The sequence below is a fragment of the Opisthocomus hoazin genome, unplaced genomic scaffold, assembly GCF_030867145.1.
Source record: "Opisthocomus hoazin isolate bOpiHoa1 unplaced genomic scaffold, bOpiHoa1.hap1 HAP1_SCAFFOLD_136, whole genome shotgun sequence".
Classification (NCBI taxonomy): Eukaryota; Metazoa; Chordata; class Aves; order Opisthocomiformes; family Opisthocomidae; genus Opisthocomus; species Opisthocomus hoazin.
The window spans coordinates 49,384-115,258 of record NW_027448825.1 but is presented as its reverse complement, the minus strand read 5'-3'; the positions used below and the strand labels follow the sequence as shown (position 1 = coordinate 115,258).

Sequence of the window (65,875 nt, the reverse complement as noted above, 5' to 3'; positions counted from 1 at the left end):
CCCCGCCCCCGCTGGCGCCGCCCCCGCCCCCGCTGGCGCCGCCCCCGCCCCCGCTGGCGCCGCCCCCGCCCCCGCTGGCGCCGCCCCCGCTGGCGCCGCCCCCGCCCCCGCTGGCGCCGCCCCCGCTGGCACCGCCCCCGCCCCGCTGGCGCCGCCCCGGCCCCGCTGGCGCCGCCCCCTGGCCGCAACGCGGTACTGCAGCCCGGCGTTCGGCTCAGAGTGTGGCCCCTCCGGCGCGCCGTCGGCTCGTGGCGCATGCGCGGTGCGGCGGAGCAGCATGGCGGCGGGCTGGTGTTCGGTGCCGGGGCGGCGGGGGAGCAGAGAGGCCAGCGGTGAGGCGCGGGCTCTCCTCCAGCGGGTGCGGGGGTGCGTGGTGGCTGCTCGAGGGTGGTGGGACGGGAAGCTTGGAGCCGGCCGCTGCGGCAGGCTGCAGGAGGCGAGCCGGGTGCGGGCAGCCCCGGGGCCAGAGGCGGGAGGTGACGGAAGGGAATGGGAGAAGGAGGCGGGCACCCCCCCCCCCCCCCAAGTCGGCAGTGCTCCCCCGGCCCCGCTCGCCCCGCGCAGCCGCCCCCAGCTGCAGCACGTCCCCTGAAGCCTGTGTCCCGGAGCGCCCGGCCTGCCCCAAGGCCCGTGGTGCGGGCTGCCTCGGCCTCCCTGAACGCGGTCGCCGCTGCTTGTTTATGTGTGGCAGTGGCCGCGCTGAGTTCGCGTTTGTCCGTTCGTGCCCTGGGGATGCCGTTGGCTGCGCCCGCTCCGGGCTTTTGTGGGCTGCGTGTGCCGGGCCCCGCTGTGCTGGCGGCGTGGGGGCGAAAAGGGAGAGGCGGAGCGCTGAGTGGCTGCGGACAGGAGGTGGCGCGGCTGAAGCTGGAGAGTCCCGAGAAGGCTGAAGAAGAAGAAGAAATGGAAGGCCAGCTGGCTGGCAGCTGCCTGGCGCTGCGGGTGAGGAAGGCTCCGTCTTGGTAGCCCGCAGCAGGCCAGGCCGCCAGCGTGCCCCGCAGGGTCTGTATGTGTCACCAGCAGCAGCATGGTCCGGTTGTGGAGCGCGCGAGCGCGGCTGCGTGCGTAGGGAGCCTTGTCTCGTAAGAGCTGCGAGACATGGACGTTTTCTCTTAGGTGGGGGACAGCCAAGCGACCGGAGTGACGGAAGAGGAATGGAGGAGAGCAGGACGGAGAAGCGTCTGAAGCGGCAGAGTCTCCCGGGAGCGCGGAGAGCGAGAGCTGCGGTAAGTGGCGGGCCCTCGGGGCCCTGTCGCCCCTCTTCTGCGTCCCGGGCCCTCCCCTGGATCCTTCTCTCTCCCACGCTGCTGTGATTTTTTTTTTTTTTTCTTTTTCCTTTTGTTTTCCTTTCCCTGTACCTCCCGTCTTCTGTCTGTGTGTGTGTTCTGCTCCCTCTCCCTCTTTTTCTCCCTTCAGAATTTCTCTAGCCGGCTCCCTGTCTCTATTTGTCTGTCCTGCTGGCTGTCCGGTCGTTTCTTGCTGTACCTCCCTGTCCAGCCGGCTCTCTTTTTGCTCTCCCTTTTTGCCTTTCTCTCCTTCTCTGTCCTGCTTCGTGGCCCTTTCTTCTCTTTCTCTCCCTCTCTGTTCTCTAGCCCCTTGCTGGTTTGTTTTGGGGTTTCCCTGCACACACGCCCCCCGCCCCTTTCTTGGTCTCTTTGTCTAGATCTGACCCTTTCTTTGTTTCTCGGTCCCTTTTTTCCTGTTCACTGTCCTTTTTCTCTCTCTGTCTGTGTCCCCTGCTCTCCGTTGCTATCTTTATCTCTCCTTTCTTCTTCATCTCCTCCCCCTGCCCCCGTCTCTCTCTCCCTCTTTCGTGCTCACCGGCCCTACATTTTCGTGCTCCGTCTCTGCAAGGCTCCTATTCCCTGTATTTCTTGATTTCTCTACCTCTCTGGCGTTTCCTTTCGACCCTTCTTTCTCTCTGAGCTTCTCGGTCTTCTCCCTTGTCTTATTTTCCTCTTCCTAGTGCTATGCCCTGCTCCCCATCGCTTATTTTCTCTCTCCGTTTCTCTGCCCTGCTCCCCGTCCCTCTCTCTCTTTCTCCGTCCCCCTCTGCTGCTCCACAGCAGTGTTTTTCCTTTCTCCAGCGCTCTGACCTGCTCCCCACCCCCCTCCCCCCTTTTTCTCTCTGTCGTTCTTCCTGCTTCCCTGGACCTCTCTCTCTGCAATCTCGAGTCCTACTCCCTGTTTGTATCCCACTGTCCTGGTCCCCATCCCTCTCTTTGCCTCTCTATCCCTTTGTCCCTGTTTTTTCTTTCTCCGTCTCTCTGCCCTGCTGCCTAGTTCTGTCCGGTTCCCTTTCTGTTTGCTGGGTTGTTTTTTTTTTTCTCTCTTCATTCTTCTGCTTTGCTCTGTGTTCCCTCCCTCTCACTCCTGCAGCGTCCTGCTGTGTGTTACCTGTCCTTCTCCCTCTTGATATTTTTGCTCTTGCTCTGTCCCTCTGTCCTGCTGCCTGGAAGTAATTTTTTCTTCTCTGCATTTCTGTTCTTCTGACCATGGCTGTTTTTTCATTCTCCACCTCTCTCTCTCCTGCTCGCCAGCCTCGCCTTTCTCTCCCTGACGTTCTTTCCTCTTCCCAGTCCCTCTGCTTTTGTGTATCCTTGCACTCCACTCCCTCTGTCACGCTGTCTTGCTCCCCATCCCTCCCTTTCCTTTCTACCCTTCCGATGTCTGTGTCCCCCAAGCCCGCTTTGTACGTGTCCCTGTCAACACCCTTCTGTCACTCTTCTTCCCTTGCTGCTCTTGCTCTTTTTCTCTCTCTTCCTCTGTGCTGCGGCCCATCGCTGTTTTTAACTCCTCCATCCCTTTGTCCCGCTCCCTGTCCTTGTCAGTTTTGCCCTGTGCTCCAGGCTTTCCTTGTTTTCTGCATCTCTGTCCTTTTCCCTGTACCCTTTTTCTCTCTGCTCCTCAGTCCTTCTGCCTCGTCTTGTTTTTCTCTTTCTGCCGTCCCTCTCTTTTTGTCTGTGACCCTCTGTGCTCTTCTCCTTCTCCCTCTCAGTTTGCGGTTGTCCTATGTGTCCCCCTCTCTGTCTCTCTCTTCTGCTGTCCTGCTCCCCAGCCCCGTTATTTATTGCTTCACCCCTCGGTCTTGCTCTCAGTCCCTGTTTTCTCTCGTGCTCCGCCTCGCTGCCGTTCTCTCTGTTGCTCTCGTTTGCTGTCTGTCCCAGCGTCCTGCTCCCTGTCGCGCTCTCTGTTTCACAGTCTGGCGTCGTGTCCCTCACCTGTTTTCTCTCTCACTCTGTCCTTCCTCCTGGCTTTTCCTTGTCCCTCTGGCCTCTTACTCGTCGCTACTTTTTTCTTCCTTTCTCTACCTCTCTGCCTCTGCCCTGTCGCTTTCTTCCTCTCTCTCTCTGCAATGTTTCTTTCTCCATCTGTGCCCCCCTCCCTGTCCCTTTTCTCTTGTTCTCTCTGTCCTCCATCCTCCCCGTAACTCTTTGTCTGTGTATCTCCATACTGCTGCCTGTCCCTTTGTTTCTCGCTATATGCCCCTGTCCAGCTTGCTGTCCCGTTGTTCTCCTCTGTGCTGAACCGTGGCCTTTTCTATCATCCTGCAGCCCATCACCGATTTTACTTTCTCCACCTCTTTGGCCTGATCTGTGTGTCTCCTGCCCCCGTCCATCTGGCTTGTTCGCTCTACTTGTGTCTCCCTCCAGTGTTCTTTATTCCTCCGATTCAGTTTCTCTCTTGATCCATCAGTTCTGCTGCCCGCTCGTCGTTCTCTGTCTCTCTCTCTTTCCCTCTGTGCTGTTCCTGCGCGTAGCGCGCGAGCAAGCGAGGCTACGTGCCTGGGGATCCTTGTCTCGTAAGAGCTGCGAGACATGGACGTTTTCTCTTAGGTGGGGGACAGCCAAGCGACCGGAGTTACGGAAGAGGAATGGAGGAGAGCAGGAGAGAGAAGCGTCTGAAGCGGCAGAGTCTCCCGGGAGCGCGGAGAGCGAGAGCTGCGGTGAGTGGCGGGCCCTCGGGGCCCTGTCGCCCCTCTTCTGCGTCCCGGGCCCTCCCCTGGATCCTTCTCTCTCCCACGCTGCTGTGATTTTTTTTTTTTTTTCTTTTTCCTTTTGTTTTCCTTTCCCTGTACCTCCCGTCTTCTGTCTGTGTGTGTGTTCTGCTCCCTCTCCCTCTTTTTCTCCCTTCAGAATTTCTCTAGCCGGCTCCCTGTCTCTATTTCTCTGTCCTGCTGGCTGTCCGGTCGTTTCTTGCTGTACCTCCCTGTCCAGCCGGCTCTCTTTTTGCTCTCCCTTTTTGCCTTTCTCTCCTTCTCTGTCCTGCTTCGTGGCCCTTTCTTCTCTTTCTCTCCCTCTCTGTTCTCTAGCCCCTTGCTGGTTTGTTTTGGGGTTTCCCTGCACACACGCCCCCCGCCCCTTTCTTGGTCTCTTTGTCTAGATCTGACCCTTTCTTTGTTTCTCGGTCCCTTTTTTCCTGTTCACTGTCCTTTTTCTCTCTCTGTCTGTGTCCCCTGCTCTCCGTTGCTATCTTTATCTCTCCTTTCTTCTTCATCTCCTCCCCCTGCCCCCGTCTCTCTCTCCCTCTTTCGTGCTCACTGGCCCTACATTTTCGTGCTCCGTCTCTGCAAGGCTCCTATTCCCTGTATTTCTTGATTTCTCTACCTCTCTGGCGTTTCCTTTCGACCCTTCTTTCTCTCTGAGCTTCTCGGTCTTCTCCCTTGTCTTATTTTCCTCTTCCTAGTGCTCTGCCCTGCTCCCCATCGCTTATTTTCTCTCTCCGTTTCTCTGCCCTGCTCCCTGTCCCTCTCTCTCTTTCTCCGTCCCCCTCTGCTGCTCCACAGCAGTGTTTTTCCTTTCTCCAGCGCTCTGACCTGCTCCCCACCCCCCTCCCCCCTTTTTCTCTCTGTCGTTCTTCCTGCTTCCCTGGACCTCTCTCTCTGCAATCTCGAGTCCTACTCCCTGTTTGTATCCCACTGTCCTGGTCTCCATCCCTCTCTTTGCCTCTCTATCCCTTTGTCCCTGTTTTTTCTTTCTCCGTCTCTCTGCCCTGCTGCCTAGTTCTGTCCGGTTCCCTTTCTGTTTGCTGGGTTGTTTTTTTTTTTCTCTCTTCATTCTTCTGCTTTGCTCTGTGTTCCCTCCCTCTCACTCCTGCAGCGTCCTGCTGTGTGTTACCTGTCCTTCTCCCTCTTGATATTTTTGCTCTTGCTCTGTCCCTCTGTCCTGCTGCCTGGAAGTAATTTTTTCTTCTCTGCATTTCTGTTCTTCTGACCATGGCTGTTTTTTCATTCTCCACCTCTCTCTCTCCTGCTCGCCAGCCTCGCCTTTCTCTCCCTGACGTTCTTTCCTCTTCCCAGTCCCTCTGCTTTTGTGTATCCTTGCACTCCACTCCCTCTGTCACGCTGTCTTGCTCCCCATCCCTCCCTTTCCTTTCTACCCTTCCGATGTCTGTGTCCCCCAAGCCCGCTTTGTACGTGTCCCTGTCAACACCCTTCTGTCACTCTTCTTCCCTTGCTGCTCTTGCTCTTTTTCTCTCTCTTCCTCTGTGCTGCGGCCCATCGCTGTTTTTAACTCCTCCATCCCTTTGTCCCGCTCCCTGTCCTTGTCAGTTTTGCCCTGTGCTCCAGGCTTTCCTTGTTTTCTGCATCTCTGTCCTTTTCCCTGTACCCTTTTTCTCTCTGCTCCTCAGTCCTTCTGCCTCGTCTTGTTTTTCTCTTTCTGCCGTCCCTCTCTTTTTGTCTGTGACCCTCTGTGCTCTTCTCCTTCTCCCTCTCAGTTTGCGGTTGTCCTATGTGTCCCCCTCTCTGTCTCTCTCTTCTGCTGTCCTGCTCCCCAGCCCCGTTATTTATTGCTTCACCCCTCGGTCTTGCTCTCAGTCCCTGTTTTCTCTCGTGCTCCGCCTCGCTGCCGTTCTCTCTGTTGCTCTCGTTTGCTGTCTGTCCCAGCGTCCTGCTCCCTGTCGCGCTCTCTGTTTCACAGTCTGGCGTCGTGTCCCTCACCTGTTTTCTCTCACTCTGTCCTTCCTCCTGGCTTTTCCTTGTCCCTCTGGCCTCTTACTCGTCGCTACTTTTTTCTTCCTTTCTCTACCTCTCTGCCTCTGCCCTGTCGCTTTCTTCCTCTCTCTCTCTGCAATGTTTCTTTCTCCATCTGTGCCCCCCTCCCTGTCCCTTTTCTCTTGTTCTCTCTGTCCTCCATCCTCCCCGTAACTCTTTGTCTGTGTATCTCCATACTGCTGCCTGTCCCTTTGTTTCTCGCTATATGCCCCTGTCCAGCTTGCTGTCCCGTTGTTCTCCTCTGTGCTGAACCGTGGCCTTTTCTATCATCCTGCAGCCCGTCACCGATTTTACTTTCTCCACCTCTTTGGCCTGATCTGTGTGTCTCCTGCCCCCGTCCATCTGGCTTGTTCGCTCTACTTGTGTCTCCCTCCAGTGTTCTTTATTCCTCCGATTCAGTTTCTCTCTTGATCCATCAGTTCTGCTGCCCGCTCGTCGTTCTCTGTCTCTCTCTCTTTCCCTCTGTGCTGTTCCTGCGCGTAGCGCGCGAGCAAGCGAGGCTACGTGCCTGGGGATCCTTGTCTCGTAAGAGCTGCGAGACATGGACGTTTTCTCTTAGGTGGGGGACAGCCAAGCGACCGGAGTTACGGAAGAGGAATGGAGGAGAGCAGGAGAGAGAAGCGTCTGAAGCGGCAGAGTCTCCCGGCAGCGCGGAGAGCGAGAGCCGCGGTGAGTGGCGGGCCCTCGGGGCCCTGTCGCCCCTCTTCTGCGTCCCGGGCCCTCCCCTGGATCCTTCTCTCTCCCACGCTGCTGTGATTTTTTTTTTTTTTCTTTTTCCTTTTGTTTTCCTTTCCCTGTACCTCCCGTCTTCTGTCTGTGTGTGTGTTCTGCTCCCTCTCCCTCTTTTTCTCCCTTCAGAATTTCTCTAGCCGGCTCCCTGTCTCTATTTGTCTGTCCTGCTGGCTGTCCGGTCGTTTCTTGCTGTACCTCCCTGTCCAGCCGGCTCTCTTTTTGCTCTCCCTTTTTGCCTTTCTCTCCTTCTCTGTCCTGCTTCGTGGCCCTTTCTTCTCTTTCTCTCCCTCTCTGTTCTCTAGCCCCTTGCTGGTTTGTTTTGGGGTTTCCCTGCACACACGCCCCCCGCCCCTTTCTTGGTCTCTTTGTCTAGATCTGACCCTTTCTTTGTTTCTCGGTCCCTTTTTTCCTGTTCACTGTCCTTTTTCTCTCTCTGTCTGTGTCCCCTGCGCTCCGTTGCCATCTTTATCTCTCCTTTCTTCTTCATCTCCTCCCCCTGCCCCCGTCTCTCTCTCCCTCTTTCGCGCTCACCGGCCCTACATTTTCGTGCTCCGTCTCTGCAAGGCTCCTCGTCCCTGTATTTCTTGATTTCTCTACCTCTCTGGCGTTTCCTTTCGACCCTTCTTTCTCTCTGAGCTCCTCGGTCTTCTCCCTTGTCTTATTTTCCTCTTCCTAGTGCTCTGCCCTGCTCCCCATCGCTTATTTTCTCTCTCCGTTTCTCTGCCCTGCTCCCCGTCCCTGTCTGTCTTTCTCCGTCCCCCTCTGCTGCTCCACAGCAGAGTTTTTCCTTTCTCCGGCTCTCTGACCCGCTCCCCGCCCACCCAGGTTGACCGTCCCAGGTTTTGTTCTGCGTCTCCATCCTGCCGCTGTCCTCATCTATCCTTTTGTGCCCTTCTCTTTCTGTCTCTTTTCGTGTGTCCCCGCTGCTTTTTTTCCCATCTCTGTCCAGCTCCCTGTCCCTTTCCTTTTTCCTCTTGCTGTCCTTTTGCCCTGCTTCCTCTTGCTGTTTTTTCTGCCTTTCTCTCTCTGCGCCATTCCCTCTCCCATCCTTTCTTTCTCGATCCCCCTGTGCAGCTCGCTGTCCCTTGTTTCCTTTCTCTCTTCCTCGGTATTTTTTTTCTTTCTCCATACCTCTCTCCCGCTGCCCGTCACGGTCGCATTTCTCCCCCCAACGCTGTCCTGCTCTGTCCCTTTTCTCTCTCTCTGTCGTTTTGTCCTGCTCCCTGTGTTTGTTTTTTAATTCCTCCCTCAGGGTCCCTCAGCCCGGTGCTGTTTTTTCCCTTCTCCGCCTCTGTCTCCTGCTGCCCCGCTGAGGCTTTTCCCCCTCCGTCTCTGTCCTGCTCCCCCGTCTCTTACTTGTGCCTGTCTTTCACTTTGTCCTGCCTCCTTGTCCCCTTTTTCTCTCTCAGTATCACCTTGTCCCGCTCCCTGTCCCTGTCTTTCTCTGACAATCTGTCCCGCTCCTTGTCCTTCTCTTTCCCTTTGCTGTTATTCCCCGTCCTTGTTCTGGCCTTTCTTCCTTCTCTTTCTGTCCTGCTGCCCCAGTGCCTCTTTTTCCACCGCTGTCCTGCTCCCTGGCCCTTGTTTCCTCTCGCCGTCCCTCTGTCCTGCTTCCTGTCCCCAGTTTTTCTGTCTCTCTTTCTCGATCCTGCTGCCTGTCCGGTCGTTTCTTGCTGTACCTGCCTGTGCAGCTGGCTCTCCCTTTTTGCCTTTCTCTCCTTCTCTTCCTGCTTCCCGGCCCGTTCTTGTCTTCCTCTCTGTCTGTCCTCTATCCCCTTGCTGGTTTGTGTTGGGGTTCCAACCCTGACCACCCACCCCCTTCTTCGTCTGACCCTTTCTTTGTTTCTTAGTACGTTTCTTCCTGTTGCCTGTCCTTTTTCTCTCTCTGTCAGTGTGTCCTGCACTGCGTGGGACGGTGGTGGGAGGCTGAAAAAGGGTGGGAAGCTGGGGGGGCGGAGTGGAGGCTGGAAAGAGGTAGGAGGTTGCAGAGGGGTGGGAAGCTGAATTAAGTAGAGGCCAGCAAAAAGGGAGTTCGGAGGCTATCGAGGGGTGGGAGGCGGGGGGGGGGGGGGGGGGGGGGGCGAGGAGGGGGGAGTAGAGGCCAGGAAAAAAAAGGAGGCCGGAAAGGGGTGGGAGGCTGCAGAGGGGTGGGAGGCCGGGGGCGAGAGTAGAGGCCAGAAAAAAGGGGAGGCCGGGGGGTGCGAGTAGAGGCCAGAAAGGCCCTTTTCTTGTGGCTTCTTCCCTGTCTTTATCTCTCTTTCCTGCCTTGTTTACTCCTCTGATTCAAGTTCTCTCTCGATCCGTGTGTTCTGCTTCCCACTCATCATATTCTCTCTTTTTCTCTGTCCTGTTCCTGAGGCTTGTTGTCTAGGAAGCCACGTCTCGTATGAGCTCTAAGACAGCCACATGCATTTTCTCTCAGGTGCAGGAGAGCCAAACGATTGGAGTTGCGGAAGAAGAGGGGAAGAGAGAAGGGGAGAGAAACATCTGAAATGTCAAAGTCTCCCGGCAGCACCGAGAGTGAGAGCTGCGGTGAGTCGTGGGCCCTCGGGGCCCTGTCACCCCTCTTGTGCATCCTGGGCCCTCCCCGGCTCCCTCTCTTTCCCCCACTGCTACGATTATTTTTTTTTTCTGCTCTTGTGTACCTTCTTTCTCCATCTGTCTCTGACTTGTCCCCATCTTTTAGGTCCTCCCTCTTTCTGCCCTGCAGCCCGTGGCATTTTTTTCCTTCTTCCCCTCTTTCTGTTCAGCTCCCGGTTACTAGTTTTGCTTTCCTCCTACTCTGTAGCCTGTCAGTACTTTTGCTGTCTTTGGTGCTCTCTGTCTGGCTCCTCGTCCCTTGATTCGAGGCCTTCCTTCTCGGCTCCGTAGCACGTCACAGATCTACTGCTTTCTCCATGTCTATTCTATTCTATTTCCTCATCTCTCTTTGTCCAGGTCCCTGCCGCTATTCTTTTTTCCTCTGTCATGCTGCAGGGTTTTTTTTTGCATCTCCTTCCTGCTCCCCGTTCTTCATTTTCGGTCTGTGTCCTGCTCCCTCTTCTTCTTTCTGCTGCCGCTCTTGCTCTCTTGCTGCTGCTTCTTTCTCCATGTCTGTGGGACTGCCTGTCCCCGTCCTTCTCTCGCCGTCCCTTTCCCTGCTTGGTGCTTTCTCGTTCCACCGCTGCTGTCCAGCCACCTGTCACTTTTCTCCTCTCTTGTAGTGGCCTGCACCCTGCTCCTCATTTTTGGCAGCCTCTGCCGAGCAGCGCGTCTCTCCGGGAGGCGACGGACGGACTGTTCGCCGCTGGATCAACGGGCGCAGCTGCAGGAAGGAGTGCCGAGGTGTCGGAGGGGCAGAGGGAGCGTCGGGGGCCCCGACCCCGGAGCAGAGCGGCTCCCGGGACTGGCTGGGTGCGTGACTGAGTAAAGACCTGCGGTCCCTTTTGCCCTGGCGGCTGCGTTTGTGCTTGGTTTGCACGGGACGAGGGGCTGCGCCAGAGGCCAGGGGAGGAGGGGACGGGCTGTGGGGCTGGGGCGACGGCCCCCTGTTCCTGCCGGGGTCCAGCCGTGGGCCGGGGCCGGGGGAGCCCCAGGTGCGGGCAGCGGGGCTGATGGCGACGGCCCCTCCCTGTGCCGGTGGAGGGCCCGGTGCTGCCGTGGCGCGGGTGGCCGTGGAGGGGCCGGTGCTGCCGTGGCGCGGGTGGCCGTGGAGGGGCCGGTACGATCGCTGCTGCCACCCGGTGAGCAAAGTTCGGTACTGCGGCTCGGGCGGCGCCAATGCGCGGTGGCGCCGTGTCCAAGAGCTCGCTGCTGCCACCCGGTGAGCAAAGTTCGGTACTGCCGCTCGAGTGGCGCAGGTGCTTTGCGCGCTGGGAGGAGCCGTGCCCTGTGTGTCCGGCGCTGCAATAAGGAACGCCTGCCTGCTTGCTGAAGTGCCCAAAGGGCTTCAGAGAGTCTTTGTGTTTGCCCAATGACGGCATGGTGGGCTCCAGCCGTGGGCCGGGGCCGGAAGAGCCCCAGGTGCGGGCAGCGGGGCTGATGGCGACGGCCCCTCCCTCTGCCGGTAGAGGGCCCGGTGCTGCCGTGCCGGGCCCGATGCGAGCCGAAGGAGGAGCGGAGCCATAGCCGGGTTGCGGCTGCAGCGAGGGAGAAGGTGAGCGCGGGGTATGGGGGGGGGGGTTGGATGGAGCGGCGGGTCCCGGGGAAAAGCCCCCGGGAGGGCGGGGTCCGTGTCGGGGGCAAGGAGCGATAGGGGTGCGGCGCCGTGTCGGAGCCGCGAGTCGGGGTCTGCTCGGAGCCGGAGCCGGCGCTGGGAGCCGCCCCCGCCCCCGCAGGCGCCGCCCCCGCCCCCGCTGGCGCCGCCCCCGCCCCCGCTGGCGCCGCCCCCGCCCCCGCTGGCGCCGCCCTTGCCCCCGCTGGCGCCGCCCTTGCCCCCGCTGGCGCCGCCCCCGCCCCCGCTGGCGCCGCCCCCGCCCCCGCTGGCGCCGCCCCCGCCCCAGCTGGCGCCGCCCCCGCCCCCGCTGGCGCCGCCCCCGCCCCCGCTGGCGCCGCCCCCGCCCCCGCTGGCGCCGCCCCCGCCCCCGCTGGCGCCGCCCCCGCCCCCGCTGGCGCCGCCCCCGCCCCCGCTGGCGCCGCCCCCGCCCCCGCTGGCGCCGCCCCCGCCCCCGCTGGCGCCGCCCCCGCTGGCACCGCCCCCGGCCCCGCTGGCGCCGCCCCCGGCCCCGCTGGCGCCGCCCCCGGCCCCGCTGGCGCCGCCCCCTGGCCGCAACGCGGTACTGCAGCCCGGCGTTCGGCTCAGAGTGTGGCCCCTCCGGCGCGCCGTCGGCTCGTGGCGCATGCGCGGTGCGGCGGAGCAGCATGGCGGCGGGCTGGTGTTCGGTGCCGGGGCGGCGGGGGAGCAGAGAGGCCAGCGGTGAGGCGCGGGCTCCCCTCCAGCGGGTGTGGGGGTGCGTGGTGGCTGCTCGAGGGTGGTGGGATGGGAAACTTGGAGCCGGCCGCTGCGGCAGGCTGCAGGAGGCGAGCCGGGTGCGGGCAGCCCCGGGGCCAGAGGCGGGAGGTGACGGAAGGGAATGGGAGAAGGAGGCGGGCACCCCCCCCCCCCCCAAGTCGGCAGTGCTCCCCCGGCCCCGCTCGCCCCGCGCAGCCGCCCCCAGCTGCAGCACGTCCCCTGAAGCCTGTGTCCCGGAGCGCCCGGCCTCCCCCAAGGCCCGTGGTGCGGGCTGCCTCGGCCTCCCTGAACGCGGTCGCCGCTGCTTGTTTATGTGTGGCAGGGGCTGCGCTGAGGACGCGTTTGTCCGTTCGTGCCCTGGGGATGCCGTTGGCTGCGCCCGCTCCGGGCTTGTGTGGGCTGCGTGTGCCGGGCCTCGCTGTGCTGGCGGCGTGGGGGCGAAAAGGGAGAGGCGGAGCGCTGAGTGGCTGCGGACAGGAGGTGGCGCGGCTGAAGCTGGAGAGTCCCGAGAAGGCTGAAGAAGAAGAAGAAATGGAAGGCCAGCTGGCTGGCAGCTGCCTGGCGCTGCGGGTGAGGAAGGCTCCGTCTTGGTAGCCCGCAGCAGGCCAGGCCGCCAGCGTGCCCCGCAGGGTCTGTATGTGTCACCAGCAGCAGCATGGTCCGGTTGTGGAGCGCGCGAGCGCGGCTGCGTGCGTAGGGAGCCTTGTCTCGTAAGAGCTGCGAGACATGGACGTTTTCTCTTAGGTGGGGGACAGCCAAGCGACCGGAGTTACGGAAGAGGAATGGAGGAGAGCAGGACGGAGAAGCGTCTGAAGCGGCAGAGTCTCCCGGGAGCGCGGAGAGCGAGAGCTGCGGTGAGTGGCGGGCCCTCGGGGCCCTGTCGCCCCTCTTCTGCGTCCCGGGCCCTCCCCTGGATCCTTCTCTCTCCCACGCTGCTGTGATTTTTTTTTTTTTCTCTTTTTCCTTTTGTTTTCCTTTCCCTTTACCTCCCGTCTTCTGTCTGTGTTTGTGTCCTGCTCCCTCTCCCTCTTTTTCTCCCTTCAGAATTTCTCTAGCCGGCTCCCTGTCTCTATTTCTCTGTCCTGCTGGCTGTCCGGTCGTTTCTTACTGTACCTCCCTGTCCAGCCGGCTCTCTTTTTGCTCTCCCTTTTTGCCTTTCTCTCCTTCTCTGTCCTGCTTCGTGGCCCTTTCTTCTCTTTCTCTCCCTCTCTGTTCTCTAGCCCCTTGCTGGTTTGTTTTGGGGTTTCCCTGCACACACGCCCCCCGCCCCTTTCTTGGTCTCTTTGTCTAGATCTGACCCTTTCTTTGTTTCTCGGTCCCTTTTTTCCTGTTCACTGTCCTTTTTCTCTCTCTGTCTGTGTCCCCTGCTCTCCGTTGCTATCTTTATCTCTCCTTTCTTCTTCATCTCCTCCCCCTGCCCCCGTCTCTCTCTCCCTCTTTCGTGCTCACTGGCCCTACATTTTCGTGCTCCGTCTCTGCAAGGCTCCTATTCCCTGTATTTCTTGATTTCTCTACCTCTCTGGCGTTTCCTTTCGACCCTTCTTTCTCTCTGAGCTTCTCGGTCTTCTCCCTTGTCTTATTTTCCTCTTCCTAGTGCTCTGCCCTGCTCCCCATCGCTTATTTTCTCTCTCCGTTTCTCTGCCCTGCTCCCTGTCCCTCTCTCTCTTTCTCCGTCCCCCTCTGCTGCTCCACAGCAGTGTTTTTCCTTTCTCCAGCGCTCTGACCTGCTCCCCACCCCCCTCCCCCCTTTTTCTCTCTGTCGTTCTTCCTGCTTCCCTGGACCTCTCTCTCTGCAATCTCGAGTCCTACTCCCTGTTTGTATCCCACTGTCCTGGTCTCCATCCCTCTCTTTGCCTCTCTATCCCTTTGTCCCTGTTTTTTCTTTCTCCGTCTCTCTGCCCTGCTGCCTAGTTCTGTCCGGTTCCCTTTCTGTTTGCTGGGTTGTTTTTTTTTTTCTCTCTTCATTCTTCTGCTTTGCTCTGTGTTCCCTCCCTCTCACTCCTGCAGCGTCCTGCTGTGTGTTACCTGTCCTTCTCCCTCTTGATATTTTTGCTCTTGCTCTGTCCCTCTGTCCTGCTGCCTGGAAGTAATTTTTTCTTCTCTGCATTTCTGTTCTTCTGACCATGGCTGTTTTTTCATTCTCCACCTCTCTCTCTCCTGCTCGCCAGCCTCGCCTTTCTCTCCCTGACGTTCTTTCCTCTTCCCAGTCCCTCTGCTTTTGTGTATCCTTGCACTCCACTCCCTCTGTCACGCTGTCTTGCTCCCCATCCCTCCCTTTCCTTTCTACCCTTCCGATGTCTGTGTCCCCCAAGCCCGCTTTGTACGTGTCCCTGTCAACACCCTTCTGTCACTCTTCTTCCCTTGCTGCTCTTGCTCTTTTTCTCTCTCTTCCTCTGTGCTGCGGCCCATCGCTGTTTTTAACTCCTCCATCCCTTTGTCCCGCTCCCTGTCCTTGTCAGTTTTGCCCTGTGCTCCAGGCTTTCCTTGTTTTCTGCATCTCTGTCCTTTTCCCTGTACCCTTTTTCTCTCTGCTCCTCAGTCCTTCTGCCTCGTCTTGTTTTTCTCTTTCTGCCGTCCCTCTCTTTTTGTCTGTGACCCTCTGTGCTCTTCTCCTTCTCCCTCTCAGTTTGCGGTTGTCCTATGTGTCCCCCTCTCTGTCTCTCTCTTCTGCTGTCCTGCTCCCCAGCCCCGTTATTTATTGCTTCACCCCTCGGTCTTGCTCTCAGTCCCTGTTTTCTCTCGTGCTCCGCCTCGCTGCCGTTCTCTCTGTTGCTCTCGTTTGCTGTCTGTCCCAGCGTCCTGCTCCCTGTCGCGCTCTCTGTTTCACAGTCTGGCGTCGTGTCCCTCACCTGTTTTCTCTCTCACTCTGTCCTTCCTCCTGGCTTTTCCTTGTCCCTCTGGCCTCTTACTCGTCGCTACTTTTTTCTTCCTTTCTCTACCTCTCTGCCTCTGCCCTGTCGCTTTCTTCCTCTCTCTCTCTGCAATGTTTCTTTCTCCATCTGTGCCCCCCTCCCTGTCCCTTTTCTCTTGTTCTCTCTGTCCTCCATCCTCCCCGTAACTCTTTGTCTGTGTATCTCCATACTGCTGCCTGTCCCTTTGTTTCTCGCTATATGCCCCTGTCCAGCTTGCTGTCCCGTTGTTCTCCTCTGTGCTGAACCGTGGCCTTTTCTATCATCCTGCAGCCCATCACCGATTTTACTTTCTCCACCTCTTTGGCCTGATCTGTGTGTCTCCTGCCCCCGTCCATCTGGCTTGTTCGCTCTACTTGTGTCTCCCTCCAGTGTTCTTTATTCCTCCGATTCAGTTTCTCTCTTGATCCATCAGTTCTGCTGCCCGCTCGTCGTTCTCTGTCTCTCTCTCTTTCCCTCTGTGCTGTTCCTGCGCGTAGCGCGCGAGCAAGCGCGGCTACGTGCCTGGGGATCCTTGTCTCGTAAGAGCTGCGAGACATGGACGTTTTCTCTTAGGTGGGGGACAGCCAAGCGACCGGAGTTACGGAAGAGGAATGGAGGAGAGCAGGAGAGAGAAGCGTCTGAAGCGGCAGAGTCTCCCGGCAGTGCGGAGAGCGAGAGCCGCGGTGAGTGGCGGGCCCTCGGGGCCCTGTCGCCCCTCTTCTGCGTCCCGAGCTGTCCCCTGGATCCTTCTCTCTCCCACGCTGCTGTGATTTTTTTTTTTTTTTTTCTTTTTCCTTTTGTTTTCCTTTCCCTGTACCTCCCGTCTTCTGTCTGTGTGTGTGTTCTGCTCCCTCTCCCTCTTTTTCTCCCTTCAGAATTTCTCTAGCCGGCTCCCTGTCTCTATTTCTCTGTCCTGCTGGCTGTCCGGTCGTTTCTTGCTGTACCTCCCTGTCCAGCCGGCTCTCTTTTTGCTCTCCCTTTTTGCCTTTCTCTCCTTCTCTGTCCTGCTTCGTGGCCCTTTCTTCTCTTTCTCTCCCTCTCTGTTCTCTAGCCCCTTGCTGGTTTGTTTTGGGGTTTCCCTGCACACACGCCCCCCGCCCCTTTCTTGGTCTCTTTGTCTAGATCTGACCCTTTCTTTGTTTCTCGGTCCCTTTTTTCCTGTTCACTGTCCTTTTTCTCTCTCTGTCTGTGTCCCCTGCGCTCCGTTGCCATCTTTATCTCTCCTTTCTTCTTCATCTCCTCCCCCTGCCCCCGTCTCTCTCTCCCTCTTTCGCGCTCACCGGCCCTACATTTTCGTGCTCCGTCTCTGCAAGGCTCCTCGTCCCTGTATTTCTTGATTTCTCTACCTCTCTGGCGTTTCCTTTCGACCCTTCTTTCTCTCTGAGCTCCTCGGTCTTCTCCCTTGTCTTATTTTCCTCTTCCTAGTGCTCTGCCCTGCTCCCCATCGCTTATTTTCTCTCTCCGTTTCTCTGCCCTGCTCCCCGTCCCTGTCTGTCTTTCTCCGTCCCCCTCGGCTGCTCCACAGCAGAGTTTTTCCTTTCTCCGGCTCTCTGACCCGCTCCCCGCCCACCCAGGTTGACCGTCCCAGGTTTTGTTCTGCGTCTCCATCCTGCCGCTGTCCTCATCTATCCTTTTGTGCCCTTCTCTTTCTGTCTCTTTTCGTGTGTCCCCGCTGCTTTTTTTCCCATCTCTGTCCAGCTCCCTGTCCCTCTCCTTTTTCCTCTTGCTGTCCTTTTGCCCTGCTTCCTCTTGCTGTTTTTTCTGCCTTTCTCTCTCTGCGCCATTCCCTCTCCCATCCTTTCTTTCTCGATCCCCCTGTGCAGCTCGCTGTCCCTTGTTTCCTTTCTCTCTTCCTCGGTATTTTTTTTCTTTCTCCATACCTCTCTCCCGCTGCCCGTCACGGTCGCATTTCTCCCCCCAACGCTGTCCTGCTCTGTCCCTTTTCTCTCTCTCTGTCGTTTTGTCCCGCTCCCTGTGTTTGTTTTTTAATTCCTCCCTCAGGGTCCCTCAGCCCGGTGCTGTTTTTTCCCTTCTCCGCCTCTGTCTCCTGCTGCCCCGCTGAGGCTTTTCCCCCTCCGTCTCTGTCCTGCTCCCCCGTCTCTTACTTGTGCCTGTCTTTCACTTTGTCCTGCCTCCTTGTCCCCTTTTTCTCTCTCAGTATCACCTTGTCCCGCTCCCTGTCCCTGTCTTTCTCTGACAATCTGTCCCGCTCCTTGTCCTTCTCTTTCCCTTTGCTGTTATTCCCCGTCCTTGTTCTGGCCTTTCTTCCTTCTCTTTCTGTCCTGCTGCCCCAGTGCCTCTTTTTCCACCGCTGTCCTGCTCCCTGGCCCTTGTTTCCTCTCGCCGTCCCTCTGTCCTGCTTCCTGTCCCCAGTTTTTCTGTCTCTCTTTCTCGATCCTGCTGCCTGTCCGGTCGTTTCTTGCTGTACCTGCCTGTGCAGCTGGCTCTCCCTTTTTGCCTTTCTCTCCTTCTCTTCCTGCTTCCCGGCCCGTTCTTGTCTTCCTCTCTGTCTGTCCTCTATCCCCTTGCTGGTTTGTGTTGGGGTTCCAACCCTGACCACCCACCCCCTTCTTCGTCTGACCCTTTCTTTGTTTCTTAGTACGTTTCTTCCTGTTGCCTGTCCTTTTTCTCTCTCTGTCAGTGTGTCCTGCACTGCGTGGGACGGTGGTGGGAGGCTGAAAAAGGGTGGGAAGCTGGGGGGGCGGAGTGGAGGCTGGAAAGAGGTAGGAGGTTGCAGAGGGGTGGGAAGCTGAATTAAGTAGAGGCCAGCAAAAAGGGAGTTCGGAGGCTATCGAGGGGTGGGAGGCGGGGGGGGGGGGGGCGAGGAGGGGGGAGTAGAGGCCAGGAAAAAAAAGGAGGCCGGAAAGGGGTGGGAGGCTGCAGAGGGGTGGGAGGCCGGGGGCGAGAGTAGAGGCCAGAAAAAAGGGGAGGCCGGGGGGTGCGAGTAGAGGCCAGAAAGGCCCTTTTCTTGTGGCTTCTTCCCTGTCTTTATCTCTCTTTCCTGCCTTGTTTACTCCTCTGATTCAAGTTCTCTCTCGATCCGTGTGTTCTGCTTCCCACTCATCATATTCTCTCTTTTTCTCTGTCCTGTTCCTGAGGCTTGTTGTCTAGGAAGCCACGTCTCGTATGAGCTCTAAGACAGCCACATGCATTTTCTCTCAGGTGCAGGAGAGCCAAACGATTGGAGTTGCGGAAGAAGAGGGGAAGAGAGAAGGGGAGAGAAACATCTGAAATGTCAAAGTCTCCCGGCAGCACCGAGAGTGAGAGCTGCGGTGAGTCGTGGGCCCTCGGGGCCCTGTCACCCCTCTTGTGCATCCTGGGCCCTCCCCAGCTCCCTCTCTTTCCCCCACTGCTACGATTATTTTTTTTTTCTGCTCTTGTGTACCTTCTTTCTCCATCTGTCTCTGACTTGTCCCCATCTTTTAGGTCCTCCCTCTTTCTGCCCTGCAGCCCGTGGCATTTTTTTCCTTCTTCCCCTCTTTCTGTTCAGCTCCCGGTTACTAGTTTTGCTTTCCTCCTACTCTGTAGCCTGTCAGTACTTTTGCTGTCTTTGGTGCTCTCTGTCTGGCTCCTCGTCCCTTGATTCGAGGCCTTCCTTCTCGGCTCCGTAGCACGTCACAGATCTACTGCTTTCTCCATGTCTATTCTATTCTATTTCCTCATCTCTCTTTGTCCAGGTCCCTGCCGCTATTCTTTTTTCCTCTGTCATGCTGCAGGGTTTTTTTTTGCATCTCCTTCCTGCTCCCCGTTCTTCATTTTCGGTCTGTGTCCTGCTCCCTCTTCTTCTTTCTGCTGCCGCTCTTGCTCTCTTGCTGCTGCTTCTTTCTCCATGTCTGTGGGACTGCCTGTCCCCGTCCTTCTCTCGCCGTCCCTTTCCCTGCTTGGTGCTTTCTCGTTCCACCGCTGCTGTCCAGCCACCTGTCACTTTTCTCCTCTCTTGTAGTGGCCTGCACCCTGCTCCTCATTTTTGGCAGCCTCTGCCGAGCAGCGCGTCTCTCCGGGAGGCGACGGACGGACTGTTCGCCGCTGGATCAACGGGCGCAGCTGCAGGAAGGAGTGCCGAGGTGTCGGAGGGGCAGAGGGAGCGTCGGGGGCCCCGACCCCGGAGCAGAGCGGCTCCCGGGACTGGCTGGGTGCGTGACTGAGTAAAGACCTGCGGTCCCTTTTGCCCTGGCGGCTGCGTTTGTGCTTGGTTTGCACGGGACGAGGGGCTGCGCCAGAGGCCAGGGGAGGAGGGGACGGGCTGTGGGGCTGGGGCGACGGCCCCCTGTTCCTGCCGGGGTCCAGCCGTGGGCCGGGGCCGGGGGAGCCCCAGGTGCGGGCAGCGGGGCTGATGGCGACGGCCCCTCCCTGTGCCGGTGGAGGGCCCGGTGCTGCCGTGGCGCGGGTGGCCGTGGAGGGGCCGGTGCTGCCGTGGCGCGGGTGGCCGTGGAGGGGCCGGTACGATCGCTGCTGCCACCCGGTGAGCAAAGTTCGGTACTGCGGCTCGGGCGGCGCCAATGCGCGGTGGCGCCGTGTCCAAGAGCTCGCTGCTGCCACCCGGTGAGCAAAGTTCGGTACTGCCGCTCGAGTGGCGCAGGTGCTTTGCGCGCTGGGAGGAGCCGTGCCCTGTGTGTCCGGCGCTGCAATAAGGAACGCCTGCCTGCTTGCTGAAGTGCCCAAAGGGCTTCAGAGAGTCTTTGTGTTTGCCCAATGACGGCATGGTGGGCTCCAGCCGTGGGCCGGGGCCGGAAGAGCCCCAGGTGCGGGCAGCGGGGCTGATGGCGACGGCCCCTCCCTCTGCCGGTAGAGGGCCCGGTGCTGCCGTGCCGGGCCCGATGCGAGCCGAAGGAGGAGCGGAGCCATAGCCGGGTTGCGGCTGCAGCGAGGGAGAAGGTGAGCGCGGGGTATGGGGGGGGGGGTTGGATGGAGCGGCGGGTCCCGGGGAAAAGCCCCCGGGAGGGCGGGGTCCGTGTCGGGGGCAAGGAGCGATAGGGGTGCGGCGCCGTGTCGGAGCCGCGAGTCGGGGTCTGCTCGGAGCCGGAGCCGGCGCTGGGAGCCGCCCCCGCCCCCGCAGGCGCCGCCCCCGCCCCCGCTGGCGCCGCCCCCGCCCCCGCTGGCGCCGCCCCCGCCCCCGCTGGCGCCGCCCTTGCCCCAGCTGGCGCCGCCCTTGCCCCCGCTGGCGCCGCCCCCGCCCCCGCTGGCGCCGCCCCCGCCCCAGCTGGCACCGCCCTTGCCCCCGCTGGCGCCGCCCCCGCCCCCGCTGGCGCCGCCCCCGCCCCCGCTGGCGCCGCCCCCGCCCCCGCTGGCGCCGCCCCCGCCCCCGCTGGCGCCGCCCCCGCCCCCGCTGGCGCCGCCCCCGCCCCCGCTGGCGCCGCCCCCGCCCCCGCTGGCGCCGCCCCCGCCCCCGCTGGCGCCGCCCCCGCTGGCACCGCCCCCGGCCCCGCTGGCGCCGCCCCCGGCCCCGCTGGCGCCGCCCCCGGCCCCGCTGGCGCCGCCCCCTGGCCGCAACGCGGTACTGCAGCCCGGCGTTCGGCTCAGAGTGTGGCCCCTCCGGCGCGCCGTCGGCTCGTGGCGCATGCGCGGTGCGGCGGAGCAGCATGGCGGCGGGCTGGTGTTCGGTGCCGGGGCGGCGGGGGAGCAGAGAGGCCAGCGGTGAGGCGCGGGCTCCCCTCCAGCGGGTGTGGGGGTGCGTGGTGGCTGCTCGAGGGTGGTGGGATGGGAAACTTGGAGCCGGCCGCTGCGGCAGGCTGCAGGAGGCGAGCCGGGTGCGGGCAGCCCCGGGGCCAGAGGCGGGAGGTGACGGAAGGGAATGGGAGAAGGAGGCGGGCACCCCCCCCCCCCCCAAGTCGGCAGTGCTCCCCCGGCCCCGCTCGCCCCGCGCAGCCGCCCCCAGCTGCAGCACGTCCCCTGAAGCCTGTGTCCCGGAGCGCCCGGCCTCCCCCAAGGCCCGTGGTGCGGGCTGCCTCGGCCTCCCTGAACGCGGTCGCCGCTGCTTGTTTATGTGTGGCAGGGGCTGCGCTGAGGACGCGTTTGTCCGTTCGTGCCCTGGGGATGCCGTTGGCTGCGCCCGCTCCGGGCTTGTGTGGGCTGCGTGTGCCGGGCCTCGCTGTGCTGGCGGCGTGGGGGCGAAAAGGGAGAGGCGGAGCGCTGAGTGGCTGCGGACAGGAGGTGGCGCGGCTGAAGCTGGAGAGTCCCGAGAAGGCTGAAGAAGAAGAAGAAATGGAAGGCCAGCTGGCTGGCAGCTGCCTGGCGCTGCGGGTGAGGAAGGCTCCGTCTTGGTAGCCCGCAGCAGGCCAGGCCGCCAGCGTGCCCCGCAGGGTCTGTATGTGTCACCAGCAGCAGCATGGTCCGGTTGTGGAGCGCGCGAGCGCGGCTGCGTGCGTAGGGAGCCTTGTCTCGTAAGAGCTGCGAGACATGGACGTTTTCTCTTAGGTGGGGGACAGCCAAGCGACCGGAGTTACGGAAGAGGAATGGAGGAGAGCAGGACGGAGAAGCGTCTGAAGCGGCAGAGTCTCCCGGGAGCGCGGAGAGCGAGAGCTGCGGTGAGTGGCGGGCCCTCGGGGCCCTGTCGCCCCTCTTCTGCGTCCCGGGCCCTCCCCTGGATCCTTCTCTCTCCCACGCTGCTGTGATTTTTTTTTTTTTCTCTTTTTCCTTTTGTTTTCCTTTCCCTTTACCTCCCGTCTTCTGTCTGTGTTTGTGTCCTGCTCCCTCTCCCTCTTTTTCTCCCTTCAGAATTTCTCTAGCCGGCTCCCTGTCTCTATTTCTCTGTCCTGCTGGCTGTCCGGTCGTTTCTTACTGTACCTCCCTGTCCAGCCGGCTCTCTTTTTGCTCTCCCTTTTTGCCTTTCTCTCCTTCTCTGTCCTGCTTCGTGGCCCTTTCTTCTCTTTCTCTCCCTCTCTGTTCTCTAGCCCCTTGCTGGTTTGTTTTGGGGTTTCCCTGCACACACGCCCCCCGCCCCTTTCTTGGTCTCTTTGTCTAGATCTGACCCTTTCTTTGTTTCTCGGTCCCTTTTTTCCTGTTCACTGTCCTTTTTCTCTCTCTGTCTGTGTCCCCTGCGCTCCGTTGCCATCTTTATCTCTCCTTTCTTCTTCATCTCCTCCCCCTGCCCCCGTCTCTCTCTCCCTCTTTCGCGCTCACCGGCCCTACATTTTCGTGCTCCGTCTCTGCAAGGCTCCTCGTCCCTGTATTTCTTGATTTCTCTACCTCTCTGGCGTTTCCTTTCGACCCTTCTTTCTCTCTGAGCTTCTCGGTCTTCTCCCTTGTCTTATTTTCCTCTTCCTAGTGCTCTGCCCTGCTCCCCATCGCTTATTTTCTCTCTCCGTTTCTCTGCCCTGCTCCCCGTCCCTGTCTTTCTTTCTCCGTCCCCCTCTGCTGCTCCACAGCAGTGTTTTTCCTTTCTCCAGCGCTCTGACCTGCTCCCCACCCCCCTCCCCCCTTTTTCTCTCTGTCATTCTTCCTGCTTCCCTGGACCTCTCTCTCTGCAATCTCGAGTCCTACTCCCTGTTTGTATCCCACTGTCCTGGTCCCCATCCCTCTCTTTGCCTCTCTATCCCTTTGTCCCTGTTTTTTCTTTCTCCGTCTCTCTGCCCTGCTGCCTAGTTCTGTCCGGTTCCCTTTCTGTTTGCTGGGTTGTTTTTTTTTTTCTCTCTTCATTCTTCTGCTTTGCTCTGTGTTCCCTCCCTCTCACTCCTGCAGCGTCCTGCTGTGTGTTACCTGTCCTTCTCCCTCTTGATATTTTTGCTCTTGCTCTGTCCCTCTGTCCTGCTGCCTGGAAGTAATTTTTTCTTCTCTGCATTTCTGTTCTTCTGACCATGGCTGTTTTTTCATTCTCCACCTCTCTCTCTCCTGCTCGCCAGCCTCGCCTTTCTCTCCCTGACGTTCTTTCCTCTTCCCAGTCCCTCTGCTTTTGTGTATCCTTGCACTCCACTCCCTCTGTCACGCTGTCTTGCTCCCCATCCCTCCCTTTCCTTTCTACCCTTCCGATGTCTGTGTCCCCCAAGCCCGCTTTGTACGTGTCCCTGTCAACACCCTTCTGTCACTCTTCTTCCCTTGCTGCTCTTGCTCTTTTTCTCTCTCTTCCTCTGTGCTGCGGCCCATCGCTGTTTTTAACTCCTCCATCCCTTTGTCCCGCTCCCTGTCCTTGTCAGTTTTGCCCTGTGCTCCAGGCTTTCCTTGTTTTCTGCATCTCTGTCCTTTTCCCTGTACCCTTTTTCTCTCTGCTCCTCAGTCCTTCTGCCTCGTCTTGTTTTTCTCTTTCTGCCGTCCCTCTCTTTTTGTCTGTGACCCTCTGTGCTCTTCTCCTTCTCCCTCTCAGTTTGCGGTTGTCCTATGTGTCCCCCTCTCTGTCTCTCTCTTCTGCTGTCCTGCTCCCCAGCCCCGTTATTTATTGCTTCACCCCTCGGTCTTGCTCTCAGTCCCTGTTTTCTCTCGTGCTCCGCCTCGCTGCCGTTCTCTCTGTTGCTCTCGTTTGCTGTCTGTCCCAGCGTCCTGCTCCCTGTCGCGCTCTCTGTTTCACAGTCTGGCGTCGTGTCCCTCACCTGTTTTCTCTCTCACTCTGTCCTTCCTCCTGGCTTTTCCTTGTCCCTCTGGCCTCTTACTCGTCGCTACTTTTTTCTTCCTTTCTCTACCTCTCTGCCTCTGCCCTGTCGCTTTCTTCCTCTCTCTCTCTGCAATGTTTCTTTCTCCATCTGTGCCCCCCTCCCTGTCCCTTTTCTCTTGTTCTCTCTGTCCTCCATCCTCCCCGTAACTCTTTGTCTGTGTATCTCCATACTGCTGCCTGTCCCTTTGTTTCTCGCTATATGCCCCTGTCCAGCTTGCTGTCCCGTTGTTCTCCTCTGTGCTGAACCGTGGCCTTTTCTATCATCCTGCAGCCCGTCACCGATTTTACTTTCTCCACCTCTTTGGCCTGATCTGTGTGTCTCCTGCCCCCGTCCATCTGGCTTGTTCGCTCTACTTGTGTCTCCCTCCAGTGTTCTTTATTCCTCCGATTCAGTTTCTCTCTTGATCCATCAGTTCTGCTGCCCGCTCGTCGTTCTCTGTCTCTCTCTCTTTCCCTCTGTGCTGTTCCTGCGCGTAGCGCGCGAGCAAGCGAGGCTACGTGCCTGGGGATCCTTGTCTCGTAAGAGCTGCGAGACATGGACGTTTTCTCTTAGGTGGGGGACAGCCAAGCGACCGGAGTTACGGAAGAGGAATGGAGGAGAGCAGGACGGAGAAGCGTCTGAAGCGGCAGAGTCTCCCGGGAGCGCAGAGAGCGAGAGCCGCGGTGAGTGGCGGGCCCTCGGGGCCCTGTCGCCCCTCTTCTGCGTCCCGAGCTGTCCCCTGGATCCTTCTCTCTCCCACGCTGCTGTGATTTTTTTTTTTTTTTCTTTTTCCTTTTGTTTTCCTTTCCCTGTACCTCCCGTCTTCTGTCTGTGTGTGTGTTCTGCTCCCTCTCCCTCTTTTTCTCCCTTCAGAATTTCTCTAGCCGGCTCCCTGTCTCTATTTCTCTGTCCTGCTGGCTGTCCGGTCGTTTCTTGCTGTACCTCCCTGTCCAGCCGGCTCTCTTTTTGCTCTCCCTTTTTGCCTTTCTCTCCTTCTCTGTCCTGCTTCGTGGCCCTTTCTTCTCTTTCTCTCCCTCTCTGTTCTCTAGCCCCTTGCTGGTTTGTTTTGGGGTTTCCCTGCACACACGCCCCCCGCCCCTTTCTTGGTCTCTTTGTCTAGATCTGACCCTTTCTTTGTTTCTCGGTCCCTTTTTTCCTGTTCACTGTCCTTTTTCTCTCTCTGTCTGTGTCCCCTGCGCTCCGTTGCCATCTTTATCTCTCCTTTCTTCTTCATCTCCTCCCCCTGCCCCCGTCTCTCTCTCCCTCTTTCGCGCTCACCGGCCCTACATTTTCGTGCTCCGTCTCTGCAAGGCTCCTCGTCCCTGTATTTCTTGATTTCTCTACCTCTCTGGCGTTTCCTTTCGACCCTTCTTTCTCTCTGAGCTCCTCGGTCTTGTCCCTTGTCTTATTTTCCTCTTCCTAGTGCTCTGCCCTGCTCCCCATCGCTTATTTTCTCTCTCCGTTTCTCTGCCCTGCTCCCCGTCCCTGTCTGTCTTTCTCCGTCCCCCTCGGCTGCTCCACAGCAGAGTTTTTCCTTTCTCCGGCTCTCTGACCCGCTCCCCGCCCACCCAGGTTGACCGTCCCAGGTTTTGTTCTGCGTCTCCATCCTGCCGCTGTCCTCATCTATCCTTTTGTGCCCTTCTCTTTCTGTCTCTTTTCGTGTGTCCCCGCTGCTTTTTTTCCCATCTCTGTCCAGCTCCCTGTCCCTTTCCTTTTTCCTCTTGCTGTCCTTTTGCCCTGCTTCCTCTTGCTGTTTTTTCTGCCTTTCTCTCTCTGCGCCATTCCCTCTCCCATCCTTTCTTTCTCGATCCCCCTGTGCAGCTCGCTGTCCCTTGTTTCCTTTCTCTCTTCCTCGGTATTTTTTTTCTTTCTCCATACCTCTCTCCCGCTGCCCGTCACGGTCGCATTTCTCCCCCCAACGCTGTCCTGCTCTGTCCCTTTTCTCTCTCTCTGTCGTTTTGTCCCGCTCCCTGTGTTTGTTTTTTAATTCCTCCCTCAGGGTCCCTCAGCCCGGTGCTGTTTTTTCCCTTCTCCGCCTCTGTCTCCTGCTGCCCAGCTGAGGCTTTTCCCCCTCCGTCTCTGTCCTGCTCCCCCGTCTCTTACTTGTGCCTGTCTTTCACTTTGTCCTGCCTCCTTGTCCCCTTTTTCTCTCTCAGTATCACCTTGTCCCGCTCCCTGTCCCTGTCTTTCTCTGACAATCTGTCCCGCTCCTTGTCCTTCTCTTTCCCTTTGCTGTTATTCCCCGTCCTTGTTCTGGCCTTTCTTCCTTCTCTTTCTGTCCTGCTGCCCCAGTGCCTCTTTTTCCACCGCTGTCCTGCTCCCTGGCCCTTGTTTCCTCTCGCCGTCCCTCTGTCCTGCTTCCTGTCCCCAGTTTTTCTGTCTCTCTTTCTCGATCCTGCTGCCTGTCCGGTCGTTTCTTGCTGTACCTGCCTGTGCAGCCGGCTCTCCCTTTTTGCCTTTCTCTCCTTCTCTTCCTGCTTCCCGGCCCGTTCTTGTCTTCCTCTCTGTCTGTCCTCTATCCCCTTGCTGGTTTGTGTTGGGGTTCCAACCCTGACCACCCACCCCCTTCTTCGTCTGACCCTTTCTTTGTTTCTTAGTACGTTTCTTCCTGTTGCCTGTCCTTTTTCTCTCTCTGTCAGTGTGTCCTGCACTGCGTGGGACGGTGGTGGGAGGCTGAAAAAGGGTGGGAAGCTGGGGGGGCGGAGTGGAGGCTGGAAAGAGGTAGGAGGTTGCAGAGGGGTGGGAAGCTGAATTAAGTAGAGGCCAGCAAAAAGGGAGTTAGGAGGCTATCGAGGGGTGGGAGGCGGGGGGGGGGGGGGGGGGCGAGGAGGGGGGAGTAGAGGCCAGGAAAAAAAAAGGAGGCCGGAAAGGGGTGGGAGGCTGCAGAGGGGTGGGAGGCCGGGGGCGAGAGTAGAGGCCAGAAAAAAAGGGAGGCCGGAAAGGGGTGGGAGGCTGCAGAGGGGTGGGAGGCTGGGGGCGAGAGTAGAGGCCAGAAAAAAAAGGAGGCCGGGGGGTGCGAGTAGAGGCCAGAAAGGCCCTTTTTTGTGGCTTCTTCCCTGTCTTTATCTCTCTTTCCTGCCTTGTTTACTCCTCTGATTCAAGTTCTCTCTCGATCCGTGTGTTCTGCTTCCCACTCATCATATTCTCTCTTTTTCTCTGTCCTGTTCCTGAGGCTTGTTGTCTAGGAAGCCACGTCTCGTATGAGCTCTAAGACGGCCACATGCATTTTCTCTCAGGTGCAGGAGAGCCAAACGATTGGAGTTGCGGAAGAAGAGGGGAAGAGAGAAGGGGAGAGAAACATCTGAAGTGTCAAAGTCTCCCGGCAGCACCGAGAGTGAGAGCTGCGGTGAGTCGTGGGCCCTCGGGGCCCTGTCACCCCTCTTGTGCATCCTGGGCCCTCCCCGGCTCCCTCTCTTTCCCCCACTGCTACGATTATTTTTTTTTTCTGCTCTTGTGTACCTTCTTTCTCCATCTGTCTCTGACTTGTCCCCATCTTTTAGGTCCTCCCTCTTTCTGCCCTGCAGCCCGTGGCATTTTTTTCCTTCTTCCCCTCTTTCTGTTCAGCTCCCGGTTACTAGTTTTGCTTTCCTCCTACTCTGTAGCCTGTCAGTACTTTTGCTGTCTTTGGTGCTCTCTGTCTGGCTCCTCGTCCCTTGATTCGAGGCCTTCCTTCTCGGCTCCGTAGCACGTCACAGATCTACTGCTTTCTCCATGTCTATTCTATTCTATTTCCTCATCTCTCTTTGTCCAGGTCCCTGCCGCTATTCTTTTTTCCTCTGTCATGCTGCAGGGTTTTTTTTTGCATCTCCTTCCTGCTCCCCGTTCTTCACTTTCGGTCTGTGTCCTGCTCCCTCTTCTTCTTTCTGCTGCCGCTCTTGCTCTCTTGCTGCTGCTTCTTTCTCCGTCTCTGTGGGACTGCCTGTCCCCGTCCTTCTCTCGCCGTCCCTTTCCCTGCTTGGTGCTTTCTCGTTCCACCGCCGCTGTCCAGCCACCTGTCACTTTTCTCCTCTCTTGTAGTGGCCTGCACCCTGCTCCTCATTTTTGGCAGCCTCTGCCGAGCAGCGCGTCGCTCCGGGAGGCGAGGGACGGACTGTTCGCCGCTGGATCAACGGGCGCAGCTGCGGGAAGGAGTGCCGAGGTGTCGGAGGGGCAGAGGGAGCGTCGGGGGCCCCGACCCCGGAGCAGAGCGGCTCCCGGGACTGGCTGGGTGCGTGACTGAGTAAAGACCTGCGGTCCCTTTTGCCCTGGCGGCTGCGTTTGTGCTTGGTTTGCACGGGACGAGGGGCTGCGCCAGAGGCCAGGGGAGGAGGGGACGGGCTGTGGGGCTGGGGCGACGGCCCCCTGTTCCTGCCGGGGTCCAGCCGTGGGCCGGGGCCGGGGGAGCCCCAGGTGCGGGCAGCGGGGCTGATGGCGACGGCCGCTCCCTGTGCCGGTGGAGGGCCCGGTGCTGCCGTGGCGCGGGTGGCCGTGGAGGGGCCGGTACGATCGCTGCTGCCACCCGGTGAGCAAAGTTCGGTACTGCGGCTCGGGCGGCGCCAATGCGCGGTGGCGCCGTGTCCAAGGGCTCGCTGCTGCCACCCGGTGAGCAAAGTTCGGTACTGCGGCTCGGGTGGCGCCGTGTCCAAGGGCTCGCTGCTGCCACCCGGTGAGCAAAGTTCGGTACTGCCGCTCGAGTGGCGCAGGTGCTTTGCGCGCTGGGAGGAGCCGTGCCCTGTGTGTCCGGCGCTGCAATAAGGAACGCCTGCCTGCTTGCTGAAGTGCCCAAAGGGCTTCAGAGAGTCTTTGTGTTTGCCCAATGACGGCATGGTGGGCTCCAGCCGTGGGCCGGGGCCGGAAGAGCCCCAGGTGCGGGCAGCGGGGCTGATGGCGACGGCCCCTCCCTCTGCCGGTAGAGGGCCCGGTGCTGCCGTGCCGGGCCCGATGCGAGCCGAAGGAGGAGCGGAGCCATAGCCGGGTTGCGGCTGCAGCGAGGGAGAAGGTGAGCGCGGGGTATGGGGGGGGGGGTTGGATGGAGCGGCGGGTCCCGGGGAAAAGCCCCCGGGAGGGCGGGGTCCGTGTCGGGGGCAAGGAGCGATGGGGGTGCGGCGCCGTGTCGGAGCCGCGAGTCGGGGTCTGCTCGGAGCCGGAGCCGGCGCTGGGCGCCGCCCCCGCCCCCGCTGGCGCCGCCCCCGCCCCCGCTGGCGCCGCCCCCGGCCCCGCTGGCGCCGCCCCCGGCCCCGCTGGCGCCGCCCCCGGCCCCGCTGGCACCGCCCCCGGCCCCGCTGGCGCCGCCCTCGCCCCCGCCGCCCCCTGGCCGCAACGCGGTACTGCAGCCCGGCGTTCGGCTCAGAGTGTGGCCCCTCCGGCGCGCCGTCGGCGCGTGGCGCATGCGCGGTGCGGCGGAGCAGCATGGCGGCGGCCTGGTGTCCGGTGCCGGGGCGGCGGGGGAGCAGAGAGGCCAGCGGTGAGGCGCGGGCTCCCCTCCAGCGGGTGCGGGGGTGCGTGGTGGCTGCTCGAGGGTGGTGGGACGGGAAGCTTGGAGCCGGCCGCTGCGGCAGGCTGCAGGAGGCGAGCCGGGTGCGGGCAGCCCCGGGGCCAGAGGCGGGAGGTGACGGAAGGGAATGGGAGAAGGAGGCGGGCACCCCCCCCCCCCCCCCCCCCAAGTCGGCAGTGCTCCCCCGGCCCCGCTCGCCCCGCGCAGCCGCCCCCAGCTGCAGCACGTCCCCTGAAGCCTGTGTCCCGGAGCGCCCGGCCTCCCCCAAGGCCCGTGGTGCGGGCTGCCTCGGCCTCCCTGAACGCGGTCGCCGCTGCTTGTTTATGTGTGGCAGGGGCTGCGCTGAGTTCGCGTTTGTCCGTTCGTGCCCTGGGGATGCCGTTGGCTGCGCCCGCTCCGGGCTTTTGTGGGCTGCGTGTGCCGGGCCTCGCTGTGCTGGCGGCGTGGGGGCGAAAAGGGAGAGGCGGAGCGCTGAGTGGCTGCGGACAGGAGGTGGCGCGGCTGAAGCTGGAGAGTCCCGAGAAGGCTGAAGAAGAAGAAGAAATGGAAGGCCAGCTGGCTGGCAGCTGCCTGGCGCTGCGGGTGAGGAAGGCTCCGTCTTGGTAGCCCGCAGCAGGCCAGGCCGCCAGCGTGCCCCGCAGGGTCTGTATGTGTCACCAGCAGCAGCATGGTCCGGTTGTGGAGCGCGTGAGTGCGGCTGCGTGCGTAGGGAGCCTTGTCTCGTAAGAGCTGCGAGACATGGACGTTTTGTCTTAGGTGGGGGACAGCCAAGCGACCGGAGTTACGGAAGAGGAATGGAGGAGAGCAGGACAGAGAAGCGTCTGAAGCGGCAGAGTCTCCCGGGAGCGCGGAGAGCGAGAGCCGCGGTGAGTGGCGGGCCCTCGGGGCCCTGTCGCCCCTCTTCTGCGTCCCGGGCCCTCCCCTGGATCCTTCTCTCTCCCACGCTGCTGTGATTTTTTTTTTTTTTTTTCTTTTTCCTTTTGTTTTCCTTTCCCTGTACCTCCCGTCTTCTGTCTGTGTTTGTGTTCTGCTCCCTCTCCCTCTTTTTCTCCCTTCAGAATTTCTCTAGCTGGCTCCCTGTCTCTATTTCTCTGTCCTGCTGGCTGTCCGGTCGTTTCTTGCTGTACCTCCCTGTCCAGCCGGCTCTCTTTTTGCTCTCCCTTTTTGCCTTTCTCTCCTTCTCTGTCCTGCTTCATGGCCCTTTCTTCTCTTTCTCTCCCTCTCTGTTCTCTAGCCCCTTGCTGGTTTGTTTTGGGGTTTCCCTGCACACACGCCCCCCGCCCCTTTCTTGGTCTCTTTGTCTAGATCTGACCCTTTCTTTGTTTCTCGGTCCCTTTTTTCCTGTTCACTGTCCTTTTTCTCTCTCTGTCTGTGTCCCCTGCGCTCCGTTGCTATCTTTATCTCTCCTTTCTTCTTCATCTCCTCCCCCTGCCCCCGTCTCTCTCTCCCTCTTTCGCGCTCACCGGCCCTACATTTTCGTGCTCCGTCTCTGCAAGGCTCCTCGTCCCTGTATTTCTTGATTTCTCTACCTCTCTGGCGTTTCCTTTCGACCCTTCTTTCTCTCTGAGCTTCTCGGTCTTCTCCCTTGTCTTATTTTCCTCTTCCTAGTGCTCTGCCCTGCTCCCCATCGCTTATTTTCTCTCTCCGTTTCTCTGCCCTGCTCCCCGTCCCTGTCTGTCTTTCTCCGTCCCCCTCTGCTGCTCCACAGCAGTGTTTTTCCTTTCTCCAGCGCTCTGACCTGCTCCCCACCCCCCTCCCCCCTTTTTCTCTCTGTCATTCTTCCTGCTTCCCTGGACCTCTCTCTCTGCAATCTCGAGTCCTACTCCCTGTTTGTATCCCACTGTCCTGGTCCCCATCCCTCTCTTTGCCTCTCTATCCCTTTGTCCCTGTTTTTTCTTTCTCCGTCTCTCTGCCCTGCTGCCTAGTTCTGTCCGGTTCCCTTTCTGTTTGCTGGGTTGTTTTTTTTTTTCTCTCTTCATTCTTCTGCTTTGCTCTGTGTTCCCTCCCTCTCACTCCTGCAGCGTCCTGCTGTGTGTTACCTGTCCTTCTCCCTCTTGATATTTTTGCTCTTGCTCTGTCCCTCTGTCCTGCTGCCTGGAAGTAATTTTTTCTTCTCTGCATTTCTGTTCTTCTGACCATGGCTGTTTTTTCATTCTCCACCTCTCTCTCTCCTGCTCGCCAGCCTCGCCTTTCTCTCCCTGACGTTCTTTCCTCTTCCCAGTCCCTCTGCTTTTGTGTATCCTTGCACTCCACTCCCTCTGTCACGCTGTCTTGCTCCCCATCCCTCCCTTTCCTTTCTACCCTTCCGATGTCTGTGTCCCCCAAGCCCGCTTTGTACGTGTCCCTGTCAACACCCTTCTGTCACTCTTCTTCCCTTGCTGCTCTTGCTCTTTTTCTCTCTCTTCCTCTGTGCTGCGGCCCATCGCTGTTTTTAACTCCTCCATCCCTTTGTCCCGCTCCCTGTCCTTGTCAGTTTTGCCCTGTGCTCCAGGCTTTCCTTGTTTTCTGCATCTCTGTCCTTTTCCCTGTACCCTTTTTCTCTCTGCTCCTCAGTCCTTCTGCCTCGTCTCGTTTTTCTCTTTCTGCCGTCCCTCTCTTTTTGTCTGTGACCCTCTGTGCTCTTCTCCTTCTCCCTCTCAGTTTGCGGTTGTCCTATGTGTCCCCCTCTCTGTCTCTCTCTTCTGCTGTCCTGCTCCCCAGCCCCGTTATTTATTGCTTCACCCCTCGGTCTTGCTCTCAGTCCCTGTTTTCTCTCGTGCTCCGCCTCGCTGCCGTTCTCTCTGTTGCTCTCGTTTGCTGTCTGTCCCAGCGTCCTGCTCCCTGTCGCGCTCTCTGTTTCACAGTCTGGCGTCGTGTCCCTCACCTGTTTTCTCTCTCACTCTGTCCTTCCTCCTGGCTTTTCCTTGTCCCTCTGGCCTCTTACTCGTCGCTACTTTTTTCTTCCTTTCTCTACCTCTCTGCCTCTGCCCTGTCGCTTTCTTCCTCTCTCTCTCTGCAATGTTTCTTTCTCCATCTGTGCCCCCCTCCCTGTCCCTTTTCTCTTGTTCTCTCTGTCCTCCATCCTCCCCGTAACTCTTTGTCTGTGTATCTCCATACTGCTGCCTGTCCCTTTGTTTCTCGCTATATGCCCCTGTCCAGCTTGCTGTCCCGTTGTTCTCCTCTGTGCTGAACCGTGGCCTTTTCTATCATCCTGCAGCCCGTCACCGATTTTACTTTCTCCACCTCTTTGGCCTGATCTGTGTGTCTCCTGCCCCCGTCCATCTGGCTTGTTCGCTCTACTTGTGTCTCCCTCCAGTGTTCTTTATTCCTCCGATTCAGTTTCTCTCTTGATCCATCAGTTCTGCTGCCCGCTCGTCGTTCTCTGTCTCTCTCTCTTTCCCTCTGTGCTGTTCCTGCGCGTAGCGCGCGAGCAAGCGAGGCTACGTGCCTGGGGATCCTTGTCTCGTAAGAGCTGCGAGACATGGACGTTTTCTCTTAGGTGGGGGACAGCCAAGCGACTGGAGTTACGGAAGAGGAATGGAGGAGAGCAGGACGGAGAAGCGTCTGAAGCGGCAGAGTCTCCCGGGAGCGCGGAGAGCGAGAGCTGCGGTGAGTGGCGGGCCCTCGGGGCCCTGTCGCCCCTCTTCTGCGTCCCGAGCTGTCCCCTGGATCCTTCTCTCTCCCACGCTGCTGTGATTTTTTTTTTTTTTTTCTTTTTCCTTTTGTTTTCCTTTCCCTGTACCTCCCGTCTTCTGTCTGTGTTTGTGTTCTGCTCCCTCTCCCTCTTTTTCTCCCTTCAGAATTTCTCTAGCCGGCTCCCTGTCTCTCTTTCTCTGTCCTGCTGGCTGTCCGGTCGTTTCTTGCTGTACCTCCCTGTCCAGCCGGCTCTCTTTTTGCTCTCCCTTTTTGCCTTTCTCTCCTTCTCTGTCCTGCTTCGTGGCCCTTTCTTCTCTTTCTCTCCCTCTCTGTTCTCTAGCCCCTTGCTGGTTTGTTTTGGGGTTTCCCTGCACACACGCCCCCCGCCCCTTTCTTGGTCTCTTTGTCTAGATCTGACCCTTTCTTTGTTTCTCGGTCCCTTTTTTCCTGTTCACTGTCCTTTTTCTCTCTCTGTCTGTGTCCCCTGCGCTCCGTTGCCATCTTTATCTCTCCTTTCTTCTTCATCTCCTCCCCCTGCCCCCGTCTCTCTCTCCCTCTTTCGCGCTCACCGGCCCTACATTTTCGTGCTCCGTCTCTGCAAGGCTCCTCGTCCCTGTATTTCTTGATTTCTCTACCTCTCTGGCGTTTCCTTTCGACCCTTCTTTCTCTCTGAGCTCCTCGGTCTTGTCCCTTGTCTTATTTTCCTCTTCCTAGTGCTCTGCCCTGCTCCCCATCGCTTATTTTCTCTCTCCGTTTCTCTGCCCTGCTCCCCGTCCCTCTCTCTCTTTCTCCGTCCCCCTCTGCTGCTCCACAGCAGTGTTTTTCCTTTCTCCAGCGCTCTGACCTGCTCCCCACCCCCCTCCCCCCTTTTTCTCTCTGTCATTCTTCCTGCTTCCCTGGACCTCTCTCTCTGCAATCTCGAGTCCTACTCCCTGTTTGTATCCCACTGTCCTGGTCCCCATCCCTCTCTTTGCCTCTCTATCCCTTTGTCCCTGTTTTTTCTTTCTCCGTCTCTCTGCCCTGCTGCCTAGTTCTGTCCGGTTCCCTTTCTGTTTGCTGGGTTGTTTTTTTTTTTCTCTCTTCATTCTTCTGCTTTGCTCTGTGTTCCCTCCCTCTCACTCCTGCAGCGTCCTGCTGTGTGTTACCTGTCCTTCTCCCTCTTGATATTTTTGCTCTTGCTCTGTCCCTCTGTCCTGCTGCCTGGAAGTAATTTTTTCTTCTCTGCATTTCTGTTCTTCTGACCATGGCTGTTTTTTCATTCTCCACCTCTCTCTCCTGCTCGCCAGCCTCGCCTTTCTCTCCCTGACGTTCTTTCCTCTTCCCAGTCCCTCTGCTTTTGTGTATCCTTGCACTCCACTCCCTCTGTCACGCTGTCTTGCTCCCCATCCCTCCCTTTCCTTTCTACCCTTCCGATGTCTGTGTCCCCCAAGCCCGCTTTGTACGTGTCCCTGTCAACACCCTTCTGTCACTCTTCTTCCCTTGCTGCTCTTGCTCTTTTTCTCTCTCTTCCTCTGTGCTGCGGCCCATCGCTGTTTTTAACTCCTCCATCCCTTTGTCCCGCTCCCTGTCCTTGTCAGTTTTGCCCTGTGCTCCAGGCTTTCCTTGTTTTCTGCATCTCTGCCCTTTTCCCTGTACCCTTTTTCTCTCTGCTCCTCAGTCCTTCTGCCTCGTCTTGTTTTTCTCTTTCTGCCGTCCCTCTCTTTTTGTCTGTGACCCTCTGTGCTCTTCTCCTTCTCCCTCTCAGTTTGCGGTTGTCCTATGTGTCCCCCTCTCTGTCTCTCTCTTCTGCTGTCCTGCTCCCCAGCCCCGTTATTTATTGCTTCACCCCTCGGTCTTGCTCTCAGTCCCTGTTTTCTCTCGTGCTCCGCCTCGCTGCCGTTCTCTCTGTTGCTCTCGTTTGCTGTCTGTCCCAGCGTCCTGCTCCCTGTCGCGCTCTCTGTTTCACAGTCTGGCGTCGTGTCCCTCACCTGTTTTCTCTCTCACTCTGTCCTTCCTCCTGGCTTTTCCTTGTCCCTCTGGCCTCTTACTCGTCGCTACTTTTTTCTTCCTTTCTCTACCTCTCTGCCTCTGCCCTGTCGCTTTCTTCCTCTCTCTCTCTGCAATGTTTCTTTCTCCATCTGTGCCCCCCTCCCTGTCCCTTTTCTCTTGTTCTCTCTGTCCTCCATCCTCCCCGTAACTCTTTGTCTGTGTATCTCCATACTGCTGCCTGTCCCTTTGTTTCTCGCTATATGCCCCTGTCCAGCTTGCTGTCCCGTTGTTCTCCTCTGTGCTGAACCGTGGCCTTTTCTATCATCCTGCAGCCCGTCACCGATTTTACTTTCTCCACCTCTTTGGCCTGATCTGTGTGTCTCCTGCCCCCGTCCATCTGGCTTGTTCGCTCTACTTGTGTCTCCCTCCAGTGTTCTTTATTCCTCCGATTCAGTTTCTCTCTTGATCCATCAGTTCTGCTGCCCGCTCGTCGTTCTCTGTCTCTCTCTCTTTCCCTCTGTGCTGTTCCTGCGCGTAGCGCGCGAGCAAGCGAGGCTACGTGCCTGGGGATCCTTGTCTCGTAAGAGCTGCGAGACATGGACGTTTTCTCTTAGGTGGGGGACAGCCAAGCGACCGGAGTTACGGAAGAGGAATGGAGGAGAGCAGGACGGAGAAGCGTCTGAAGCGGCAGAGTCTCCCGGGAGCGCGGAGAGCGAGAGCCGCGGTGAGTGGCGGGCCCTCGGGGCCCTGTCGCCCCTCTTCTGCGTCCCGAGCTGTCCCCTGGATCCTTCTCTCTCCCACGCTGCTGTGATTTTTTTTTTTTTTTCTTTTTCCTTTTGTTTTCCTTTCCCTGTACCTCCCGTCTTCTGTCTGTGTGTGTGTTCTGCTCCCTCTCCCTCTTTTTCTCCCTTCAGAATTTCTCTAGCCGGCTCCCTGTCTCTATTTCTCTGTCCTGCTGGCTGTCCGGTCGTTTCTTGCTGTACCTCCCTGTCCAGCCGGCTCTCTTTTTGCTCTCCCTTTTTGCCTTTCTCTCCTTCTCTGTCCTGCTTCGTGGCCCTTTCTTCTCTTTCTCTCCCTCTCTGTTCTCTAGCCCCTTGCTGGTTTGTTTTGGGGTTTCCCTGCACACACGCCCCCCGCCCCTTTCTTGGTCTCTTTGTCTAGATCTGACCCTTTCTTTGTTTCTCGGTCCCTTTTTTCCTGTTCACTGTCCTTTTTCTCTCTCTGTCTGTGTCCCCTGCGCTCCGTTGCCATCTTTATCTCTCCTTTCTTCTTCATCTCCTCCCCCTGCCCCCGTCTCTCTCTCCCTCTTTCGCGCTCACCGGCCCTACATTTTCGTGCTCCGTCTCTGCAAGGCTCCTCGTCCCTGTATTTCTTGATTTCTCTACCTCTCTGGCGTTTCCTTTCGACCCTTCTTTCTCTCTGAGCTCCTCGGTCTTCTCCCTTGTCTTATTTTCCTCTTCCTAGTGCTCTGCCCTGCTCCCCATCGCTTATTTTCTCTCTCCGTTTCTCTGCCCTGCTCCCCGTCCCTGTCTGTCTTTCTCCGTCCCCCTCGGCTGCTCCACAGCAGAGTTTTTCCTTTCTCCGGCTCTCTGACCCGCTCCCCGCCCACCCAGGTTGACCGTCCCAGGTTTTGTTCTGCGTCTCCATCCTGCCGCTGTCCTCATCTATCCTTTTGTGCCCTTCTCTTTCTGTCTCTTTTCGTGTGTCCCCGCTGCTTTTTTTCCCATCTCTGTCCAGCTCCCTGTCCCTTTCCTTTTTCCTCTTGCTGTCCTTTTGCCCTGCTTCCTCTTGCTGTTTTTTCTGCCTTTCTCTCTCTGCGCCATTCCCTCTCCCATCCTTTCTTTCTCGATCCCCCTGTGCAGCTCGCTGTCCCTTGTTTCCTTTCTCTCTTCCTCGGTATTTTTTTTCTTTCTCCATACCTCTCTCCCGCTGCCCGTCACGGTCGCATTTCTCCCCCCAACGCTGTCCTGCTCTGTCCCTTTTCTCTCTCTCTGTCGTTTTGTCCCGCTCCCTGTGTTTGTTTTTTAATTCCTCCCTCAGGGTCCCTCAGCCCGGTGCTGTTTTTTCCCTTCTCCGCCTCTGTCTCCTGCTGCCCAGCTGAGGCTTTTCCCCCTCCGTCTCTGTCCTGCTCCCCCGTCTCTTACTTGTGCCTGTCTTTCACTTTGTCCTGCCTCCTTGTCCCCTTTTTCTCTCTCAGTATCACCTTGTCCCGCTCCCTGTCCCTGTCTTTCTCTGACAATCTGTCCCGCTCCTTGTCCTTCTCTTTCCCTTTGCTGTTATTCCCCGTCCTTGTTCTGGCCTTTCTTCCTTCTCTTTCTGTCCTACTGCCCCAGTGCCTCTTTTTCCACCGCTGTCCTGCTCCCTGGCCCTTGTTTCCTCTCGCCGTCCCTCTGTCCTGCTTCCTGTCCCCAGTTTTTCTGTCTCTCTTTCTCGATCCTGCTGCCTGTCCGGTCGTTTCTTGCTGTACCTGCCTGTGCAGCCGGCTCTCCCTTTTTGCCTTTCTCTCCTTCTCTTCCTGCTTCCCAGCCCGTTCTTGTCTTCCTCTCTGTCTGTCCTCTATCCCCTTGCTGGTTTGTGTTGGGGTTCCAACCCTGACCACCCACCCCCTTCTTCGTCTGACCCTTTCTTTGTTTCTTAGTACGTTTCTTCCTGTTGCCTGTCCTTTTTCTCTCTCTGTCAGTGTGTCCTGCACTGCGTGGGACGGTGGTGGGAGGCTGAAAAAGGGTGGGAAGCTGGGGGGGCGGAGTGGAGGCTGGAAAGAGGTAGGAGGTTGCAGAGGGGTGGGAAGCTGAATTAAGTAGAGGCCAGCAAAAAGGGAGTTCGGAGGCTATCGAGGGGTGGGAGGCGGGGGGGGGGGGGGGGCGCGAGGAGGGGGGAGTAGAGGCCAGGAAAAAAAAGGAGGCCGGAAAGGGGTGGGAGGCTGCAGAGGGGTGGGAGGCCGGGGGCGAGAGTAGAGGCCAGAAAAAAAGGGAGGCCGGAAAGGGGTGGGAGGCTGCAGAGGGGTGGGAGGCTGGGGGCGAGAGTAGAGGCCAGAAAAAAAAGGAGGCCGGGGGGTGCGAGTAGAGGCCAGAAAGGCCCTTTTTTGTGGCTTCTTCCCTGTCTTTATCTCTCTTTCCTGCCTTGTTTACTCCTCTGATTCAAGTTCTCTCTCGATCCGTGTGTTCTGCTTCCCACTCATCATATTCTCTCTTTTTCTCTGTCCTGTTCCTGAGGCTTGTTGTCTAGGAAGCCACGTCTCGTATGAGCTCTAAGACAGCCACATGCATTTTCTCTCAGGTGCAGGAGAGCCAAACGATTGGAGTTGCGGAAGAAGAGGGGAAGAGAGAAGGGGAGAGAAACATCGGAAGTGTCAAAGTCTCCCGGCAGCACCGAGAGTGAGAGCTGCGGTGAGTCGTGGGCCCTCGGGGCCCTGTCACCCCTCTTGTGCATCCTGGGCCCTCCCCGGCTCCCTCTCTTTCCCCCACTGCTACGATTATTTTTTTTTCCTGCTCTTGTGTACCTTCTTTCTCCATCTGTCTCTGACTTGTCCCCATCTTTTAGGTCCTCCCTCTTTCTGCCCTGCAGCCCGTGGCATTTTTTTCCTTCTTCCCCTCTTTCTGTTCAGCTCCCGGTTACTAGTTTTGCTTTCCTCCTACTCTGTAGCCTGTCAGTACTTTTGCTGTCTTTGGTGCTCTCTGTCTGCCTCCTCGTCCCTTGATTCGAGGCCTTCCTTCTCGGCTCCGTAGCACGTCACAGATCTACTGCTTTCTCCATGTCTATTCTATTCTGTTTCCTCATCTCTCTTTGTCCAGGTCCCTGCCGCTATTCTTTTTTCCTCTGTCATGCTGCAGGGTTTTTTTTTGCATCTCCTTCCTGCTCCCCGTTCTTCACTTTCGGTCTGTGTCCTGCTCCCTCTTCTTCTTTCTGCTGCCGCTCTTGCTCTCTTGCTGCTGCTTCTTTCTCCGTCTCTGTGGGACTGCCTGTCCCCGTCCTTCTCTCGCCGTCCCTTTCCCTGCTTGGTGCTTTCTCGTTCCACCGCCGCTGTCCAGCCACCTGTCACTTTTCTCCTCTCTTGTAGTGGCCTGCACCCTGCTCCTCATTTTTGGCAGCCTCTGCCGAGCAGCGCGTCGCTCCGGGAGGCGACGGACGGACTGTTCGCCGCTGGATCAACGGGCGCAGCTGCGGGAAGGAGTGCCGAGGTGTCGGAGGGGCAGAGGGAGCGTCGGGGGCCCCGACCCCGGAGCAGAGCGGCTCCCGGGACTGGCTGGGTGCGTGACTGAGTAAAGACCTGCGGTCCCTTTTGCCCTGGCGGCTGCGTTTGTGCTTGGTTTGCACGGGACGAGGGGCTGCGCCAGAGGCCAGGGGAGGAGGGGACGGGCTGTGGGGCTGGGGCGACGGCCCCCTGTTCCTGCCGGGGTCCAGCCGTGGGCCGGGGCCGGGGGAGCCCCAGGTGCGGGCAGCGGGGCTGATGGCGACGGCCGCTCCCTGTGCCGGTGGAGGGCCCGGTGCTGCCGTGGCGCGGGTGGCCGTGGAGGGGCCGGTACGATCGCTGCTGCCACCCGGTGAGCAAAGTTCGGTACTGCGGCTCGGGCGGCGCCAATGCGCGGTGGCGCCGTGTCCAAGGGCTCGCTGCTGCCACCCGGTGAGCAAAGTTCGGTACTGCCGCTCGAGTGGCGCAGGTGCTTTGCGCGCTGGGAGGAGCCGTGCCCTGTGTGTCCGGCGCTGCAATAAGGAACGCCTGCCTGCTTGCTGAAGTGCCCAAAGGGCTTCAGAGAGTCTTTGTGTTTGCCCAATGACGGCATCGTGGGCTCCAGCCGTGGGCCGGGGCCGGAAGAGCCCCAGGTGCGGGCAGCGGGGCTGATGGCGACGGCCCCTCCCTCTGCCGGTAGAGGGCCCGGTGCTGCCGTGCCGGGCCCGATGCGAGCCGAAGGAGGAGCGGAGCCATAGCCGGGTTGCGGCTGCAGCGAGGGAGAAGGTGAGCGCGGGGTATGGGGGGGGGTTGGATGGAGCGGCGGGTCCCGGGGAAAAGCCCCCGGGAGGGCGGGGTCCGTGTCGGGGGCAAGGAGCGGCGGGGGTGCGGCGCCGTGTCGGAGCCGCGAGTCGGGGTCTGCTCGGAGCCGGAGCCGGCGCTGGGCGCCGCCCCCGCCCCCGCAGGCGCCGCCCCCGCCCCCGCAGGCTCCGCCCCCGCCCCCGCTGGCGCCGCCCCCGCCCCCGCTGGCGCCGCCCCCGCCCCCGCTGGCGCCGCCCCCGCCCCCGCTGGCGCCGCCCCCGCCCCCGCTGGCACCGCCCCCGGCCCCGCTGGCGCCGCCCCCGCTCCCGCCGCCCCCTGGCCGCAACGCGGTACTGCAGCCCGGCGTTCGGCTCAGAGTGTGGCCCCGCCGGCGCGCCGTCGGCTCGTGGCGCATGCGCGGTGCGGCGGAGCAGCATGGCGGCGGCCTGGTGTCCGGTGCCGGGGCGGCGGGGGAGCAGAGAGGCCAGCGGTGAGGCGCGGGCTCCCCTCTGGCGGGTGCGGGGGTGCGTGGTGGCTGCTCGAGGGTGGTGGGACGGGAAGCTTGGAGCCGGCCGCTGCGGCAGGCTGCAGGAGGCGAGCCGGGTGCGGGCAGCCCCGGGGCCAGAGGCGGGAGGTGACGGAAGGGAATGGGAGAAGGAGGCGGGCACCCCCCCCCCCCCCCCAAGTCGGCAGTGCTCCCCCGGCCCCGCTCGCCCCGCGCAGCCGCCCCCAGCTGCAGCACGTCCCCTGAAGCCTGTGTCCCGGAGCGCCCGGCCTCCCCCAAGGCCCGTGGTGCGGGCTGCCTCGGCCTCCCTGAACGCGGTCGCCGCTGCTTGTTTATGTGTGGCAGGGGCCGCGCTGAGGACGCGTTTGTCCGTTCGTGCCCTGGGGATGCCGTTGGCTGCGCCCGCTCCGGGCTTTTGTGGGCTGCGTGTGCCGGGCCTCGCTGTGCTGGCGGCGTGGGGGCGAAAAGGGAGAGGCGGAGCGCTGAGTGGCTGCGGACAGGAGGTGGCGCGGCTGAAGCTGGAGAGTCCCGAGAAGGCTGAAGAAGAAGAAGAAATGGAAGGCCACCTGGCTGGCAGCTGCCTGGTGCTGCGGGTGAGGAAGGCTCCGTCTTGGTAGCCCGCAGCAGGCCAGGCCGCCAGCGTGCCCCGCAGGGTCTGTATGTGTCACCAGCAGCAGCATGGTCCGGTTGTGGAGCGCGCGAGTGCGGCTGCGTGCGTAGGGAGCCTTGTCTCGTAAGAGCTGCGAGACATGGACGTTTTCTCTTAGGTGGGGGACAGCCAAGCGACCGGAGTTACGGAAGAGGAATGGAGGAGAGCAGGACAGAGAAGCGTCTGAAGCGGCAGAGTCTCCCGGGAGCGCGGAGAGCGAGAGCTGCGGTGAGTGGCGGGCCCTCGGGGCCCTGTCGCCCCTCTTCTGCGTCCCGAGCTGTCCCCTGGATCCTTCTCTCTCCCACGCTGCTGTGATTTTTTTTTTTTTTTTCTTTTTCCTTTTGTTTTCCTTTCCCTGTACCTCCCGTCTTCTGTCTGTGTGTGTGTTCTGCTCCCTCTCCCTCTTTTTCTCCCTTCAGAATTTCTCTAGCCGGCTCCCTGTCTCTATTTCTCTGTCCTGCTGGCTGTCCGGTCGTTTCTTGCTGTACCTCCCTGTCCAGCCGGCTCTCTTTTTGCTCTCCCTTTTTGCCTTTCTCTCCTTCTCTGTCCTGCTTCATGGCCCTTTCTTCTCTTTCTCTCCCTCTCTGTTCTCTAGCCCCTTGCTGGTTTGTTTTGGGGTTTCCCTGCACACACGCCCCCCGCCCCTTTCTTGGTCTCTTTGTCTAGATCTGACCCTTTCTTTGTTTCTCGGTCCCTTTTTTCCTGTTCACTGTCCTTTTTCTCTCTCTGTCTGTGTCCCCTGCGCTCCGTTGCCATCTTTATCTCTCCTTTCTTCTTCATCTCCTCCCCCTGCCCCCGTCTCTCTCTCCCTCTTTCGCGCTCACCGGCCCTACATTTTCGTGCTCCGTCTCTGCAAGGCCCCTCGTCCCTGTATTTCTTGATTTCTCTACCTCTCTGGCGTTTCCTTTCGACCCTTCTTTCTCTCTGAGCTTCTCGGTCTTGTCCCTTGTCTTATTTTCCTCTTCCTAGTGCTCTGCCCTGCTCCCCATCGCTTATTTTCTCTCTCCGTTTCTCTGCCCTGCTCCCCGTCCCTGTCTCTCTTTCTCCGTCCCCCTCTGCTGCTCCACAGCAGTGTTTTTCCTTTCTCCAGCGCTCTGACCTGCTCCCCACCCCCCTCCCCCCTTTTTCTCTCTGTCATTCTTCCTGCTTCCCTGGACCTCTCTCTCTGCAATCTCGAGTCCTACTCCCTGTTTGTATCCCACTGTCCTGGTCCCCATCCCTCTCTTTGCCTCTCTATCCCTTTGTCCCTGTTTTTTCTTTCTCCGTCTCTCTGCCCTGCTGCCTAGTTCTGTCCGGTTCCCTTTCTGTTTGCTGGGTTGCTTTTTTTTTTTCTCTCTTCATTCTTCTGCTTTGCTCTGTGTTCCCTCCCTCTCACTCCTGCAGCGTCCTGCTGTGTGTTACCTGTCCTTCTCCCTCTTGATATTTTTGCTCTTGCTCTGTCCCTCTGTCCTGCTGCCTGGAAGTAATTTTTTCTTCTCTGCATTTCTGTTCTTCTGACCATGGCTGTTTTTTCATTCTCCACCTCTCTCTCCCCTGCTCGCCAGCCTCGCCTTTCTCTCCCTGACGTTCTTTCCTCTTCCCAGTCCCTCTGCTTTTGTGTATCCTTGCACTCCACTCCCTCTGTCACGCTGTCTTGCTCCCCATCCCTCCCTTTCCTTTCTACCCTTCCGATGTCTGTGTCCCCCAAGCCCGCTTTGTACGTGTCCCTGTCAACACCCTTCTGTCACTCTTCTTCCCTTGCTGCTCTTGCTCTTTTTCTCTCTCTTCCTCTGTGCTGCGGCCCATCGCTGTTTTTAACTCCTCCATCCCTTTGTCCCGCTCCCTGTCCTTGTCAGTTTTGCCCTGTGCTCCAGGCTTTCCTTGTTTTCTGCATCTCTGTCCTTTTCCCTGTACCCTTTTTCTCTCTGCTCCTCAGTCCTTCTGCCTCGTCTTGTTTTTCTCTTTCTGCCGTCCCTCTCTTTTTGTCTGTGACCCTCTGTGCTCTTCTCCTTCTCCCTCTCAGTTTGCGGTTGTCCTATGTGTCCCCCTCTCTGTCTCTCTCTTCTGCTGTCCTGCTCCCCAGCCCCGTTATTTATTGCTTCACCCCTCGGTCTTGCTCTCAGTCCCTGTTTTCTCTCGTGCTCCGCCTCGCTGCCGTTCTCTCTGTTGCTCTCGTTTGCTGTCTGTCCCAGCGTCCTGCTCCCTGTCGCGCTCTCTGTTTCACAGTCTGGCGTCGTGTCCCTCACCTGTTTTCTCTCTCACTCTGTCCTTCCTCCTGACTTTTCCTTGTCCCTCTGGCCTCTTACTCGTCGCTACTTTTTTCTTCCTTTCTCTACCTCGCTGCCTCTGCCCTGTCGCTTTCTTCCTCTCTCTCTCTGCAATGTTTCTTTCTCCATCTGTGCCCCCCTCCCTGTCCCTTTTCTCTTGTTCTCTCTGTCCTCCATCCTCCCCGTAACTCTTTGTCTGTGTATCTCCATACTGCTGCCTGTCCCTTTGTTTCTCGCTATATGCCCCTGTCCAGCTTGCTGTCCCGTTGTTCTCCTCTGTGCTGAACCGTGGCCTTTTCTATCATCCTGCAGCCCATCACCGATTTTACTTTCTCCACCTCTTTGGCCTGATCTGTGTGTCTCCTGCCCCCGTCCATCTGGCTTGTTCGCTCTACTTGTGTCTCCCTCCAGTGTTCTTTATTCCTCCGATTCAGTTTCTCTCTTGATCCATCAGTTCTGCTGCCCGCTCGTCGTTCTCTGTCTCTCTCTCTTTCCCTCTGTGCTGTTCCTGCGCGTAGCGCGCGAGCAAGCGCGGCTACGTGCCTGGGGATCCTTGTCTCGTAAGAGCTGCGAGACATGGACGTTTTCTCTTAGGTGGGGGACAGCCAAGCGACCGGAGTTACGGAAGAGGAATGGAGGAGAGCAGGACGGAGAAGCGTCTGAAGCGGCAGAGTCTCCCGGGAGCGCGGAGAGCGAGAGCCGCGGTGAGTGGCGGGCCCTCGGGGCCCTGTCGCCCCTCTTCTGCGTCCCGAGCCGTCCCCTGGATCCTTCTCTCTCCCACGCTGCTGTGATTTTTTTTTTTTTTTTTTTTTCTTTTTCCTTTTGTTTTCCTTTTCCTGTACCTCCCGTCTTCTGTCTGTGTTTGTGTTCTGCTCCCTCTCCCTCTTTTTCTCCCTTCAGAATTTCTCTAGCCGGCTCCCTGTCTCTATTTCTCTGTCCTGCTGGCTGTCCGGTCATTTCTTGCTGTACCTCCCTGTCCAGCCGGCTCTCTTTTTGCTCTCCCTTTTTGCCTTTCTCTCCTTCTCTGTCCTGCTTCGTGGCCCTTTCTTCTCTTTCTCTCCCTCTCTGTTCTCTAGCCCCTTGCTGGTTTGTTTTGGGGTTTCCCTGCACACACGCCCCCCGCCCCTTTCTTGGTCTCTTTGTCTAGATCTGACCCTTTCTTTGTTTCTCGGTCCCTTTTTTCCTGTTCACTGTCCTTTTTCTCTCTCTGTCTGTGTCCCCTGCGCTCCGTTGCCATCTTTATCTCTCCTTTCTTCTTCATCTCCTCCCCCTGCCCCCGTCTCTCTCTCCCTCTTTCGCGCTCACCGGCCCTACATTTTCGTGCTCCGTCTCTGCAAGGCTCCTATTCCCTGTATTTCTTGATTTCTCTACCTCTCTGGCGTTTCCTTTCGACCCTTCTTTCTCTCTGAGCTCCTCGGTCTTGTCCCTTGTCTTATTTTCCTCTTCCTAGTGCTCTGCCCTGCTCCCCATCGCTTATTTTCTCTCTCCGTTTCTCTGCCCTGCTCCCCGTCCCTGTCTGTCTTTCTCCGTCCCCCTCTGCTGCTCCACAGCAGAGTTTTTCCTTTCTCCGGCTCTCTGACCCGCTCCCCGCCCACCCAGGTTGACCGTCCCAGGTTTTGTTCTGCGTCTCCATCGTGCCGCTGTCCTCATCTATCCTTTTGTGCCCTTCTCTTTCTGTCTCTTTTCGTGTGTCCCCGCTGCTTTTTTTCCCATCTCTGTCCAGCTCCCTGTCCCTTTCCTTTTTCCTCTTGCTGTCCTTTTGCCCTGCTTCCTCTTGCTGTTTTTTCTGCCTTTCTCTCTCTGCGCCATTCCCTCTCCCATCCTTTCTTTCTCGATCCCCCTGTGCAGCTCGCTGTCCCTTGTTTCCTTTCTCTCTTCCTCGGTATTTTTTTTCTTTCTCCATACCTCTCTCCCGCTGCCCGTCACGGTCGCATTTCTCCCCCCAACGCTGTCCTGCTCTGTCCCTTTTCTCTCTCTCTGTCGTTTTGTCCTGCTCCCTGTGTTTGTTTTTTAATTCCTCCCTCAGGGTCCCTCAGCCCGGTGCTGTTTTTTCCCTTCTCTGCCTCTGTCTCCTGCTGCCCCGCTGAGGCTTTTCCCCCTCCGTCTCTGTCCTGCTCCCCCGTCTCTTACTTGTGCCTGTCTTTCACTTTGTCCTGCCTCCTTGTCCCCTTTTTCTCTCTCAGTATCACCTTGTCCCGCTCCCTGTCCCTGTCTTTCTCTGACAATCTGTCCCGCTCCTTGTCCTTCTCTTTCCCTTTGCTGTTATTCCCCGTCCTTGTTCTGGCCTTTCTTCCTTCTCTTTCTGTCCTGCTGCCCCAGTGCCTCTTTTTCCACCGCTGTCCTGCTCCCTGGCCCTTGTTTCCTCTCGCCGTCCCTCTGTCCTGCTTCCTGTCCCCAGTTTTTCTGTCTCTCTTTCTCGATCCTGCTGCCTGTCCGGTCGTTTCTTGCTGTACCTGCCTGTGCAGCTGGCTCTCCCTTTTTGCCTTTCTCTCCTTCTCTTCCTGCTTCCCGGCCCGTTCTTGTCTTCCTCTCTGTCTGTCCTCTATCCCCTTGCTGGTTTGTGTTGGGGTTCCAACCCTGACCACCCACCCCCTTCTTCGTCTGACCCTTTCTTTGTTTCTTAGTACGTTTCTTCCTGTTGCCTGTCCTTTTTCTCTCTCTGTCAGTGTGTCCTGCACTGCGTGGGACGGTGGTGGGAGGCTGAAAAAGGGTGGGAAGCTGGGGGGGCGGAGTGGAGGCTGGAAAGAGGTAGGAGGTTGCAGAGGGGTGGGAAGCTGAATTAAGTAGAGGCCAGCAAAAAGGGAGTTAGGAGGCTATCGAGGGGTGGGAGGCGGGGGGGGGGGGGGGGGCGAGGAGGGGGGAGTAGAGGCCAGGAAAAAAAAGGAGGCCGGAAAGGGGTGGGAGGCTGCAGAGGGGTGGGAGGCCGGGGGCGAGAGTAGAGGCCAGAAAAAAGGGGAGGCCGGGGGGTGCGAGTAGAGGCCAGAAAGGCCCGTTTTTGTGGCTTCTTCCCTGTCTTTATCTCTCTTTCCTGCCTTGTTTACTCCTCTGATTCAAGTTCTCTCTCGATCCGTGTGTTCTGCTTCCCACTCATCATATTCTCTCTTTTTCTCTGTCCTGTTCCTGAGGCTTGTTGTCTAGGAAGCCACGTCTCGTATGAGCTCTAAGACAGCCACATGCATTTTCTCTCAGGTGGAGGAGAGCCAAACGATTGGAGTTGCGGAAGAAGAAGGGAAGAGAGAAGGGGAGAGAAACATCTGAAGTGTCAAAGTCTCCCGGCAGCACCGAGAGTGAGAGCTGCGGTGAGTCGTGGGCCCTCGGGGCCCTGTCACCCCTCTTGTGCATCCTGGGCCCTCCCCGGCTCCCTCTCTTTCCCCCACTGCTACGATTATTTTTTTTTTCTGCTCTTGTGTACCTTCTTTCTCCATCTGTCTCTGACTTGTCCCCATCTTTTAGGTCCTCCCTCTTTCTGCCCTGCAGCCCGTGGCATTTTTTTCCTTCTTCCCCTCTTTCTGTTCAGCTCCCGGTTACTAGTTTTGCTTTCCTCCTACTCTGTAGCCTGTCAGTACTTTTGCTGTCTTTGGTGCTCTCTGTCTGGCTCCTCGTCCCTTGATTCGAGGCCTTCCTTCTCGGCTCCGTAGCACGTCACAGATCTACTGCTTTCTCCATGTCTATTCTATTCTATTTCCTCATCTCTCTTTGTCCAGGTCCCTGCCGCTATTCTTTTTTCCTCTGTCATGCTGCAGGGTTTTTTTTTGCATCTCCTTCCTGCTCCCCGTTCTTCATTTTCGGTCTGTGTCCTGCTCCCTCTTCTTCTTTCTGCTGCCGCTCTTGCTCTCTTGCTGCTGCTTCTTTCTCCGTCTCTGTGGGACTGCCTGTCCCCGTCCTTCTCTCGCCGTCCCTTTCCCTGCTTGGTGCTTTCTCGTTCCACCGCCGCTGTCCAGCCACCTGTCACTTTTCTCCTCTCTTGTAGTGGCCTGCACCCTGCTCCTCATTTTTGGCAGCCTCTGCCGAGCAGCGCGTCTCTCCGGGAGGCGACGGACGGACTGTTCGCCGCTGGATCAACGGGCGCAGCTGCGGGAAGGAGTGCCGAGGTGTCGGAGGGGCAGAGGGAGCGTCGGGGGCCCCGACCCCGGAGCAGAGCGGCTCCCGGGACTGGCTGGGTGCGTGACTGAGTAAAGACCTGCGGTCCCTTTTGCCCTGGCGGCTGCGTTTGTGCTTGGTTTGCACGGGACGAGGGGCTGCGCCAGAGGCCAGGGGAGGAGGGGACGGGCTGTGGGGCTGGGGCGACGGCCCCCTGTTCCTGCCGGGGTCCAGCCGTGGGCCGGGGCCGGGGGAGCCCCAGGTGCGGGCAGCGGGGCTGATGGCGACGGCCCCTCCCTGTGCCGGTGGAGGGCCCGGTGCTGCCGTGGCGCGGGTGGCCGTGGAGGGGCCGGTGCTGCCGTGGCGCGGGTGGCCGTGGAGGGGCCGGTACGATCGCTGCTGCCACCCGGTGAGCAAAGTTCGGTACTGCGGCTCGGGCGGCGCCAATGCGCGGTGGCGCCGTGTCCAAGAGCTCGCTGCTGCCACCCGGTGAGCAAAGTTCGGTACTGCCGCTCGAGTGGCGCAGGTGCTTTGCGCGCTGGGAGGAGCCGTGCCCTGTGTGTCCGGCGCTGCAATAAGGAACGCCTGCCTGCTTGCTGAAGTGCCCAAAGGGCGTCAGAGAGTCTTTGTGTTTGCCCAATGACGGCATCGTGGGCTCCAGCCGTGGGCCGGGGCCGGAAGAGCCCCAGGTGCGGGCAGCGGGGCTGATGGCGACGGCCCCTCCCTCTGCCGGTAGAGGGCCCGGTGCTGCCGTGCCGGGCCCGATGCGAGCCGAAGGAGGAGCGGAGCCATAGCCGGGTTGCGGCTGCAGCGAGGGAGAAGGTGAGCGCGGGGTATGGGGGGGGGGGTTGGATGGAGCGGCGGGTCCCGGGGAAAAGCCCCCGGGAGGGCGGGGTCCGTGTCGGGGGCAAGGAGCGATGGGGGTGCGGCGCCGTGTCGGAGCCGCGAGTCGGGGTCTGCTCGGAGCTGGAGCCGGCGCTGGGAGCCGCCCCCGCCCCCGCTGGCGCCGCCCCCGCCCCCGCTGGCGCCGCCCCCTCTCCCGCTGGCGCCGCCCCCTCTCCCGCTGGCGCCGCCCCCTCTCCCGCTGGCGCCGCCCCCTCTCCCGCTGGCGCCGCCCCCTCTCCCGCTGGCGCCGCCCTTGCCCCCGCTGGCGCCGCCCCCTCTCCCGCTGGCGCCGCCCCCGCCCCCGCTGGCGCCGCCCCCGCCCCCGCTGGCGCCGCCCCCGCCCCCGCTGGCGCCGCCCCCGCCCCCGCTGGCGCCGCCCCCGCCCCCGCTGGCGCCGCCCCCGCCCCCGCTGGCGCCGCCCCCGCCCCCGCTGGCGCCGCCCCCGCCCCCGCTGGCGCCGCCCCCGCCCCCGCTGGCGCCGTCGGCACCGCCCCCGCCCCCGCTGGCGCCGCCCCCGCCCCCGCTGGCGCCGCCCCCGCTGGCACCGCCCCCGCCCCCGCTGGCGCCGCCCCGGCCCCGCTGGCGCCGCCCCCTGGCCGCAACGCGGTACTGCAGCCCGGCGTTCGGCTCAGAGTGTGGCCCCTCCGGCGCGCCGTCGGCTCGTGGCGCATGCGCGGTGCAGCGGAGCAGCATGGCGGCGGGCTGGTGTTCGGTGCCGGGGCGGCGGGGGAGCAGAGAGGCCAGCGGTGAGGCGCGGGCTCTCCTCCAGCGGGTGCGGGGGTGCGTGGTGGCTGCTCGAGGGTGGTGGGACGGGAAGCTTGGAGCCGGCCGCTGCGGCAGGCTGCAGGAGGCGAGCCGGGTGCGGGCAGCCCCGGGGCCAGAGGCGGGAGGTGACGGAAGGGAATGGGAGAAGGAGGTGGGCACCCCCCCCCCCCCCAAGTCGGCAGTGCTCCCCCGGCCCCGCTCGCCCCGCGCAGCCGCCCCCAGCTGCAGCACGTCCCCTGAAGCCTGTGTCCCGGAGCGCCCGGCCTCCCCCAAGGCCCGTGGTGCGGGCTGCCTCGGCCTCCCTGAACGCGGTCGCCGCTGCTTGTTTATGTGTGGCAGGGGCTGCGCTGAGTTCGCGTTTGTCCGTTCGTGCCCTGGGGATGCCGTTGGCTGCGCCCGCTCCGGGCTTTTGTGGGCTGCGTGTGCCGGGCCCCGCTGTGCTGGCGGCGTGGGGGCGAAAAGGGAGAGGCGGAGCGCTGAGTGGCTGCGGACAGGAGGTGGCGCGGCTGAAGCTGGAGAGTCCCGAGAAGGCTGAAGAAGAAGAAGAAATGGAAGGCCAGCTGGCTGGCAGCTGCCTGGCGCTGCGGGTGAGGAAGGCTCCGTCTTGGTAGCCCGCAGCAGGCCAGGCCGCCAGCGTGCCCCGCAGGGTCTGTATGTGTCACCAGCAGCAGCATGGTCCGGTTGTGGAGCGCGCGAGCGCGGCTGCGTGCGTAGGGAGCCTTGTCTCGTAAGAGCTGCGAGACATGGACGTTTTGTCTTAGGTGGGGGACAGCCAAGCGACCGGAGTTACGGAAGAGGAATGGAGGAGAGCAGGACGGAGAAGCGTCTGAAGCGGCAGAGTCTCCCGGGAGCGCGGAGAGCGAGAGCCGCGGTGAGTGGCGGGCCCTCGGGGCCCTGTCGCCCCTCTTCTGCGTCCCGGGCCCTCCCCTGGATCCTTCTCTCTCCCACGCTGCTGTGATTTTTTTTTTTTTTTTCTTTTTCCTTTTGTTTTCCTTTCCCTGTACCTCCCGTCTTCTGTCTGTGTGTGTGTTCTGCTCCCTCTCCCTCTTTTTCTCCCTTCAGAATTTCTCTAGCCGGCTCCCTGTCTCTATTTGTCTGTCCTGCTGGCTGTCCGGTCGTTTCTTGCTGTACCTCCCTGTCCAGCCGGCTCTCTTTTTGCTCTCCCTTTTTGCCTTTCTCTCCTTCTCTGTCCTGCTTCATGGCCCTTTCTTCTCTTTCTCTCCCTCTCTGTTCTCTAGCCCCTTGCTGGTTTGTTTTGGGGTTTCCCTGCACACACGCCCCCCGCCCCTTTCTTGGTCTCTTTGTCTAGATCTGACCCTTTCTTTGTTTCTCGGTCCCTTTTTTCCTGTTCACTGTCCTTTTTCTCTCTCTGTCTGTGTCCCCTGCGCTCCGTTGCCATCTTTATCTCTCCTTTCTTCTTCATCTCCTCCCCCTGCCCCCGTCTCTCTCTCCCTCTTTCGCGCTCACCGGCCCTACATTTTCGTGCTCCGTCTCTGCAAGGCTCCTCGTCCCTGTATTTCTTGATTTCTCTACCTCTCTGGCGTTTCCTTTCGACCCTTCTTTCTCTCTGAGCTTCTCGGTCTTCTCCCTTGTCTTATTTTCCTCTTCCTAGTGCTCTGCCCTGCTCCCCATCGCTTATTTTCTCTCTCCGTTTCTCTGCCCTGCTCCCCGTCCCTGTCTGTCTTTCTCCGTCCCCCTCTGCTGCTCCACAGCAGTGTTTTTCCTTTCTCCAGCGCTCTGACCTGCTCCCCACCCCCCTGCCCCCTTTTTCTCTCTGTCATTCTTCCTGCTTCCCTGGACCTCTCTCTCTGCAATCTCGAGTCCTACTCCCTGTTTGTATCCCACTGTCCTGGTCCCCATCCCTCTCTTTGCCTCTCTATCCCTTTGTCCCTGTTTTTTCTTTCTCCGTCTCTCTGCCCTGCTGCCTAGTTCTGTCCGGTTCCCTTTCTGTTTGCTGGGTTGTTTTTTTTTTTCTCTCTTCATTCTTCTGCTTTGCTCTGTGTTCCCTCCCTCTCACTCCTGCAGCGTCCTGCTGTGTGTTACCTGTCCTTCTCCCTCTTGATATTTTTGCTGTTGCTCTGTCCCTCTGTCCTGCTGCCTGGAAGTAATTTTTTCTTCTCTGCATTTCTGTTCTTCTGACCATGGCTGTTTTTTCATTCTCCACCTCTCTCTCTCCTGCTCGCCAGCCTCGCCTTTCTCTCCCTGACGTTCTTTCCTCTTCCCAGTCCCTCTGCTTTTGTGTATCCTTGCACTCCACTCCCTCTGTCACGCTGTCTTGCTCCCCATCCCTCCCTTTCCTTTCTACCCTTCCGATGTCTGTGTCCCCCAAGCCCGCTTTGTACGTGTCCCTGTCAACACCCTTCTGTCACTCTTCTTCCCTTGCTGCTCTTGCTCTTTTTCTCTCTCTTCCTCTGTGCTGCGGCCCATCGCTGTTTTTAACTCCTCCATCCCTTTGTCCCGCTCCCTGTCCTTGTCAGTTTTGCCCTGTGCTCCAGGCTTTCCTTGTTTTCTGCATCTCTGTCCTTTTCCCTGTACCCTTTTTCTCTCTGCTCCTCAGTCCTTCTGCCTCGTCTTGTTTTTCTCTTTCTGCCGTCCCTCTCTTTTTGTCTGTGACCCTCTGTGCTCTTCTCCTTCTCCCTCTCAGTTTGCGGTTGTCCTATGTGTCCCCCTCTCTGTCTCTCTCTTCTGCTGTCCTGCTCCCCAGCCCCGTTATTTATTGCTTCACCCCTCGGTCTTGCTCTCAGTCCCTGTTTTCTCTCGTGCTCCGCCTCGCTGCCGTTCTCTCTGTTGCTCTCGTTTGCTGTCTGTCCCAGCGTCCTGCTCCCTGTCGCGCTCTCTGTTTCACAGTCTGGCGTCGTGTCCCTCACCTGTTTTCTCTCTCACTCTGTCCTTCCTCCTGGCTTTTCCTTGTCCCTCTGGCCTCTTACTCGTCGCTACTTTTTTCTTCCTTTCTCTACCTCGCTGCCTCTGCCCTGTCGCTTTCTTCCTCTCTCTCTCTGCAATGTTTCTTTCTCCATCTGTGCCCCCCTCCCTGTCCCTTTTCTCTTGTTCTCTCTGTCCTCCATCCTCCCCGTAACTCTTTGTCTGTGTATCTCCATACTGCTGCCTGTCCCTTTGTTTCTCGCTATATGCCCCTGTCCAGCTTGCTGTCCCGTTGTTCTCCTCTGTGCTGAACCGTGGCCTTTTCTATCATCCTGCAGCCCATCACCGATTTTACTTTCTCCACCTCTTTGGCCTGATCTGTGTGTCTCCTGCCCCCGTCCATCTGGCTTGTTCGCTCTACTTGTGTCTCCCTCCAGTGTTCTTTATTCCTCCGATTCAGTTTCTCTCTTGATCCATCAGTTCTGCTGCCCGCTCGTCGTTCTCTGTCTCTCTCTCTTTCCCTCTGTGCTGTTCCTGCGCGTAGCGCGCGAGCAAGCGCGGCTACGTGCCTGGGGATCCTTGTCTCGTAAGAGCTGCGAGACATGGACGTTTTCTCTTAGGTGGGGGACAGCCAAGCGACCGGAGTTACGGAAGAGGAATGGAGGAGAGCAGGAGAGAGAAGCGTCTGAAGCGGCAGAGTCTCCCGGGAGCGCGGAGAGCGAGAGCCGCGGTGAGTGGCGGGCCCTCGGGGCCCTGTCGCCCCTCTTCTGCGTCCCGAGCCGTCCCCTGGATCCTTCTCTCTCCCACGCTGCTGTGATTTTTTTTTTTTTTTTTTTTTCTTTTTCCTTTTGTTTTCCTTTTCCTGTACCTCCCGTCTTCTGTCTGTGTTTGTGTTCTGCTCCCTCTCCCTCTTTTTCTCCCTTCAGAATTTCTCTAGCCGGCTCCCTGTCTCTATTTCTCTGTCCTGCTGGCTGTCCGGTCATTTCTTGCTGTACCTCCCTGTCCAGCCGGCTCTCTTTTTGCTCTCCCTTTTTGCCTTTCTCTCCTTCTCTGTCCTGCTTCGTGGCCCTTTCTTCTCTTTCTCTCCCTCTCTGTTCTCTAGCCCCTTGCTGGTTTGTTTTGGGGTTTCCCTGCACACACGCCCCCCGCCCCTTTCTTGGTCTCTTTGTCTAGATCTGACCCTTTCTTTGTTTCTCGGTCCCTTTTTTCCTGTTCACTGTCCTTTTTCTCTCTCTGTCTGTGTCCCCTGCGCTCCGTTGCCATCTTTATCTCTCCTTTCTTCTTCATCTCCTCCCCCTGCCCCCGTCTCTCTCTCCCTCTTTCGCGCTCACCGGCCCTACATTTTCGTGCTCCGTCTCTGCAAGGCTCCTATTCCCTGTATTTCTTGATTTCTCTACCTCTCTGGCGTTTCCTTTCGACCCTTCTTTCTCTCTGAGCTCCTCGGTCTTCTCCCTTGTCTTATTTTCCTCTTCCTAGTGCTCTGCCCTGCTCCCCATCGCTTATTTTCTCTCTCCGTTTCTCTGCCCTGCTCCCCGTCCCTGTCTGTCTTTCTCCGTCCCCCTCTGCTGCTCCACAGCAGAGTTTTTCCTTTCTCCGGCTCTCTGACCCGCTCCCCGCCCACCCAGGTTGACCGTCCCAGGTTTTGTTCTGCGTCTCCATCCTGCCGCTGTCCTCATCTATCCTTTTGTGCCCTTCTCTTTCTGTCTCTTTTCGTGTGTCCCCGCTGCTTTTTTTCCCATCTCTGTCCAGCTCCCTGTCCCTTTCCTTTTTCCTCTTGCTGTCCTTTTGCCCTGCTTCCTCTTGCTGTTTTTTCTGCCTTTCTCTCTCTGCGCCATTCCCTCTCCCATCCTTTCTTTCTCGATCCCCCTGTGCAGCTCGCTGTCCCTTGTTTCCTTTCTCTCTTCCTCGGTATTTTTTTTCTTTCTCCATACCTCTCTCCCGCTGCCCGTCACGGTCGCATTTCTCCCCCCAACGCTGTCCTGCTCTGTCCCTTTTCTCTCTCTCTGTCGTTTTGTCCTGCTCCCTGTGTTTGTTTTTTAATTCCTCCCTCAGGGTCCCTCAGCCCGGTGCTGTTTTTTCCCTTCTCTGCCTCTGTCTCCTTCTGCCCCGCTGAGGCTTTTCCCCCTCCGTCTCTGTCCTGCTCCCCCGTCTCTTACTTGTGCCTGTCTTTCACTTTGTCCTGCCTCCTTGTCCCCTTTTTCTCTCTCAGTATCACCTTGTCCCGCTCCCTGTCCCTGTCTTTCTCTGACAATCTGTCCCGCTCCTTGTCCTTCTCTTTCCCTTTGCTGTTATTCCCCGTCCTTGTTCTGGCCTTTCTTCCTTCTCTTTCTGTCCTGCTGCCCCAGTGCCTCTTTTTCCACCGCTGTCCTGCTCCCTGGCCCTTGTTTCCTCTCGCCGTCCCTCTGTCCTGCTTCCTGTCCCCAGTTTTTCTGTCTCTCTTTCTCGATCCTGCTGCCTGTCCGGTCGTTTCTTGCTGTACCTGCCTGTGCAGCCGGCTCTCCCTTTTTGCCTTTCTCTCCTTCTCTTCCTGCTTCCCGGCCCGTTCTTGTCTTCCTCTCTGTCTGTCCTCTATCCCCTTGCTGGTTTGTGTTGGGGTTCCAACCCTGACCACCCACCCCCTTCTTCGTCTGACCCTTTCTTTGTTTCTTAGTACGTTTCTTCCTGTTGCCTGTCCTTTTTCTCTCTCTGTCAGTGTGTCCTGCACTGCGTGGGACGGTGGTGGGAGGCTGAAAAAGGGTGGGAAGCTGGGGGGGCGGAGTGGAGGCTGGAAAGAGGTAGGAGGTTGCAGAGGGGTGGGAAGCTGAATTAAGTAGAGGCCAGCAAAAAGGGAGTTAGGAGGCTATCGAGGGGTGGGAGGCGGGGGGGGGGGGGGGCGAGGAGGGGGGAGTAGAGGCCAGGAAAAAAAAGGAGGCCGGAAAGGGGTGGGAGGCTGCAGAGGGGTGGGAGGCCGGGGGCGAGAGTAGAGGCCAGAAAAAAGGGGAGGCCGGGGGGTGCGAGTAGAGGCCAGAAAGGCCCGTTTTTGTGGCTTCTTCCCTGTCTTTATCTCTCTTTCCTGCCTTGTTTACTCCTCTGATTCAAGTTCTCTCTCGATCCGTGTGTTCTGCTTCCCACTCATCATATTCTCTCTTTTTCTCTGTCCTGTTCCTGAGGCTTGTTGTCTAGGAAGCCACGTCTCGTATGAGCTCTAAGACAGCCACATGCATTTTCTCTCAGGTGGAGGAGAGCCAAACGATTGGAGTTGCGGAAGAAGAAGGGAAGAGAGAAGGGGAGAGAAACATCTGAAGTGTCAAAGTCTCCCGGCAGCACCGAGAGTGAGAGCTGCGGTGAGTCGTGGGCCCTCGGGGCCCTGTCACCCCTCTTGTGCATCCTGGGCCCTCCCCGGCTCCCTCTCTTTCCCCCACTGCTACGATTATTTTTTTTTTCTGCTCTTGTGTACCTTCTTTCTCCATCTGTCTCTGACTTGTCCCCATCTTTTAGGTCCTCCCTCTTTCTGCCCTGCAGCCCGTGGCATTTTTTTCCTTCTTCCCCTCTTTCTGTTCAGCTCCCGGTTACTAGTTTTGCTTTCCTCCTACTCTGTAGCTGTCAGTACTTTTGCTGTCTTTGGTGCTCTCTGTCTGGCTCCTCGTCCCTTGATTCGAGGCCTTCCTTCTCGGCTCCGTAGCACGTCACAGATCTACTGCTTTCTCCATGTCTATTCTATTCTATTTCCTCATCTCTCTTTGTCCAGGTCCCTGCCGCTATTCTTTTTTCCTCTGTCATGCTGCAGGGTTTTTTTTTGCATCTCCTTCCTGCTCCCCGTTCTTCATTTTCGGTCTGTGTCCTGCTCCCTCTTCTTCTTTCTGCTGCCGCTCTTGCTCTCTTGCTGCTGCTTCTTTCTCCGTCTCTGTGGGACTGCCTGTCCCCGTCCTTCTCTCGCCGTCCCTTTCCCTGCTTGGTGCTTTCTCGTTCCACCGCCGCTGTCCAGCCACCTGTCACTTTTCTCCTCTCTTGTAGTGGCCTGCACCCTGCTCCTCATTTTTGGCAGCCTCTGCCGAGCAGCGCGTCTCTCCGGGAGGCGACGGACGGACTGTTCGCCGCTGGATCAACGGGCGCAGCTGCGGGAAGGAGTGCCGAGGTGTCGGAGGGGCAGAGGGAGCGTCGGGGGCCCCGAGCCCCGGAGCAGAGCGGCTCCCGGGACTGGCTGGGTGCGTGACTGAGTAAAGACCTGCGGTCCCTTTTGCCCTGGCGGCTGCGTTTGTGCTTGGTTTGCACGGGACGAGGGGCTGCGCCAGAGGCCAGGGGAGGAGGGGACGGGCTGTGGGGCTGGGGCGACGGCCCCCTGTTCCTGCCGGGGTCCAGCCGTGGGCCGGGGCCGGGGGAGCCCCAGGTGCGGGCAGCGGGGCTGATGGCGACGGCCCCTCCCTGTGCCGGTGGAGGGCCCGGTGCTGCCGTGGCGCGGGTGGCCGTGGAGGGGCCGGTGCTGCCGTGGCGCGGGTGGCCGTGGAGGGGCCGGTACGATCGCTGCTGCCACCCGGTGAGCAAAGTTCGGTACTGCGGCTCGGGCGGCGCCAATGCGCGGTGGCGCCGTGTCCAAGGGCTCGCTGCTGCCACCCGGTGAGCAAAGTTCGGTACTGCCGCTCGAGTGGCGCAGGTGCTTTGCGCGCTGGGAGGAGCCGTGCCCTGTGTGTCCGGCGCTGCAATAAGGAACGCCTGCCTGCTTGCTGAAGTGCCCAAAGGGCGTCAGAGAGTCTTTGTGTTTGCCCAATGACGGCATCGTGGGCTCCAGCCGTGGGCCGGGGCCGGAAGAGCCCCAGGTGCGGGCAGCGGGGCTGATGGCGACGGCCCCTCCCTCTGCCGGTAGAGGGCCCGGTGCTGCCGTGCCGGGCCCGATGCGAGCCGAAGGAGGAGCGGAGCCATAGCCGGGTTGCGGCTGCAGCGAGGGAGAAGGTGAGCGCGGGGTATGGGGGGGGGGGTTGGATGGAGCGGCGGGTCCCGGGGAAAAGCCCCCGGGAGGGCGGGGTCCGTGTCGGGGGCAAGGAGCGATGGGGGTGCGGCGCCGTGTCGGAGCCGCGAGTCGGGGTCTGCTCGGAGCCGGAGCCGGCGCTGGGAGCCGCCCCCGCCCCCGCTGGCGCCGCCCCCTCTCCCGCTGGCGCCGCCCCCTCTCCCGCTGGCGCCGCCCCCTCTCCCGCTGGCGCCGCCCCCTCTCCCGCTGGCGCCGCCCTTGCCCCCGCTGGCGCCGCCCCCGCCCCCGCTGGCGCCGCCCCCGCCCCCGCTGGCGCCGCCCCCGCCCCCGCTGGCGCCGCCCCCGCCCCCGCTGGCGCCGCCCCCGCCCCCGCTGGCGCCGCCCCCGCCCCCGCTGGCGCCGCCCCCGCCCCCGCTGGCGCCGCCCCCGCCCCCGCTGGCGCCGCCCCCGCCCCCGCTGGCGCCGCCCCCGCCCCCGCTGGCGCCGCCCCCGCCCCCGCTGGCGCCGCCCCCGCCCCCGCTGGCGCCGCCCCCGCCCCCGCTGGCGCCGCCCCCGCCCCCGCTGGCGCCGCCCCCGCCCCCGCTGGCGCCGCCCCCCGCCCCCGCTGGCGCCGCCCCCGCCCCCGCTGGCGCCGCCCCCGCCCCCGCTGGCGCCGCCCCCGCCCCCGCTGGCGCCGCCCCCGCCCCCGCTGGCGCCGCCCCCGCCCCCGCTGGCGCCGCCCCCGCCCCCGCTGGCGCCGTCGGCACCGCCCCCGCCCCCGCTGGCGCCGCCCCCGCCCCCGCTGGCGCCGCCCCCGCTGGCACCGCCCCCGCCCCCGCTGGCGCCGCCCCGGCCCCGCTGGCGCCGCCCCCTGGCCGCAACGCGGTACTGCAGCCCGGCGTTCGGCTCAGAGTGTGGCCCCTCCGGCGCGCCGTCGGCTCGTGGCGCATGCGCGGTGCAGCGGAGCAGCATGGCGGCGGGCTGGTGTTCGGTGCCGGGGCGGCGGGGGAGCAGAGAGGCCAGCGGTGAGGCGCGGGCTCCCCTCCAGCGGGTGCGGGGGTGCGTGGTGGCTGCTCGAGGGTGGTGGGACGGGAAGCTTGGAGCCGGCCGCTGCGGCAGGCTGCAGGAGGCGAGCCGGGTGCGGGCAGCCCCGGGGCCAGAGGCGGGAGGTGACGGAAGGGAATGGGAGAAGGAGGTGGGCACCCCCCCCCCCCCCCAAGTCGGCAGTGCTCCCCCGGCCCCGCTCGCCCCGCGCAGCCGCCCCCAGCTGCAGCACGTCCCCTGAAGCCTGTGTCCCGGAGCGCCCGGCCTCCCCCAAGGCCCGTGGTGCGGGCTGCCTCGGCCTCCCTGAACGCGGTCGCCGCTGCTTGTTTATGTGTGGCAGTGGCCGCGCTGAGTTCGCGTTTGTCCGTTCGTGCCCTGGGGATGCCGTTGGCTGCGCCCGCTCCGGGCTTTTGTGGGCTGCGTGTGCCGGGCCCCGCTGTGCTGGCGGCGTGGGGGCGAAAAGGGAGAGGCGGAGCGCTGAGTGGCTGCGGACAGGAGGTGGCGCGGCTGAAGCTGGAGAGTCCCGAGAAGGCTGAAGAAGAAGAAGAAATGGAAGGCCAGCTGGCTGGCAGCTGCCTGGCGCTGCGGGTGAGGAAGGCTCCGTCTTGGTAGCCCGCAGCAGGCCAGGCCGCCAGCGTGCCCCGCAGGGTCTGTATGTGTCACCAGCAGCAGCATGGTCCGGTTGTGGAGCGCGCGAGCGCGGCTGCGTGCGTAGGGAGCCTTGTCTCGTAAGAGCTGCGAGACATGGACGTTTTGTCTTAGGTGGGGGACAGCCAAGCGACCGGAGTTACGGAAGAGGAATGGAGGAGAGCAGGACGGAGAAGCGTCTGAAGCGGCAGAGTCTCCCGGGAGCGCGGAGAGCGAGAGCCGCGGTGAGTGGCGGGCCCTCGGGGCCCTGTCGCCCCTCTTCTGCGTCCCGGGCCCTCCCCTGGATCCTTCTCTCTCCCACGCTGCTGTGATTTTTTTTTTTTTTTTCTTTTTCCTTTTGTTTTCCTTTCCCTGTACCTCCCGTCTTCTGTCTGTGTGTGTGTTCTGCTCCCTCTCCCTCTTTTTCTCCCTTCAGAATTTCTCTAGCCGGCTCCCTGTCTCTATTTGTCTGTCCTGCTGGCTGTCCGGTCGTTTCTTGCTGTACCTCCCTGTCCAGCCGGCTCTCTTTTTGCTCTCCCTTTTTGCCTTTCTCTCCTTCTCTGTCCTGCTTCATGGCCCTTTCTTCTCTTTCTCTCCCTCTCTGTTCTCTAGCCCCTTGCTGGTTTGTTTTGGGGTTTCCCTGCACACACGCCCCCCGCCCCTTTCTTGGTCTCTTTGTCTAGATCTGACCCTTTCTTTGTTTCTCGGTCCCTTTTTTCCTGTTCACTGTCCTTTTTCTCTCTCTGTCTGTGTCCCCTGCGCTCCGTTGCCATCTTTATCTCTCCTTTCTTCTTCATCTCCTCCCCCTGCCCCCGTCTCTCTCTCCCTCTTTCGCGCTCACCGGCCCTACATTTTCGTGCTCCGTCTCTGCAAGGCTCCTCGTCCCTGTATTTCTTGATTTCTCTACCTCTCTGGCGTTTCCTTTCGACCCTTCTTTCTCTCTGAGCTTCTCGGTCTTCTCCCTTGTCTTATTTTCCTCTTCCTAGTGCTCTGCCCTGCTCCCCATCGCTTATTTTCTCTCTCCGTTTCTCTGCCCTGCTCCCCGTCCCTGTCTGTCTTTCTCCGTCCCCCTCTGCTGCTCCACAGCAGTGTTTTTCCTTTCTCCAGCGCTCTGACCTGCTCCCCACCCCCCTGCCCCCTTTTTCTCTCTGTCATTCTTCCTGCTTCCCTGGACCTCTCTCTCTGCAATCTCGAGTCCTACTCCCTGTTTGTATCCCACTGTCCTGGTCCCCATCCCTCTCTTTGCCTCTCTATCCCTTTGTCCCTGTTTTTTCTTTCTCCGTCTCTCTGCCCTGCTGCCTAGTTCTGTCCGGTTCCCTTTCTGTTTGCTGGGTTGTTTTTTTTTTTCTCTCTTCATTCTTCTGCTTTGCTCTGTGTTCCCTCCCTCTCACTCCTGCAGCGTCCTGCTGTGTGTTACCTGTCCTTCTCCCTCTTGATATTTTTGCTGTTGCTCTGTCCCTCTGTCCTGCTGCCTGGAAGTAATTTTTTCTTCTCTGCATTTCTGTTCTTCTGACCATGGCTGTTTTTTCATTCTCCACCTCTCTCTCTCCTGCTCGCCAGCCTCGCCTTTCTCTCCCTGACGTTCTTTCCTCTTCCCAGTCCCTCTGCTTTTGTGTATCCTTGCACTCCACTCCCTCTGTCACGCTGTCTTGCTCCCCATCCCTCCCTTTCCTTTCTACCCTTCCGATGTCTGTGTCCCCCAAGCCCGCTTTGTACGTGTCCCTGTCAACACCCTTCTGTCACTCTTCTTCCCTTGCTGCTCTTGCTCTTTTTCTCTCTCTTCCTCTGTGCTGCGGCCCATCGCTGTTTTTAACTCCTCCATCCCTTTGTCCCGCTCCCTGTCCTTGTCAGTTTTGCCCTGTGCTCCAGGCTTTCCTTGTTTTCTGCATCTCTGTCCTTTTCCCTGTACCCTTTTTCTCTCTGCTCCTCAGTCCTTCTGCCTCGTCTTGTTTTTCTCTTTCTGCCGTCCCTCTCTTTTTGTCTGTGACCCTCTGTGCTCTTCTCCTTCTCCCTCTCAGTTTGCGGTTGTCCTATGTGTCCCCCTCTCTGTCTCTCTCTTCTGCTGTCCTGCTCCCCAGCCCCGTTATTTATTGCTTCACCCCTCGGTCTTGCTCTCAGTCCCTGTTTTCTCTCGTGCTCCGCCTCGCTGCCGTTCTCTCTGTTGCTCTCGTTTGCTGTCTGTCCCAGCGTCCTGCTCCCTGTCGCGCTCTCTGTTTCACAGTCTGGCGTCGTGTCCCTCACCTGTTTTCTCTCTCACTCTGTCCTTCCTCCTGGCTTTTCCTTGTCCCTCTGGCCTCTTACTCGTCGCTACTTTTTTCTTCCTTTCTCTACCTCTCTGCCTCTGCCCTGTCGCTTTCTTCCTCTCTCTCTCTGCAATGTTTCTTTCTCCATCTGTGCCCCCCTCCCTGTCCCTTTTCTCTTGTTCTCTCTGTCCTCCATCCTCCCCGTAACTCTTTGTCTGTGTATCTCCATACTGCTGCCTGTCCCTTTGTTTCTCGCTATATGCCCCTGTCCAGCTTGCTGTCCCGTTGTTCTCCTCTGTGCTGAACCGTGGCCTTTTCTATCATCCTGCAGCCCATCACCGATTTTACTTTCTCCACCTCTTTGGCCTGATCTGTGTGTCTCCTGCCCCCGTCCATCTGGCTTGTTCGCTCTACTTGTGTCTCCCTCCAGTGTTCTTTATTCCTCCGATTCAGTTTCTCTCTTGATCCATCAGTTCTGCTGCCCGCTCGTCGTTCTCTGTCTCTCTCTCTTTCCCTCTGTGCTGTTCCTGCGCGTAGCGCGCGAGCAAGCGAGGCTACGTGCCTGGGGATCCTTGTCTCGTAAGAGCTGCGAGACATGGACGTTTTCTCTTAGGTGGGGGACAGCCAAGCGACCGGAGTTACGGAAGAGGAATGGAGGAGAGCAGGAGAGAGAAGCGTCTGAAGCGGCAGAGTCTCCCGGGAGCGCGGAGAGCGAGAGCCGCGGTGAGTGGCGGGCCCTCGGGGCCCTGTCGCCCCTCTTCTGCGTCCCGAGCCCTCCCCTGGATCCTTCTCTCTCCCACGCTGCTGTGATTTTTTTTTTTTTTTTCTTTTTCCTTTTGTTTTCCTTTCCCTGTACCTCCCGTCTTCTGTCTGTGTGTGTGTTCTGCTCCCTCTCCCTCTTTTTCTCCCTTCAGAATTTCTCTAGCCGGCTCCCTGTCTCTATTTGTCTGTCCTGCTGGCTGTCCGGTCGTTTCTTGCTGTACCTCCCTGTCCAGCCGGCTCTCTTTTTGCTCTCCCTTTTTGCCTTTCTCTCCTTCTCTGTCCTGCTTCGTGGCCCTTTCTTCTCTTTCTCTCCCTCTCTGTTCTCTAGCCCCTTGCTGGTTTGTTTTGGGGTTTCCCTGCACACACGCCCCCCGCCCCTTTCTTGGTCTCTTTGTCTAGATCTGACCCTTTCTTTGTTTCTTGGTCCCTTTTTTTCCTGTTCACTGTCCTTTTTCTCTCTCTGTCTGTGTCCCCTGCGCTCCGTTGCCATCTTTATCTCTCCTTTCTTCTTCATCTCCTCCCCCTGCCCCCGTCTCTCTCTCCCTCTTTCGCGCTCACCGGCCCTACATTTTCGTGCTCCGTCTCTGCAAGGCTCCTCGTCCCTGTATTTCTTGATTTCTCTACCTCTCTGGCGTTTCCTTTCGACCCTTCTTTCTCTCTGAGCTCCTCGGTCTTCTCCCTTGTCTTATTTTCCTCTTCCTAGTGCTCTGCCCTGCTCCCCATCGCTTATTTTCTCTCTCCGTTTCTCTGCCCTGCTCCCCGTCCCTGTCTGTCTTTCTCCGTCCCCCTCTGCTGCTCCACAGCAGAGTTTTTCCTTTCTCCGGCTCTCTGACCCGCTCCCCGCCCACCCAGGTTGACCGTCCCAGGTTTTGTTCTGCGTCTCCATCCTGCCGCTGTCCTCATCTATCCTTTTGTGCCCTTCTCTTTCTGTCTCTTTTCGTGTGTCCCCGCTGCTTTTTTTCCCATCTCTGTCCAGCTCCCTGTCCCTTTCCTTTTTCCTCTTGCTGTCCTTTTGCCCTGCTTCCTCTTGCTGTTTTTTCTGCCTTTCTCTCTCTGCGCCATTCCCTCTCCCATCCTTTCTTTCTCGATCCCCCTGTGCAGCTCGCTGTCCCTTGTTTCCTTTCTCTCTTCCTCGGTATTTTTTTTCTTTCTCCATACCTCTCTCCCGCTGCCCGTCACGGTCGCATTTCTCCCCCCAACGCTGTCCTGCTCTGTCCCTTTTCTCTCTCTCTGTCGTTTTGTCCCGCTCCCTGTGTTTGTTTTTTAATTCCTCCCTCAGGGTCCCTCAGCCCGGTGCTGTTTTTTCCCTTCTCCGCCTCTGTCTCCTGCTGCCCAGCTGAGGCTTTTCCCCCTCCGTCTCTGTCCTGCTCCCCCGTCTCTTACTTGTGCCTGTCTTTCACTTTGTCCTGCCTCCTTGTCCCCTTTTTCTCTCTCAGTATCACCTTGTCCCGCTCGCTGTCCCTGTCTTTCTCTGACAATCTGTCCCGCTCCTTGTCCTTCTCTTTCCCTTTGCTGTTATTCCCCGTCCTTGTTCTGGCCTTTCTTCCTTCTCTTTCTGTCCTGCTGCCCCAGTGCCTCTTTTTCCACCGCTGTCCTGCTCCCTGGCCCTTGTTTCCTCTCGCCGTCCCTCTGTCCTGCTTCCTGTCCCCAGTTTTTCTGTCTCTCTTTCTCGATCCTGCTGCCTGTCCGGTCGTTTCTTGCTGTACCTGCCTGTGCAGCCGGCTCTCCCTTTTTGCCTTTCTCTCCTTCTCTTCCTGCTTCCCGGCCCGTTCTTGTCTTCCTCTCTGTCTGTCCTCTATCCCCTTGCTGGTTTGTGTTGGGGTTCCAACCCTGACCACCCACCCCCTTCTTCGTCTGACCCTTTCTTTGTTTCTTAGTACGTTTCTTCCTGTTGCCTGTCCTTTTTCTCTCTCTGTCAGTGTGTCCTGCACTGCGTGGGACGGTGGTGGGAGGCTGAAAAAGGGTGGGAAGCTGGGGGGGCGGAGTGGAGGCTGGAAAGAGGTAGGAGGTTGCAGAGGGGTGGGAAGCTGAATTAAGTAGAGGCCAGCAAAAAGGGAGTTAGGAGGCTATCGAGGGGTGGGAGGCGGGGGGGGGGGGGGGGGGGGGGGCGAGGAGGGGGGAGTAGAGGCCAGGAAAAAAAAAGGAGGCCGGAAAGGGGTGGGAGGCTGCAGAGGGGTGGGAGGCCGGGGGCGAGAGTAGAGGCCAGAAAAAAAGGGAGGCCGGAAAGGGGTGGGAGGCTGCAGAGGGGTGGGAGGCTGGGGGCGAGAGTAGAGGCCAGAAAAAAAAGGAGGCCGGGGGGTGCGAGTAGAGGCCAGAAAGGCCCTTTTTTGTGGCTTCTTCCCTGTCTTTATCTCTCTTTCCTGCCTTGTTTACTCCTCTGATTCAAGTTCTCTCTCGATCCGTGTGTTCTGCTTCCCACTCATCATATTCTCTCTTTTTCTCTGTCCTGTTCCTGAGGCTTCTTGTCTAGGAAGCCACGTCTCGTATGAGCTCTAAGACAGCCACATGCATTTTCTCTCAGGTGCAGGAGAGCCAAACGATTGGAGTTGCGGAAGAAGAGGGGAAGAGAGAAGGGGAGAGAAACATCTGAAGTGTCAAAGTCTCCCGGCAGCACCGAGAGTGAGAGCTGCGGTGAGTCGTGGGCCCTCGGGGCCCTGTCACCCCTCTTGTGCATCCTGGGCCCTCCCCGGCTCCCTCTCTTTCCCCCACTGCTACGATTATTTTTTTTTTCTGCTCTTGTGTACCTTCTTTCTCCATCTGTCTCTGACTTGTCCCCATCTTTTAGGTCCTCCCTCTTTCTGCCCTGCAGCCCGTGGCATTTTTTTCCTTCTTCCCCTCTTTCTGTTCAGCTCCCGGTTACTAGTTTTGCTTTCCTCCTACTCTGTAGCCTGTCAGTACTTTTGCTGTCTTTGGTGCTCTCTGTCTGGCTCCTCGTCCCTTGATTCGAGGCCTTCCTTCTCGGCTCCGTAGCACGTCACAGATCTACTGCTTTCTCCATGTCTATTCTATTCTATTTCCTCATCTCTCTTTGTCCAGGTCCCTGCCGCTATTCTTTTTTCCTCTGTCATGCTGCAGGGTTTTTTTTTGCATCTCCTTCCTGCTCCCCGTTCTTCATTTTCGGTCTGTGTCCTGCTCCCTCTTCTTCTTTCTGCTGCCGCTCTTGCTCTCTTGCTGCTGCTTCTTTCTCCGTCTCTGTGGGACTGCCTGTCCCCGTCCTTCTCTCGCCGTCCCTTTCCCTGCTTGGTGCTTTCTCGTTCCACCGCCGCTGTCCAGCCACCTGTCACTTTTCTCCTCTCTTGTAGTGGCCTGCACCCTGCTCCTCATTTTTGGCAGCCTCTGCCGAGCAGCGCGTCTCTCCGGGAGGCGACGGACGGACTGTTCGCCGCTGGATCAACGGGCGCAGCTGCGGGAAGGAGTGCCGAGGTGTCGGAGGGGCAGAGGGAGCGTCGGGGGCCCCGAGCCCCGGAGCAGAGCGGCTCCCGGGACTGGCTGGGTGCGTGACTGAGTAAAGACCTGCGGTCCCTTTTGCCCTGGCGGCTGCGTTTGTGCTTGGTTTGCACGGGACGAGGGGCTGCGCCAGAGGCCAGGGGAGGAGGGGACGGGCTGTGGGGCTGGGGCGACGGCCCCCTGTTCCTGCCGGGGTCCAGCCGTGGGCCGGGGCCGGGGGAGCCCCAGGTGCGGGCAGCGGGGCTGATGGCGACGGCCCCTCCCTGTGCCGGTGGAGGGCCCGGTGCTGCCGTGGCGCGGGTGGCCGTGGAGGGGCCGGTGCTGCCGTGGCGCGGGTGGCCGTGGAGGGGCCGGTACGATCGCTGCTGCCACCCGGTGAGCAAAGTTCGGTACTGCGGCTCGGGCGGCGCCAATGCGCGGTGGCGCCGTGTCCAAGAGCTCGCTGCTGCCACCCGGTGAGCAAAGTTCGGTACTGCCGCTCGAGTGGCGCAGGTGCTTTGCGCGCTGGGAGGAGCCGTGCCCTGTGTGTCCGGCGCTGCAATAAGGAACGCCTGCCTGCTTGCTGAAGTGCCCAAAGGGCGTCAGAGAGTCTTTGTGTTTGCCCAATGACGGCATCGTGGGCTCCAGCCGTGGGCCGGGGCCGGAAGAGCCCCAGGTGCGGGCAGCGGGGCTGATGGCGACGGCCCCTCCCTCTGCCGGTAGAGGGCCCGGTGCTGCCGTGCCGGGCCCGATGCGAGCCGAAGGAGGAGCGGAGCCATAGCCGGGTTGCGGCTGCAGCGAGGGAGAAGGTGAGCGCGGGGTATGGGGGGGGGGGTTGGATGGAGCGGCGGGTCCCGGGGAAAAGCCCCCGGGAGGGCGGGGTCCGTGTCGGGGGCAAGGAGCGATGGGGGTGCGGCGCCGTGTCGGAGCCGCGAGTCGGGGTCTGCTCGGAGCCGGAGCCGGCGCTGGGAGCCGCCCCCGCCCCCGCTGGCGCCGCCCCCTCTCCCGCTGGCGCCGCCCCCTCTCCCGCTGGCGCCGCCCCCTCTCCCGCTGGCGCCGCCCCCTCTCCCGCTGGCGCCGCCCCCTCTCCCGCTGGCGCCGCCCCCTCTCCCGCTGGCGCCGCCCCCTCTCCCGCTGGCGCCGCCCTTGCCCCCGCTGGCGCCGCCCCCGCCCCCGCTGGCGCCGCCCCCGCCCCCGCTGGCGCCGCCCCCGCCCCCGCTGGCGCCGCCCCCGCCCCCGCTGGCGCCGCCCCCGCCCCCGCTGGCGCCGCCCCCGCCCCCGCTGGCGCCGCCCCCGCCCCCGCTGGCGCCGCCCCCGCCCCCGCTGGCGCCGCCCCCGCCCCCGCTGGCGCCGCCCCCGCCCCCGCTGGCGCCGCCCCCGCCCCCGCTGGCGCCGCCCCCGCCCCCGCTGGCGCCGCCCCCGCCCCCGCTGGCGCCGCCCCCGCCCCCGCTGGCGCCGCCGGCACCGCCGCTGGCGCCGCCGGCACCGCCCCCGCCCCCGCTGGCGCCGCCCCCGCCCCCGCTGGCGCCGCCCCCGCTGGCACCGCCCCCGCCCCCGCTGGCGCCGCCCCGGCCCCGCTGGCGCCGCCCCCTGGCCGCAACGCGGTACTGCAGCCCGGCGTTCGGCTCAGAGTGTGGCCCCTCCGGCGCGCCGTCGGCTCGTGGCGCATGCGCGGTGCAGCGGAGCAGCATGGCGGCGGGCTGGTGTTCGGTGCCGGGGCGGCGGGGGA

The 65,875-nt window shown here is 59.9% G+C and overlaps 2 long non-coding RNA genes across 2 annotated transcripts; both read left to right on the top strand.

The window, feature by feature from the left end:
• The first annotated feature begins 6,556 nt into the window (after positions 1 to 6,556).
• Positions 6,557 to 10,151, top strand: LOC142359405 (uncharacterized). The gene is made up of 3 exons (XR_012762329.1): positions 6,557 to 6,661; positions 9,147 to 9,256; positions 9,928 to 10,151. It is a non-coding gene; the product is annotated as an uncharacterized LOC142359405 (long non-coding RNA).
• A 16,138-nt stretch (positions 10,152 to 26,289) lies between these two features.
• LOC142359408 (uncharacterized) lies at positions 26,290 to 27,353 on the top strand. Its single transcript, XR_012762332.1, has 2 exons — positions 26,290 to 26,452; positions 27,124 to 27,353. It is a non-coding gene; the product is annotated as an uncharacterized LOC142359408 (long non-coding RNA).
• Positions 27,354 to 65,875: the final 38,522 nt, after the last annotated feature.